We start from the raw sequence: 72,089 nt of genomic DNA, 5'->3' as shown, positions 1-72,089 counted from the left end.
TTTATTATATCTAATGTGTGGAGGCTGTGTCTGACACTTGCACTCCTTACTCTCGCTTACTAGTATTATTGGCACTCTGGAAATTGAATCTCACTGTAGTGTGACAAAAAAAAAAACAGCTCGAAACGTCTAAAATGTAAATGAGAAGCGATGGCTCGGTGTAAAACGCAGGCACACTGTAGTCTACTTTAAGAGAAAGTGTTATTTTTTCAATTATCCCCAGCAAAAGGTTGATTTACATGACTTCACTAAAAAGAATGCGAAAGTGAAACTAAAAATCAGTTTGTTTAGATAGATAGATAGATAGATAGATAGATAGATAGATAGATAGATAGATAGATAGATAGATAGATAGATAGATAGATAGATAGATAGATAGATAGATAGATAGATAGATAGATAGATAGATAGATAGATAGATAGATAGATAGATAGATAGATAGATAGATAGATAGATAGATAGATAGATAGATAGATAGATATAGGTTATCATAATTTCTGCCATCTCTCTTTTGCTTTGATTTACAAAATATTAAAGAACTGTCAAATTATGCACAGTAAGTAATATGTATTTTTGCACAATTTTAGAGATATAATGACATTTTTAATCATACTTTTTATCAAAATTTTCATTATGGTGTGGGTGAATTTACCTGGGCCCTGAATGGGGAGCATCTGGGCAAATGCTAACGTAATCTCCACACAGATCAACCTCTACTTTAAGTAGAAGTAGCTGGATTCTCTAAAATATTCTGATAAGAACATAAAAAAAGAAAACGTTCAATAGATAAAGATGAGTATTGGTTCGAAGCTCTGATGCATTAAGTGACTCGTTTTCTTCACTTCATTGCAAGGCTGAAACCATGCATGACTCATGGCGAACAGCATGACGGCATAACTACATTGTTTTCTCACGGGTCATTCTCTTTAATTGATTATTCACTGTGAACTAGCTGAGGTCCAGGGTATAAAAATCCATTTATTGACCAAGACAAGACTTGTGCTTTAGCAATAATGAGTTTTGTGTGAGCAATAGCAACTGAAGGGTGTCGTTAGGTCAAGTTTAAAGTCAAGTTTATTTGTATAGACCAAATTAACAAAGTAATCCCGAAGGGCTTGAGAGTCAGTACGTATATTTAAATATGTGTGTGTGTATATATACAACAGTATATGAGAGTATACGCCTTTACGACACCCTCTATCCTTGCACCCTAAACCCGAATGCACAAAATACACAAAAACAACAGAATTATATTGTGACATCATAGATTACACATAGCAAATCAAGATTACTGTTAGTCCATACAATCTAGTTTCTAATCTGCTAAACAGACTACATCAGACCTTAACAGTCCGTTGTCTCATTAGCCTTAACCTTAGCAAGATCTTTGGAAATTATGCTGAGTTGTGGCTGTGGACCCACATTAAGTATTCCGTACCAGTGCTGGGAGAGGGTGGTTCTGGGATACAGAACGACCAGAATTAAGCTTTCTTTAAGTGTAGTTTCAATGTGATGTAAATGTTAAACAGATGTTAGTTTGGTTTTGGGTAGATGTTAGTCAGAGAGTAGGCACAGAAGCTGTAGAGCACTGCTACTGTAATGGAGTCTGCCGACAGCGGGGTACAAAGGGGCATGGGTCCAGAATACAGTAATCTCCTGAAGTCTAGCCCGGTGTGTTCTGGATTTAACTCAACAAAACATCGGTGAAGGACTGTGGCCCATTGATAACCCAAATGACAAGCCTGCACTCACATACTCAACCCTATAACATTTATATTGGGTGAGTTAGTGAATGGAGCTGCCTCAGAAGACGGGTAAACAGATTTATAGCGGCAAATGTTGGAGTCATTTATGGGCTGGAGCATTACGCTTTATTTTGAATTGGCCTTTTATGCGAATGCTTGGAAAGAGCTTGTCACACCTTACGTACCCATATTTTTCTTTAGATTCGTTATGTTGATGTTGGTTTTCGAAAATAGACGGATGAGTTAAAATTCAAAGTGATGAAAAGAGTGATGATTTAGGAGAAAGGATTTACCCCAACTTCAATGCTTGAAGTCTTGAAATCATAAATAATGATATATATAGTATATAAGGCTATCCCCTAAAGGGCCATGAAATTCCTCAGTGAGATGCAGTTTCATTTTGATGTTGATCACCACTTGCAGCTGAGGCTCGACTAACTCTGTCTTTGCACCATGCCATGTTTCCCTCCTGTAAGTCACAAAAAGGGTGAAAAGAAAAATGAGTCATGCTGGAAACCTTACAAAACCACACTGGTCTAGCCTGGTTTTCCCTGAATTCTCACCAGCCATATTCAAATTAACCTTCAATTGTCACTTGGACCGCCCTGACATACAGAATTATAGATTTAACACAAATTTATCAAATTAAAATATTTAACCATGGAAGTTTCCATTTCACACCTGGAACTGTACCAAATGGACATGGATATCTGTCTCCGGACACATCTGTCCTCATTTTCATGTCTCTGCATATCCCAATATGACATTCAAGACCAAACATAACCATTTCTCACAGAGCAGTTTGCATTGTAGTTAAAATCCTCTATCTCCCCTAATACAGCTAGGCTCGTTTGACACGTTTTTATCTAATTTGTTTAATTTTGAAGTTGTCAGTAGCTAGTACGATATGGTTACAGGAGTGGACCACATCAACATAAAAATTATTAACATGAATATGTTAACATTATGTACGACTACTACTACTACTACTACTACTACTACTACTACTACTACTAACTACCTTCGGCTGTTCCCATACGGGCTCGCCACAGCGGCTCATCCGTTTCCATCTCTTTCTGTCTGCTGCATCTTCCTCTGTCACACCAGCCATCTGCATGTCCTCCCTCACCACATCCATAAACCTCCTCTTTGACCTTCCTCTTTTCCTCTTCCCTGGCAGCTCCATATTCAGCATCCTTCTCCCAATATACCCAGCATCTCTCCTCCACACATGTCCAAACCATCTCAATCTTGCCTCTCTTACTTTGTCTCCTAATCGTCCAACCTGAGCTGTCCCTCTAATATAATCATTCCAAATCCTGTCCTTCTTCATCACTCCCAATGGAAATCTTAGCATCTTCATCTCTGCCACCTCCAGCTCTGCCTCCTGTCTTTTCGTCAGTGCCACTGTCTCCAAACCATATAACATAGCTGGTCTCACAACCATCTTGTAAACCTTCCCTTTAACTCTTGCTGGTACCCTTCTGTCGTAAATCCCTCCTGACACGCTTCTCCACCCACTCCACCCTGCCTGCACTCTCTTCTTCACCTCTCTTCTGCACTCCCCATTACTTTGAACAGTCGATCCCAAGTATTTAATATCATCCACCTTTGTCACCTCTACTTGCATCCTCACGATTCTGCTGTCCTCCTTCTTGTTCAGGCATGTGTATTCAATCTTGCTCCTGACTTTCATTCCTCTTCTCTCCAGTGCATACCTCCACCTCTCCAAGCTCTCCTCAACCTGTTCCCTACTCTCACTACAGATCACAATGTCATCCGCGAACATTATAGTCCACGGAGACTCCTGCCTGATCTCGTCCATCAACCCGTCCATCATCATTGCAATATGTTAATATATATACATATATATCCAATGAAAACATTTGTTAATAGGGCATGCACATTTCATATCTCTTATTCACCATTTAAAATGCATACCTGAACTTAAAGGGGTCCTGAAAATGTGGTGTGTAACACTACTCACAGGGTTATTTAGTGTAGTATATATGTCTACTATACGATTTTATCCATTTGACGCCACATTCGTTAGTTAATTAAAGTTTGATGTAATGATGAAGAAAAAATAAAAATTTGATAAAAGAGTAAAGAGATGGACATTGTTGTCAATAGCTGCTACCAAATTGGGTTTTTTTCTGTCATTCACCAAAAATAAATAAGGTTTATTTAACATAGATTCATGTCAAACCAACATTTACGACCAAACACTGTGTAAGCAAAAGACTAATGCTTGCACCAAAGGTGAGGACAAAGCAGTGTTCAGGTAATGGGTTGGTAAAATGGCCCTCTGTGTTATAGGATGACAAATGATAAGCAATAGGGTGTGGGAATCAACGGTTCCGGTTGGGAAGATGGCGGCGCGAACTCAGGTTTGGGGCGGCCTCCACAGTAGGGACTATGCCGTGTCTTTGTCCACGTCTGCATCTAAGTTTCCGTCATTGTATGAACTTTGCGAGGATTTATGTCTGCGATCGTCTATTTTGTTTAATGGCTGGGAGAGCTGGCGTTGGATTGGCTGAGAGAGCTTGGCCTGCTGTGTCCGGTGGGCCCAGGGACCACGGCCCTGCCCGGAGCTGCGCCTGAAAGGAAACAGCTAGGCGGTCTGGTGGCGGCCTCGCCTAGCGTCGACTGTGCAGTGTTTTTTGTCTGCGTCTGCATTTGTGTCGTCGTGTGGAGTGCGGGGAGGTGTGTCGGAGGTGTCTGGCTGGGAGATCTGGCGTTGGATCGGCTGTGGGAGCCTGGTCTGCTGCGTCCGGTGGGCCCAAGGACCACGTTCCTGCCCGGAGCTGCGCACGAAGAGGACATACCGTGGGCAGTCTGACAGGACGCGGAGGCGGGGCAGGCTAAGCTAACTGCTAGCCCACGCAGACCGGCAGTTGCGACAGTCCTCCTGGCTGGCGTTCGTTCTCTGGACAGGGGATTTTTTGGGCTGTGTTGCACCGAATGGGTTGTGTTGTTAACTGTGTGTTTTTGGCGGTGTCGTTTTTGGGAAATTTTGAATACGTGTTTTTTATCCTTTGTGCTGCACTGCTGTGGGCCGAGAGAAACGCAACGCAACGTCGTTTCTTTTCTGTACACAAGTACCACACAGATGAAACGACAATAAATGGTTTGTGAATCCTGAATCCTGAACAAAGCAAAGGTGTGAGGGACTGCGTGGCTCTGAGATTCTGTCCCCCATTGGTTTGATCGCACCGCAGTGCAGATTTCACTGTCATCTGCAGCATCAGAGGCCAATTGATCTTTCCAGGGTTGACAGACTGAAGGGAGACAGCGACTGGCAAATGAGAGCGCAACCTGTGACGTTTTGATCCGATGCGCATGTGTTTTTGAGACAATATAAAATAATTTCACACAAAAAAAGAGGAAGACAGCTTTGAAAAGGCTGCATAACAGAACGGATCAGATCATGAACTTGTTTGTGTGGACAAAGTTGAGATCGAGAAGTGGAGCTGGTTTCCGTGCTGTTACTTCTGTCGTCCCGTGTATTAGTCTCTTGTAAAATGTGGACAATAACAGCTGTAATGTAATTTTCACATTGTGAACATCTGTCCAGACAAAAAGTAGAAAATGCATTCACTCAGACTTAACTTACAATTCTCGGCCTTCTACCAAGTCAAAATTCCTAAATGTTGGTACCGCCGTGTGTGCCATTTTTGGTAATCATGGATGTAGTGAAACGTTACGTAAGAAGTTACACATGACACTGTTTTCCATCAAAATCCTTTTTGTCCTCAACATTTGGATGTTGTGTTGTGTTGTTTTGGTAGGGATTTTTGGGTTGGGGGTGTGGGTGGGTGGTGGGGGGAGGTGTTTATCCTCCTCACTCCAGTAAAAAGACATTGCTGTTCATCGATTTATCCCTCAGATTGCTATCTGAATATCAATCCGCTACCTGTAGTGAACCCAGGTTTACTCGCAGGCTAGACGGTATAGCGATGCACAGGTCAGAGTCTTTTTTGATACCCACACCCACCCGACCCATTGTGGGAGCCAATCAGCACCGCCATGCGTTGATCACCCACCCCAAACCGACCCGACCCGAAAACCTCCAAATTTAGCCTAGGCTATAGCAAAGTGGGCAGTGTTGCACTGTGTCGTTTCTGGGCTGCTTGCCCAGCACAGTACACTGATTGCAAAGTATAGCCTGTCATATCTGAGCCTGATAGCGTCTGGGTCAGGGGTCAGGGGTCAGGGCTAATGAATAAACACGCGGATTGTTCCAAACGGTGTTCTTCATTGTTGAATGGCAGCAAAACAAGCAGCGTCTTTACGCAGGCACAGAAATCCAGGTAAGAAAATCACAGAAAGCTGAATCAGTTCATCTGGACACAACGCTATTGAGAGGCTTCATCTCCCACCCTTATAAACAACACGGTGGCATAACGACCCAAACCAACCATCTGTTTCATATGCAGATTGCCGTGACCATTAAGTAGGGTTACAATGGGCACGTGTGCTATTCACAGAGGATTTGGGAAAGGTTGCAATCACAGCACCCCACCCCCTTGTTCTGGTCGTTCCCTCTTCACATAGATAGTCTATTCGACTCCCTGTTCAAACCAGCCTTCCTCCCTATCAAGGATGTGCGCATCCTCATCCTTGACAGAGTGGTCGCTGGCCTGTAGACTGGTGTAGACTGCGGAGTCCAGGTCTGACGTGTTAGCTCTTCTGTGTTGCGCCATCCTCGTGGTCAGCATCTCTTTGGTTTCCCCAATGTACAAGTCACGGCAATGTTGCTCTGTTTGTCGGTGGACCGACTTGTGGCGCAGCGTGTTTTGGGGTTTGAAAGCAACTGAGACGCGGTGTTTGAAAAAATACGCGTCTCAACTGTTTTGACACTCCCGCCAGATACGGAATCACCTCTGGTTTACACCTTGACACCTGGTGTCCTTCCTGCTGTTGCATATGAAACCGATCGTTGGTTTCGGTCGTGATGCCACCATGTTGTTTATAAGGGTGGGGACACCTGCAGTCAGCTGAGACTGGAGAGGTCACTCAGATGAGTGATGACGTAACTCTCAATAAAGGTTGTGTGCAGATGAACTGATTCACCTTTCTGTAACAAAACAAGCAACTTGTCATTAAAGACATGAACTCTAGTCTCTCTGTTTCTCTCGCTCACACACACACACACACACACACACACACACACACACACGCCCCCCCCCCCCCCCCCATCTCCCTGACCAAAAAAAATAAAGTTTTGGCGGTGTAAACAAAAGCTACGGATACCCCTTGGGGTGGGGGTGGGGGGGCTCGTAAGCGAAGCCTCAACATGCATGCATTAATCAAAACCGCGAAACTGATGATGAAGCTCCTTGTGTGCGTGCGTGTGTGTGTGTGTGTGTGTGAGCGAGAGAGAGAGAGAGAGAGGGAGAGAGAGAGAGAGAGAGAGAGAGAGAGAGAGAGAGAGAGAGAGAGAGAGAGAGAGAGAGAGAGAGAGAGAGAGAGAGAGAGAGAGAGAGAGAGAGAGAGAGAGAGAAGGTGGACTAGTAATGCACAGCCTAGTCCACTGCACGCCAAGTTTCTGTTATAACGTCCTCGGAGCGCTGCTTTGGCCCTTCCTGAGCCGCGCGCCCGAGCCCGTAATGTTTTCTAGTAAGCCACAGGAAGTTGGATCAGTTTCCTCCGGACGCAACCTTTACTGAGAGCGAAGCGTCCCATCAGATATCCGAGTGACCTCTTCAGTCTCCGCTGAAACGTTACGTCCATAAAAACGTTATATATAAACGTTGTGTCCAGGTGAGCTGACTGAACTTCCAGTGGTTTTCCTACCTGGATTATTGAGTATGCATAAAGACATATTCCGCTAAATATACCCACGACCCGTGCATCACTACTAGACAGTGTATGCTGCCCCCAAGTGGACAGAGTTGGGTATGGTATACAGTAGTCTGTTGAGTGGCTCCTTGAGGTACTGTAGATGTAGAATTTGTTTTCAATTTTTTTTAACTATATATATATATATAAGACTATATATATATATATAGTCTTGATTTGCCGGTTATATATATACATATACACACACACACACACACACACACACACACACACACACACACACACACACACACATACATACATACATACATACATACATACATACATACATACATACATACATACATACATACATACATACATACATGTATGTATGTATGTATGTATGTATGTGTGTGTGTGTGTGTGTGTGTGTGTGTGTGTGTGTGTGTGTGTGTGTGTGTGTGTGTGTGTGTGTGTATGTATGTATGTATGTATAATTTTATTTTTGACATTTCTGTACTACTCAAAAATAGTGCTGTCATCAATACCAGCTAACCAAGACAAGGCTGTCTAAGTAAAGACTCGGGGTTAATCCCTAAAATAGATGGTTTTTTTACCGCGACTTTCAAGGGCAATGGCTTTTTTTATTTATTTATTCACATCTTATCTATGTCAAAATAAAAACCCTTAAAAATACAAGTGCTGAGTCTATATAACCTCATCATTATTGGAAGAACAACTTTGTACGATCTAAATAATAATTTAGTCCCAGAGGCCTCTATGATCACATCATACTGTGTGCAATGTACAGCAGCCCTTATCGCCAGATGCTCAGCTCAGATGAGGAAACCGGGGGTCCCGGTGGATCATCAGACCACAGTCCAGTGGGGAAACCAGTTCAGCCTCTGAATTCTCTGATAGACCCTCTGTTCGAAAACAAGAAGCTCCGGTACGTCCCATTGAAAAAACTTTTGCAAACAATGCTTTCTAAAGAGCTGAAATTATCATTTTGCACTTACTCAAACATGTTTTGTCCGGGTAGCGAGCGGTCTATTCCGTAGCCTAACAACACGGGGATCGCCAGTTCGAATCCCCGTGTTATCTCTGGCTTGGTTGGGCGTCACTACAGACACAAACGCCCGTGTCTGCGGGTGGGAAGCCGGATGTGGGTATGTGTCCTTGTCGCTGCAGTATCGCCTCCTCTGGTTGGGGGGGGGGTAGCGTGATACTCCCATGTGCTACGTCCTCCTGGGGAGACTCCTCATTGTCAGGTGAAAAGTAGCGGCTGGCGACTCCACGTGTATCGGAGGAGGCATGTGGTAGTCTGCAGCCCTCCCTGAATCGGCAGAGGGGGTGGAGCAGCTCGGAAGAGTCGGGTAATTGGCGGGATACGATTGGGGAGAAAAAAATGAGGGGGGGGGGAGTTGGTTTCCAAAACCGTTATGGGACCCCAACTTTATTGCATGTATTTGTTAAATGATGGTTCATGTCTGGTTTATGTGTGCTGGTGGTGGAATCTAACAAGCATGTGAAATTGATGGGGTGCGTTGAGGTTTGGAAGTGGCTGATCTACCACAACTAAATAGACAACCGTCATAGTTTCAACATGGCAATTTTCAGCAAAAAAAAAACAAAATAGACTGACTAGTTGAAAAATGGAGCAAGTTGGGAACAGAAAACACAGTGGAAGACCCCAAAAAGTTGTCCGCCTCTGATGAACAGCGCTCAAAGGTCACGTCGATGGGGGACTGAAGGAAATCCTGCAGAGTGCTTGCTCAGCATCTGGCAGCCATCCGGCTTCAAAGTACACACTTTGACCATTGCAGCTTGAAAACGCCTCACGCAGAGGCACAAAGCTGCAGAGATTGCAGTGTGCAAAAAAAAAAACAGTGAGTACGGAACAACAACCTGTGGCAGAACATTTTATGGAGTAATGAGAACATTTTTTTGGATAAAAAAAACACAGCACTATGTCAAAAGAAGAGTTGGCAAGAAATGCATTGAAGCCTGTGTGCAGTCTTTGTGGAGTTTGATGCCAGCTTTGTCGTGGTCTGGAGAGCTCTTCAACCCATGGTGCAGAGGACCAGGTCAAAATCAGTGGAACGATGCATACTGGCGGGAAATATTGTAACGTGCATGGATAAGTAGACAAGTTGGCCGTTGGCTAACAGGTGGGACCCTTTAGTAGAGCGGTCAGCAATGTCTCCCGCGGTGCGGGCGATACGGGTTCGCGTCCCGGCCGCGGCAGTTCCTGTGGTTGCCCCCCCCCCCCCCACCGAATTTGATGCAATATAAACAACTTGGCCACACCAGGGCCCCGACCCCAACATTTCTATAGCTGTATAGGATCACTTACTGAAAATAACAAAAAGCAGGTAACCTTAAAAAAGTCACAGCATATCCGACAAGGAGCTTATAAGAAATCAACACAATAGAACTTGAAGGGGGAAAAAAAGCTGCACACCAGGAGATTAGTTTTTGCTTTTACTTTTCTCTCTTCTTTCCAAACAAACAAAAACTTCTTGTCCAAATATATGGTTTAGAATATAACTTTCACAGGTGGCCCACTTGATATTTATTTTATATAACCAATGCAACAAAACAAAGAAACTGAGATCTGGCAGTCCTTCAAATAAGATCGCACCACATTCTCAAACGAGATCGATGCGTCAAAGTATTCGTTTGGCCAAGGTTTGGAGCAAATATTGCCAGCTTTAAAACGTCCTCACAGAGGGCATCCGGGTGGCATAGCGGTCTAGTCCGTTACCTACCAGCACGGGGATGGCTGGGTCGAATCCCCGTGTTACATCCGGCTTGGTCGGGCGTCCCGACAGACACAATTGGCCGTGTCTGCGGGTGGGAAGCCGGATGTGGGTATGTGTCCTGGTCGCTGCACTAGCGCCTCCTCTGGTCGGTCGGAGCACTTGTTGGAGGGGGGGGTAGCGTGATCGTCCCACTCGATACGTCCCCTTGGCGAAACTCCTCACTGTCAGGTGAGAAGAAGTGGCTGGCGACTCCACATGTATCGGAGGAGACGTGTGGAGTCTGCAGCCCTCCCCGGCTCGGCAGAGGGGGTGGATCAGCGACGAGTGGGGGAAGAGTGGTGTAATTGAGTGGGGAAAATGACCCACATGAGTGAAAAAGAACCCAGCCACTTATCTTTCCTCAAACATTTTTTTTTTTTAGCTATGTGGTCGATATGTCTGAGTGGAAACGAGTAGGGGGCGTTCTATTGATTATGATGCTACTCGCCAGTCGCCACATTGGTGCATCCACTACAGCTGCATTTGGCCAGCAGCTGCCTGAAGTCTTGGCTCCTTTCACTGCAAAGGCTGACTCTGCTGAAAGTTTCACTAGTGACTTAAACGTGGCCCTCTCTAGTCTCCTCCATTCAGTTGCACCTCTCACTACCAGAGCTAGGAGCTAAAGAGGTCTACACCCTGGTTTAGCGATGAGACACGTGCTCTACCCCCCCTCCTTTTTCTCCCCAATTGTACTTGGCCAGTTACCCCACTCTTCTGAGCCGACCCGGTCGCTGCTCCACCCCCTCTGCCGATCCGGGTAGGGCTGCAGACTACCACATGCCTCCTCCGATACATGTGGAGTCGCCAGCCGCTTCTATTCACCTGACAGTGAGGAGTTTCGCCAGGGGGATGTAGCGCGTGGGAGGATAACGCTACCCCCCCCCCAGTTCCTCCTTCCCCCTGAACAGGCGCCCCTACCGACCAGAGGAGGCGCTAGTGCGGCGACCAGGACACATACCCACATGCGGTTTCCAATCCGCAGACACGTCCAATTGTGTCTTTAGGGACGCCCTACCAAGCCGGAGGTAACATGGGGATTCGAACCAGCGATCCCCATGTTGGTAGGCAACGGAATAGACCGCCACGCTACTCAAATGCCCGAGAAATGTGCTCTTAAGCGGGCCTGCAGGAGACTGGAGCATAAATGGTGAACATCAAAACTGGAAGTTTTTTACCCATCGTGGCATGAGTGTTTATTGAAATGCAAGCGTGCTTTATCTGCTGCAAAAGCAGCGTCTCTCTCCTGATTAATCAGTATTAATCAGTATTAATAAACACAACCCCAGATTTCTCTTGGACACTGTATCTCAACCTACTGCCGTCTATTAGCCGCTCGCCATTCACGGCCCATGAGTCTCTAGACGTTTTCTGCAATAAGGTTGATGAGATCATAAGCAAAATTAGTTCTTCAATGCAGATCCTGTCTTACCAAATTCATTTCTGCACCCTGCTTGGCATCCTCCTCATCACATTCTTTATCTATCACATACATCCATATCATTTTGTTCTCCTGTTTCAACGTTACATCCTTCTCTCACTCCAATGCGTGGCTAATGTCTTTTCTCGTCTCTTCTCCCGTGTATGTGAATGGTGTGATGTGAGTCCCCCCTGTGTGCATGTGTAGTCCGTCCTCCTGTCAGGTCTCCATGGTGATGGCGGTCGCGTGGCTCAGGTCCTGGGCTGTTCCGGTGGCGTGTGGGCACTGCTTGGCATCCTCATCACATTCTTCATATATCTTATAAGTCCATTATAATTCCGTTATCCACTTTCAATGTTGTACTGTGTAAATTGTGTAAATACAACATCCATTGCACGTCTGTCCATCTTGGGAGAGAGACCCCTCCTCTGTTGCTCTCCCTGAGCTTTCTCCCTATTTTTTCTCCCTGTTACATGTTTTTTTAGGGAGTTGTTCCTTACCCGATGTGAAGGCCCAAGGACAGGCTGTTGTGTTGCTGTAATGCCCACTGAGGCAAATGTGTAATTTGTGATATTGGGCTATACAAATAAAACTGACTTGATTGACTTGGCAACCCATCGGACGATGTGCTTTTATTCAAATCCATCTGCAGACTTAACTCATAGTGAACAGAAACTAAAGGAATGACTGCTAGATCTGGCAAATAAGACAGTAAAGATAATAGAGGTTCCAGCAAGAATGGCAAATAAAACAAAAACAATTTAAATTGAAATGAATAGATTATCGTATTGATATGGGGGACAGCAGAGGCTAGCGCAAGGAGGACAGGGGCTAATACGTCAGGAAAAGTCAAGGGACTTTAAGGCTGCATGTTAAGCATCACCCCATTTGCAATATTCTCTATTTATGTGTCTTGCACATTTCAGTCCACAGAGTCTGAGCATACCAGAAAAGGGAACACAGAAAAGGGTTTTTTTACTTAATTATTTTTTATCCATACTAAGCAAAGTTGGCCCTGACCAATGGGAAAGCTTACAGTCCATCATAGCGTGTTGCTCACATGACTGCTTACAGACTATTTTGGAGGGCACGGTAACACTGGTGCCAAATATTTACCTGTGATCTCGCCAGTAAAGCAAAGTATACAGTTAACTAGTTAATAAAGACCTGCTGGTATCCTGCTGGATTCCACCGCCTACCAACACGGGGATCGACCGGCTTGGTCGGGCCTCCCTACAGATGCAATAGGCTCTGGTCGGTCAGAGCACCTGTTCGGGGGGGGGGGGTGTGATCCTCCCACTAACGACGTCCCCCTGGCGAAACTCCTCACTGTCAGGTGAAAAGAAGCGGCTGGCCACTCCACATGTATCGGAAGAGGCATGTGGTAGTCTGCAGCCCTCCCCGGATCGGCAGAGGGGGTGGAGCAGCCAAAGTACTATTGGGGAGAAAAAAGGCGGAAAAATCCAAAATAAATAAATAAATAAAGACCTGCTCTCAGATCCTCCATTACAGCTCCAGCCTTTCTTCTCCGGGTGAATGTATAATCCATTGAAAATAGATGTTTCTCCATGCAGCCCCGTCCGTCTCGTAGAATAGGCCTTAATAACAGCCCGAGGCTCCTTTAGGTTTTCTTCATAAAACACGCCTCATCAAACATAACCCCCCCCCCCATTATTGGCAGAAGACTGGTGCCTGTGGTACCCCAGGTGTTGAAATGCTCTCCCTCCTCGTCTACAGCCAGCGATAAAACTTTGAACGGCTGCCACGTTCAATCGACCGAGCGAGCACCATTAAACTATCAACACTAATTTCACACGTGCGTTAAGCCGGCACCTTTTAAAATGAGAGGGCGATGAGGCTGGTGGCGACTTGAACCAGGCGCCTGATGTTTCTGATGTCTGGCCCATCACTGCTGCAACTGTCTTCACTTTTATTGTCACTCATGGCTGTCGGTCCCTTTGTTAATGTGCCTCAGTTTGATCTAACAGGCATTAAAATAACTTCTTCGGCCATTCTGGCTGCTCTGGAAAAAAAAAACATGTTGCAGTAATGAAGTGCAACGTTTAAGAAAACGGAAACACTTCTGTGGCGCATGTAGCGTGAATTATGAACAGGCAGGGCCGACTGCTAAACGGGAAGAGGGATCGTCTCTTTGATACAGGAGCTCATCTCAGAGTCTCGGCAAATCAACTAGTTGTTTATTCCACATTATGAGAAGAGATGGGCCCCGCTCCCCGAGATAAAACATACACAGATGAGCCAAAACATTATGACCGCCTGCCTGATATGCTGTTGGTCTTCCGCGCGCTGCCAAAACGGCGCTAACCCCGCCGCGAGGCATAGCCTCTACATGACCTACGAAGGTGTCCTGTGGTATCTGGCACCAAAATAGCAGCAGATCCTTCAACACCTGTAAGGTGCGAGGTGGAGCCGCCGTGGATCGGATTTGTCGGTCCAGCGCATCCCACAGATGCTCCGTCAGATGGAGATCTGGAGAATTTGTGGAGGCCAGGGCAACACCGTGAGCACTTCATCATGTTCCTCAAATCATTCCTGAACAATGTGTGGCAGGGCGCATTATCCTGCTGAAAGAGGCCACTGCCACCAGGGAACACCACTGACACGAAGGGGTCTACCTGGTCTGTAACGATGTTTAGGTAGGTGGCACATGTCAAATTGACGACCACATGAATGGCCAGAAGAACACTGCCCAGTGCATCACACTCCCTCCAACCAGCTTGTCGTCTTCCCACAGTGCATCCCGGTGCCATCGCTTCCCCCGGCGTACCCATACAAGGCCATCCATGTGATCTAAAAGAAAAGTGGACTCATCAGACCAGGCGGCCCTCTTCCATTGCTCCAAAGTACAGCTCTGATGCTCTCGTGCCCATTGTATACGTTTTCAGTGATGGACAGGGGTCATCGTATGCACTCTGACCAGTCTGCGGCTACACAGCCCCATACGCAGCAGGGTGCAATGCGCTGTATTTTGTGACACATTCCTCCCATAACCATCTTCTTTTTTCTCTGTTTTTTTTTTGGTGACTTGTGCCACAGTAGACCTTCTGTCAGCTCGGACCAGACGGGATAGCCATCGTTGCCCTCGCACATCGATGAGCCTTGGGCACCCAACACCCTGTCGCCAGGTTGTGGTTTGTTCCTCCTCGGACCACTGTCAGTAGGCAGGCCTGCCCCAGAAATGAGGGCAGGCCTAGATTGCCAAAAAAAATCTGCTTATTCATATCGACACATGCATATGCTCTCTCTCTATCTCTCTCTCTCTCAATTCAATTCAATTCAATTCAATATGTGCTTTATTGGCATGACATACGTTTGTGTACATATTGCCAAAGCATGTAAAACAACAACACAACAACAACAATGATATCCAACAACAACAATAGCAATAGGTGCGGTCACCCACTGTCTCTCAGGTTGTGGCAGGAACCTGACAGACAGTGGGTGACGGCAGAGAGAGAGAGCAATGCATGCCCATGCTTGCTCTCTCGCTCTCTCTCTCTCGCCTACTAAACACATATATGTAAACTCAGAGAGATTTTCTCAGTAACAGGGCTACATAGGTATAGGCACTCACATACACACACACACAAACACCACACACACACAAACTACAATAGAACTCTGACACATTTAAACGCCCCAAGGTCAACAAAGATCTGCTACACTTACACCACACATTTCATCAGTAGAAAATGCAGCACCTTATGGCTTAATCTTTGCCTCTTACAAAGCCATCTTCCCTATTTTACTGGACGCAAAGTTCTTTATGATGGCTTTAAAATCCACCTTTTTAGCCAGTTCACACTCAATGGCAACTATTGCCAATATCATTGGCAATACTTGCCATTATATTTAGGATATACATGTACCACTCATTATATTTAGGATGAACATGATACTTGCTGGCCTTCAGAAAGCCCCCCCCCTCCATGAGTGGCCCTGTCAGTAGGTAGTCACCACTGATGACCGGGGGCACCCCACAAGCCATTTCAGAGATGCTTTGACCCAGTCATCTGGCCATAACAATTTGGCCCTTGTCAAAGTCGCTCAGGTCTTTACTCCTGCCCATTTCTCCTGCATCCAACAAATTGACTGAGAGAACTGATTGTTCACTTACCATCTAATCTACCCCGACCTTGACATGTGCCCTTGTTTGGATATGATCAGTGTTATTCGGCTCACCTGGGAGTGGTCATAATGTTTTGGCTCATCGGTATATAATTTAGGTAGAAGTTGCAGGCGTATGTTTTAGGGTAGGGTAATTGCCTATGCTTCACTTTAAGCTATCATTACAAGTGTGTGTGTGTGTGTGTGTGTGTGTCCCTATCCAAAGAAAGCCATCATTCTTACATTCTGAAAGCAGAAATGCTGATATAATCCTCCTCTAAAAACACTGATGAAATGTTCTGGAAGTGCCAAGAGATTTATAACTTGTATTTTAGCCAGGGGTCTAATCATTCAGCAGGAGTTCTCCTCCTCATTAATAAATTTAAGGGTGCCGTTTGGTGAATCATAATTTCTTCACCTGAAGGCAGATGGATTATAATTGTTGTGAAATTGGATAATGCATGTGTTTATCTTGTGCAATATTTATGCACAAACTTAACACTCAGCTCACAACATCTCCTTGACAATCTCAACGTAAATATGAGACTGCTTTCCTTATTTCTATTGGTGACTTCAAATAGACCCCAGTTCCCCAAGTTGAAAGGTTTCCCATAAAACCCAACCCTAACATAAGCATCAATCCAATCTCTTCTTACTGCTATGACCTCAAAATGATCTACGCACGCACGGGGCCGTAGACTCAGTTGGCTGGAAGACAGGCAGACAATTCACCCCCATTATTTTCATATGACTCAACTCCCTCAGTTAACTCATTTTTGTTTTGTTTTGTTTTTCAAAGAAGGTTGAATCAGTTCATCTGGATACGGAGTTTATTGGCAGATATGTTTCATCACTCAATTTAAGTGACATCTTCAGTCTAAACTGACTGCCGGTATCCCCCCCCCCCCCCCCATAAACAATACAGTACAATACGGGGCCTAACGACCGAAACCAACGACCACTTTCATATGCAAATCTGGGTGCGACCATTAACTAGAGTTTCGATGGCCACATGTACTATTCACAGGGGGTTGGGGAATGTTTGCAATCACAGCGTTGTAAGATGGCAACAGATGTGCTCTTAGCCGACCAGAGGAGGCGCTAGTGCAGTGACCAGGACGCATACCCACATCCGACTCCCCTCCCGCAGACATGGCCAGTTGTGACTGTAGAGACGCCCGACCAGGCCGGAGGCAACGCAGATCTCTGTGTTAGCAGGCAACGGAGCAGACCGCTACACTACCCGGAGGCCCAAATGTTTCTTTCAAGTTTTTTTATACCGATACACACATTCAATTCTCTCTCACTTATATCTGTAGTGAGATTTATTATTACTTTTTCTTCTTCTTCTTCTTCTTCGTCTTCTTCTTCTTCAGAATTAGAATATTTTTTATTATTACTGCATTATTATATTTATGATGTTTTAGGTAAAATATATACTATGTACTAAGACAAACATTTGACTAATTGACGCTAGATGTGAACTGTACCTAACTGTTCCGGCTTACATATAAATTCGGCATAAGGACAGACTCAAAAACAGAACTCGTTTGTAACCCGGAGACTACCTGTATTTGTTTCATGATGAATTCACATCCTCCCAAGCACAAGCTCTCTGCATTCCTCACAAGGTCATCCAACCCTCTTTTCAAAACACCCGAGGAAGAAAAAGCAAGTGCTTCACTGCTCCTATCTCAGCCTCTTATTGATACATCCGGTTGGGTGAAGGTCGGCAGGAGGCGACAATGACACATTTGTTAGTTGGTGCTGGGCAATATGGAAACCGTTTTTTTGCAGATACTACACTATACAATAATATAGGTTTCAGATCCCTCCTCGAAAATGTAACGCTGTTGTCAAAGCAAATCAAAATGGTCTCACTCAGTTTATGAGATGTCATCTGAATGCTGTTTCACATTCTTGGAAATATCCTTACCCGTCTATACATAGATACTCTCTCCTCCCCAGGGGCAGATAATCAAATTCTTGGTACATGATATTAGGGTGTGTTTCTCTTTGTCTTTTTTTTCTTCTTCTTTCTCTCATATGTTTTTGATGTGTTTTTTTCCCCTCTTATTGTTCACAGTAGTTGAGTTTGTATTGTGCAGCACAACTTGCATTGAATTTGAACGATACAGTACAGTGGGAATAGAGTTTGAATTGTATAGTAGCTGAATTAATTTAAGATTAGGCGAGAAGGGGTATTAAAAAATAAGCGTATGCTTCCTCGTCTTGATGTATGCTCAATAATCCAGGTAAGAAAATCAAAGAGGGTTGAATCAGTTCATCTGGATACAATGTTTATTGACAGATACGTTTCACGTATCTGTCAATAAACATTGTATCCAGATGAACTGATACGTATCTATCAATAAACATTGTATCCAGATGAACTGATTCAACCCTCTTTGATGTATACTTCCTCCTACTCCTTTTCAAGCATGTAACAAATAATCTGATGCATACGGAGATTTGTTCACTGAGTTTGATGTGTGTATTTGTCGATCACTTCAGATTATTGGCAATGGATTATCTGGATGATATATCCTGCTTATTTACATGTTCGAAATAAATAAATCATCATCATCAAATTATATAATAAAAACACACACAAGCAACTGCTGTACTTCAACAACAAAAAACTCACCAGCAGGAAAGTTCTGTCTGATTTTCATCAAATGGGGACGTCCTGGTAGTCCAGCCAGTTGTGTGTGTGTGTGTGTGTGCATGTGTGTGTGCCATGTGGGCTCAGGCCAGACTGCAGCATCCCAGGTTTGAGCCCGATACCAGGACCTTTGCTGCGTATCTTCTCCTACTTTCTTTACCCTGTTCCGTTCTCTTCGTGCTGTCCTATCACCATCCTGTCCATTCAAAAAGCTAAAATGCCATAATGGTCCTGTCCAGTAGAAAGGCTAAAATGCCATATGCATTCAGTATCTTTGCTATGCCATCAGAATACATAATGCTCTCCATTAAGTAATCTGATGAGACAGCCATTGTGGATCTCAACAAATTTAGACTAACAAGTTTGCAGAGTGGTGTGGGGCAAATTACCTGACCTAAAAAAAAAAAATTTTTTTAAACCTGGCTAGTTGTAGATTTCTGCCAGGATCAGTCAGTGACAGTCCTGGTTAATGACCAGACCATAAATTGCATTGAGGTATACAAATTCCTCGACATCATTACTGACTATATACTCACTTTCAGGACCAACATGCAGAACCTGTTCTCAAACTGTCAGCAACATCTATTTTCCCTTTGGAAACTCCAGCTCTATTAATCATGCTTACAAGCTTTGCAAAAGTGGTTCATTGAATCTCTCACATTCAGCATGGTTGGAGCACTGGGTAACACGGGTGCAAACCCACTCCATGAGATCGTCAGGACTGCCAAAAAAGAAAAAGGAAAAAAAACAATGCAGTATTTACAATAAAAGGACAATGAACAGCTCTGTACATTAGACACTTCATGACCATTATAATCTTCTCCCTTCAGGGCATATGTACCAGTCACTAGCACTGAGGACTAAGTGAGCTATATCTAGCTTTTTCCTCCATCCAGCTAATGAACTCAAGCTAGACAGGTTCCTTGGGAGATGTGAAGATGCCCGTGTGTGTGTGTGTGTGTGTGTGTGTGTGTGTGTGTGTGTGTGTGTGTGTGTGTGTATAACTTTGTTAAAAGAAACACCCAACAGTACAGAAAGTGCTCAACAAATAAGAAGCAAAATAAGCCAGTGAGTCAAGTGAGTTCTTTATGAGATAGTACAAGGTACAAGCCTGTTTCATGCCATAAGCAATCATGATTGTTTATGGCAATAGATACATATTCATTCATTCATTATCCAAATCGCTTATCCTGCTGTCAGGGTCGCGGAGATGCTGAAGCCTATCCCAGCAGTCACTGGGCAGCAGGCGAGGAGACACCCTGGACAGGCCGCCAGTCCATCACAGGGCCAATATACACACACACACACATTCACACCTAGGGACAATTTAGTATGTCCAGTTCACCTGACATTATGTCTTTGGACTGTGGGAGGAAACCGGAGCACCTGGAGGAAACCTACGCAGACACGGGGAGAACATGCAAACTCCACACAGAGGACGACCCGGACCGTCGATGGTGTTGATAAAAGTGCTCAACAAATGAGGAGCGGAATATATATATATTTATATTTATATATATTTATATTTATATACATTTTTTGCATTGAATATGATGTATAGGCCCATAGATACTAGTCATTGATTCATACTCCAGTGTTTGATGGATGAAAAGTCGAAAACGTTGCACATCAACCTAAAACAAAATCCCATACCAATTTCTCGGAAAGGAAAAAAAAAGTTAATATTTCACAAATATTAACATTTTCTCAAAACCTGGGCAGTAGTTTCCGTATGCGTTAGACTGATAAAAGGAGCCAGATAAGATAAGATATTAGGGACAAACATGATTGATATATTATTATTAATAATAATAATAATAATAACTAGAAAAGTGCTTTTCCACAGAAAAAGCGTGTGAATGCTGAGCTGCTGAAAGAAATCGTGAAAGCATTGCTGAAAATGGATAAATAGGAAAAGTCAGAAAGTCACTAGCCTACCTGAAATACCTGAAAACTGAAATGTAAAATGGCTGAATATTTTAAAAGTTTTAAAGGTATAAAAAACTGAAAATTTTGCCATAATGTGCTAAATACATAAATAGTTTGATTGTTGAATGGTTTCTGTAGTTTAAAGTAAGAAAAAATGGAAGTGGTGCCACTAATAAAGAACTGCAAAGCAATAGTGTGAATACACTAATTAGGCTGGCAGTTGTGTTTCAAATTGATATGTGATGTCACAATAGGACTGAACATTCTAAAGGGCAAAGTGTATGGCAGAATTGCTAAACTTTAGAGCTGAATTTTTCAAAAACTATAAAATATTTTTAAAATCTGAATAGGATTCTGAAAGAGCTGAATGTCCCAAACTGTTTAAGCTTTAAATGGGGTTTCTAGCTCAAAAAAATAAAGGAGGAGATACAGTTCAAGGGTGATGAGAGTTTCAACCTTTCCCCATAGACTTCCATTGTTTTGAAAAAGTAGAAAAAGCTTAATATGTCTAAAAGTATAAAATATTCAAAAAACCGAAATGTGAGCCTTAATGGGCTTAAAGAGATGAACATTTTGATACCTGAATGGTTTCAGTGGCTAAAAGTATGAAGGAGTAAAAGAGGTGGAAAGGTTGCAAAAGTCCCCCATTGACTCCCATTCAAAAAATGGCTGAAAAAAGTTGAATATTTCAAAAAGTTCGAAAGGTATGAAAAATCTGAAAGGGGAGCAATAATGTCCTTAATGAATTGAACATTTTGATAGTTGAATGGTTTCAGTAGCTAAAAGTATGAAGGAGCTACAAAGTGTCAAAAAATGGGCGGAAGAAAAATAAAGAAAGAATTGCAAAGCAATAGTGTGAATGCACACTAATAATAATAATATGAATGTTATAGACTCAGACTCCTGCAGTATATGCCTTTGAACCTGTCAGAAAGGCAATAAATGCTTTTAAGCACTAAAACACCAAGCACACTATTAAAGAAGAGGAACAGAGGACCAGAAAGAAGCCATCCATCTAAGGAGGAGCATGGTTGAATTGTCTGAATCATGAAAGGTATTTCATATCAATTATTTGTTATTCTAAATTTCTGCATAATTATACATTCTGAATGATAGCTACTGCTGCACTGTTTACTAATTTCGGGCCAGCGTAGATAGATAATGTATTGTCCTACAAGAGGAGAGTTATTTTCACTTTTTGTACAAAGCCTCAAATACAGTGAATACATGTACACATACTATACAACCACACAACATATGTGTAGAGAAAATTATTATTGCATAATCCGTAATCACATTTTCATCACTAGACGGGCGTGAGTGTTAAATTGGTGTTGGCAATAAGCTGGATTTTAGGGGCTCATGCCTGCTAATGGTTGATTTTTTTTTTACATCAAATGTAGTTTAAATCATTTTTGCCTTGATTCCCTCACTCTGTCATATCAGAGAAATTGTGTTTAAATAGCATTCAGAAGCCCACTGTTGAATTTCTGGGGGGAGGGTATTGACTTCTGGGCAGTCTGGTATTGAAGTTCACGGTCCCTGTATTAATCATGCTCTTTGCCTTGTGTAAAAGTCATGGTCCCCTATATTGACAAAATAATAAAATACCTCAGAAAGAGGTTCTTGAATATGAACATCATCGGTGTGTTCAGTGTGCTCAGGCCACATGCTGCCCGTCACAGAAGACAACACAAATGTGAGCCTGCTTACAACGCTGTCAAAGAAGTTTCTGCACAAGGCAACTTGTGACACAGTTCTACAGGAATAGGTCTACTACAAGCAGCATCTGCTCATCCCTGAATTTCAAGCAGGTATCCCTAAGAGAGCAGATGCCAATTTTCCGAGCAGAGAAGATGTGCAGCCCCTGGTGATGCCTGTGAATGGGTCACTGAAACTCGCACTTGATGGCACAGAATTCTAATGTTAAATCTTTGCCAATAAGTTTCCAAATTAAACATTTAACAACGATTCTGTGGAAATGTCTTGCTGCTATTCAGAGCATGGACCGGCACGACTTCATGGCGAAGATGGCCTCTCAACATGATGAATGGGGCTGCTGTACCCCTGCCTCTCACAATTGGCAATTGCCCTGACCATCCCCACCGCCAGCGTCAGAGGGACTTCTCCATCATGAACAAACTGAGTTACTTTTTGACTAGGAATGAGAAGTAAACATTCACATTCTCAGAAATGAAATTTTGATTAATGATATTCTGTTTACTTAGAGGTTAAGACTGATTTAAGAAATGGACTCAATGGGGGACTTGTAGCAGCCAATCAATGGCCCTCCAATTAACGAGTTCCCCTGCCAGAAGGCATTAAAAATGTTTTGGGTTGCTTTAATGATTTTTATATTTTTTAAATAACCCCCCCTCCCCCTTAAGTGTTTTTTTTTCCTTGACCAGTTTGCACCAAACTTTTCACATTCATATATTGTACTTCATATATGTTTTAGTTTGTTCTTTTTGGATGAAAGGACATGAACTGGCCTTTTCATCAATATCTTATTTTATTTTCCTTCATAAAAGCAGTCGAGGTCAAGCTGAATTTTAATGTTAACCCTTAGTCTAAAAGTCTCATAAATTATGTATTTAAAAGCTGTTTGTGAACATTTCCTTCCTGTGGATGGTACTCTTAGACTTCCATATATGGTACAAGTCCATGCCTTGTACCGCCATGGTAAGAAAAAAAGAATAGGGTAAATACTACTGCAATGTCAAAAGGCTGGGGGGGAAATGAGAACGAGAGAAAACAAGAAAAAATACAAGAAAGCTCAGAAAGAAACTAAGAGAGTGGTAGTGATAACAAGGGCAAGAGCATACCAGGACGTGTACAAAAGACTACATCCAGAGGAAGGAGAGAAGGATATAGTATATAGAATACACTAACAGAGAGACCGAGTAAGCAAGGATGTTGAACAAGCAAAACTGATCAAGGACACAGATGGAAGAGTACTGTCACAAGATGAGGCTATTTTACAGAGATGGAGGGATTATTTCAGTCACCAAATGAATGAAAAGAATAAAAGAGAAAGAAGGACCAAGGAATGAAGAAGATGTGGGGGAGATTACAAGGGATGAGGTGATAAAAGTACTGCAATGAATGAAAAATGGAAAATCTGTAGGACCGGACAATATACCAGCAGAAGTCTTTAAATACTTAGGCGATGCTGGCATAGAGTTCCTGACTACACGCTTCACCAACATAATACAGACTGGGAAAATGCCAGATGAATGGAGAAAGAGCACATTGGTGCCAATTTACAAGAAAAAAGGTGATGCTCAAAGTTGCAACAACTACAAAGGGATAAAATTGATGGGACATACAATGGAGTTATTGGAGAGAATGACTGAAGTGACACTTAGGAAGGAAGTGACTATAAGGTAATCAATTTTGGATTCATGCCTGGACGAAGTACCACAGATGTGATATTTGTACTCGAGACCTTAGCTGAAAAATACATTGAAGGACAGAAAGAATTGCGCTGCGTATTTATTGATTTGGAGAAAGCGTATGACCGAGTACCGAGAGAGGAGTTGTGGTATTACCTGAGAGGAAAGAGGGTGGCAGAAAATTACATCAGCATAATTCAGGACATGTACAGGGACTGTAAGACCGTAATTCAGTGTGCAGTGGGAACAACAAGCAAGTTTGAGGTAAAGGTAGGACTGCATCAAGGATCGGCATTGAGCCCTTTCCTGTTTGTGATACTGATGAACTGCCTCACAGAACATCTTAAGAAAGAGCCACCATGGCGTATGATGTTTGCTGATGACATTGTGCTAGCAAACGAGGACAAGGAAAGGTTGGAGAAAAATCTTGAAGATTAGCAGAACAAGGACTGAGTACCTGATAATAAATAAGCAAGTAGAAAGTCCAGGATTGACTTTAGGAGGAGAAGATGTCCCAGAAGTTAACGAATTCAAGTACTTAGGGTTGACAATACAGACAGAAGGCAATGATGAAAAGGAATTCAAAAAAAGGACACAATCTGGGTGGAATTCATGGAGAAAGGTAGCTGGAGTACTTTGTGGCAGAAGAATGTCATTGAGGGTAAAGGGCAAGGTATACAAATCCATGGTTAGGCCTGCCATGCTCTATTTTATGGAAGCAGTGGCAACAACAGAGAGTCTAGAACAGGGGTGGGCAATCGAACCCAGAAAGGGCCAGTGCAGGTGAAGGTTTTTGTTCCAACCAAGCAGTGACACACCTAATCCCACTAATCAACCAGTAGAGTCTTTGCTGAGGAACTTGATTAGGCGACACAGGTGTGTAATTGCTTGGTTGGAACAAAAGCCTTCACCCACACTGGCTCTATCTGGATAAGATTGTCCACCCCTAGTCTAGAATCTACACTACAGATAACAGAGATGAACATGCGGCGTTGGTCCTTGAGGGTGACTAGAAAAGACCAGAAGAGAAATTAAGAGGTGAGAGCTAAATTCACGATCAGAGGAATGAACCCAAGAAGAGTGTCGGGCAGGGATTAGTAACTTAATCCATTATGTATGGAACCTCCAACGTGGAGTTATTACCATTCAGGAAGTGGTAGGTAAGCTGTTTCTGCCCCAACAACAGCGTACCCGCTTGGAGCTAGAAACTCTTGGAGGGGTAAACAGGGAGCTAAGCGTTAGTCCTGACAGACTAGACATAAGGAACGGTACCCTGTGTGGTGAGTTCAAACTCACCAATGAATCGCTGCCATTGGTGCCATTATCTAATTTTTTGTGACGTTTCACAGACTTACTCCACCTCAAACCCCCATAGTCCTTTGACGGTTTCTATGTTTTTTACTCTGCTATCCAGCATCCAGCACGAACAAAGAAAGCCCGACTGACAAGGTCGAATCTCCAACAGCAATAAGTTGCCATTTAAGGTTCAGCTTTAGGACAAAATAGTATCGTATTATGTTTGCCATTATGGATAGTTACCTGGTGATGTATTGTATTAGCTCGACAACGACAAAATGTTATTGTAGCCTGTCTATTCTGCTTTGAATTGAGTGGCAGACAGGTACCGGTATGATTGACTGGAGCCAATTAATTTGTGGACATCTGCTAAATTCATTAAATGTTGCACATATAAACACCAAACTGATTGCATAATTCAGTGATAATGTAACTGGGGATACTGAATGTCAGCTGTTGTTCTAAATGTAAATTAACCACCCAAGATGTATAATTTTTCACAAGTCAGGCATAGTATGCCTGAATTTGTCACCATGGTATAAATAATTGGAAAGAACAGGCAATCATTCATTGGTTCTTTTTTTTACTACAGTAGAATATTCATTTCCACACCAAGCACAGGCACCAATTAAGCAGATATAGACTGATTACTGAAATAAACAGCCACTTTTCCTCAGACCAAACTGCAGGACATGTTGGAAACATAAATGGAGAAAAAATGTAGTCTAGCCTTTAATCTAATGCTTACTTAGTCTAGGTAAGAAATAAGATTAAGGTAATTAATTTAGGGAAGAACCTTGGGGGTTGTCGTGGGTCGTCCTCTGTGTAGAATTTGCATGTTTTCCCCGTGTCTGGGTGGGTTTCCTCCGGGCACAGTCGAAAGACATGTAGGTCAGGTGAATCGGCTGTACTAAATTGTCCCTAGGTGTGTGTGTGTTGGCCCTGAAATGGCCTGGTGGCCTGTCCAGGTTGTCTCCACCCAATAACCACTGGGATAGGCCCCAGCATCCCTGCAACCCGGAGAGCAGGATAAGCAGTTTGGATAATGGATGGAACTTAGAGAAGAGGGCAGCTGCACAGAATATAGATAGATAGATAGATAGATAGATAGATAGATAGATAGATAGATAGATAGATAGATAGATAGATAGATAGATAGATAGATAGATAGATAGATAGATAGATAGATAGATAGATAGATAGATAGATAGATAGATAGATAGATAGATAGATAGATAGATAGATAGATAGATAGATAGATAGATAGATAGATAGATAGATAGATAGATAGATAGATAGATAGATATGGATGGGTGGATGATAGATAGATAGATAGAAAGATAGATAGATAGATAGATAGATAGATAGATAGATAGATAGATAGATAGATAGATAGATAGATAGATAGATAGATAGATAGATAGATAGATAGATAGATAGATAGATAGATAGATAGATAGATAGATAGATAGATAGATAGATAGATAGATAGATAGATAGATAGATAGATAGATAGATAGATAGATAGATAGATAGATAGATAGATAGATAGATAGATAGATAGATAGATAGATAGATAGATATACAGTGCCTTGCAAATGTATTCAACCCCCTTGACAATCATCACTCATTTCTGGATTATAAAAAACTACTCACACATCTGTTCCTGAACAATATTTTTTTGTGAACCCATAAGCTCTAACAGCATGTTCCCAAAGCCAAAATAAGTTATTTTTTGCTGACCTTTTTTAAATAAACTAAAAGCTAAAATATAGTGCTTCTTCACTATAACTCTTCACTACCACCCGGTGCTTGTCTTAACTCCTCCCTGAACTCCACACAACTGTCTTCCTTCTTCAACTTCCATGATTTGATCCTTGGCTCTGCCTTCACTATCTTCCTCTTCATGGTCTCCAAAGTCATCCTACAGACCACCATCCGATGCTGCCTAGCTACGTTCTCCCCTGTCACCACCTTGCAGTCTCCAATCCCATTCAGAACGCGCCTCCTACATAAGATATAGTCCACCTGTGTGCACTTTCCTCCACTCTTATACGTCCCCCTGTGTTCCTCCATCTTCTTGAAATATGTATTCACCACAGCCATTTCCATCCTTTTCACAAAATCCCCCACCATCTGTCTTTCCACATTCCTCTCCTTGACATCATATCGACCCATCACCTCCTCATCACCTCTGTTCCCTTCACCAACATGCCCACTGAAGTCCACTCCAATCACCACTCTCTCCCCCTTGGGTACCCTCTCCACCACTTCATCCAACTTACTCCAGAATTCTTCTTTCTCTTCCATCACACACCCAACTTGTGGGGCATATGCGCTGATAACATCAATACACCTTTGATTTCCAGCTTCATACTCATCACTCTGTCTGACACTCTCTTCACCTCCAACACATGCATGACATACTCTTCCTTCAGGATTACCCTTACTCCGTTTCTCCTCCCATCCGTACCATGGTAGAAGAGTTTGAACCCTCCTCCAATGCTCCTGGCCTTACTCCCCTTCTACCTGGTCTCTTGCACACACAGTATACCTACCTTCCTTTCCTTCTCTCCATCACATCAGCCAGATCTCTCCCTTTACAAGTCTTAGTGCCAACATTCAAAGTTCCGACATCTCCGCACTCCTACCCTTCCTCCTCTCCCGCTGCCTCTGGACATGCCTCCCACCTCTCCTTCTCCTTCACCTAACAGTAGCATAGTTTCCAATTGCAAGAATTATTGGTTTCAGATGGACAGGCACAAAAAAGGTTGCAGAGTAGCTAGTAATACCATACAGTATTTGAAAGACTGAATTTAATTATATATATATAAAGAATAGATGCAGGAAAACAAACTTTAATACATAGCAGTACACGCCTGTTTCATGCGTCATGCACTAATCAGCTGCCAAGTTGGCTAAAAAAAACACTGCATGGATGGTACTGGGTGAGGCCGTGACAAACATAAGTTCGCGCCGCCATCTTCCCACACCGGTACTGGATGAGGCCGCTGCAAATGTGAATTCGCACCGCCATCTTCCATCATCATCATCATTATGTCGTTGCATAATGTTACACATCAGATTAAATATAATACACTGACATTCTCTTAATATATTGAAATATTAAACTCTCGCTCCAGAGAAAGTGAGATGATTCTCTTGTGGATGATGCCAAAGTTTAGGGGTCCTTCTACAACGGTTCCATCCATATCAGTATTGGCAGAAGAACAGTTAAGTGTGGCTGACCTAATGCAGAGTGCTGCTAATCTCCTTTGTAGTCACAGGTTTGAACTGTCTGTGGCTTATGAGGTCCTCAAGACTCATGTCCCGAAGTTCAAACTCTAGACAAATGTAACCTCGGTGGATGAAACTGCAAATCCATCACACAAATTGCATTCAACTGTATCCAACGCCCTCAGTTTTATGAGCATGACCACCTCCGGAATAATTTAGAGATCCTTACAGTTGCGATACTAGATTGAAATTAGGGTGTGTGTGGATCAGAGTGAACCAGCACCACAAAGAAAACCTGCATGGAAATTATTTTGAATATAATGATTTAATATACATAGGCTAGCAAAACCACAGTAATTGTGAGGAAGTTTAAAATATTCTTTGATAAACAAACATTGTTTTACCTCTTGCTTAGCCAGACTGGGTTTTTTTCAGGGCCTTCTTGGAGATTATCATGGCCACTGTTTGGTTTCTGGGGGGGGGGGGTATCTGCACACACTTTGCAATCTTTCCAAAGCTATCCTGCATCTTTAGAGGAAGTATCACACGACAAATCGCCTTTGGCTGTCTGGAAGGAATTTGGTGACAGAGAGGAGGAGGGCTCCATGACGATGAAAGGAGTCCATATCTAACTCATATCTGAAAAGAGGAGAGGATGGATACAACATACACAACATAAATTAACCCTATAACATCAGCAATATACACCCATGAACACATCCATACAACTAAAGACTTATTAAGCAGGGCTGGGAGATGACACCTTTATAGTCTCCATACATGCTCAATTAATATTCACAGCAGTTTGCATATGAAACTGGTATTAGATCGGTTTTGGTCGTCATGTAACTGTGCTGTTTATGAGATTGGAGATACCTACAGTCGGCTGAGGCTGACAAAGTCACTTAGATGAGTGATGAGTCGAGATGAACTGACTCAACTATTCTTGGGCGTCCTTTGTAGACACACTACTTTCATTGATTTCTAATGAGAGATTGGGCAGAACGGTGGCCCAGTGGTTAGCACTGTTGCCTCACAGCAAAAAGGTCCTGGGTTCGAACCCCAGGCCATCTCAGGTCCTTTCTGTGTGGAGTTTGCATGTTCTCCCCGTGTCTACGTGGGTTTCCTCCTGATGCTCCGGTTTCCTCCCACCATCAAGGAGACATGCATGTTAGGGTTAATACTCCTGTCTGTGCCCCTGAGCAAGGCAGTGGAAAGAAGAGCTGGAGTTGGTCCCCGGGCGCTGCAGCTGCCCGCTGCTCCTAGCTACACAGCTAGGATGGGTTACATGCAGAGAAGGAATTTCATTGTATGTATGTACAATGACAAATAAAGTGTATTCTCTTCTATTCTATTAACACTTGGAGACTTGGAGCCAGATGACCCATTTTCTATTTTCAAGGGAAAAGTTGTGTGTGCGAATGTCTATGCTATTTCTGTTCGATTCACTCACAGTTATAAAGGCAACCAACCAACTGTGGGAGCACTCTACGTTACTCTTGCCAGCTCCCTCCATATGTCAGGGAACTTTGACCCTGTTATGACTTATATGGGGTAAAGGAAACAAAATGTCTATCCTCCTCATTCCCCTTCTACAACTGTTATCACTGATTCTAAGACTAATATGAATGATGTTGAAATAATGAGAGGGTAATTTTTTTTACTTTCTATGCAATTTATAACAAAAATAATTTTCCGAGGCAAACTATGCCTATCAGTTTATCACTTAATATAGGTAATTTTCTTAATCAAACAACCAACCTGCTCAACTTGAAATCGATAAACAACCTTGGTTGGGGCACAAAGTTGAGCTAAGCAACAGTTCTGGTCAAGTAATTTCAATGGACAAGAAAATAAGTACGTCATTGCTCACATCCACCACTGACTTTTAATCAGCTGTTGATGAAAACTCAAAGTTGCGCTGTCCCAATAAACTACTGAGTCATCAATCACACGTCATTTATTCTACATTAGATGGCAGCTAAATTAAAATGTAAAATTAATCAAATGATCATTATCCTCCAAAGAGGTCAAAAGACAACATGCACAGACCCAGGGTGTCCGGGTGGCGTAGCGGTCTATTCCGTTGCCTACCAACACGGGGATCGCCGGTTCGAATCTCCGTTGGTTGTGTCTGCGGGTGGGAAGCCAGATGTGGATATGTGTCCTGGTCCCTGCACTTAGCGCCTCCTCTGGTTGGTGGAGGCGACTGTTCTGGAGAGGGGGGGGAGTGGGGGGAATAGCGTGCTCCTCCCACGTGCTACGTCCCCCTGGTGAAACTCCTCACTGTCAGGTGAAAAGAAGTGGGTGGCGACTCCACATGTATCGGAGGAGGAATGGGGTAGTCTGCAGCCCTCCCCGGATCGGCAGAGGGGGTGAAGCAGCGACCGGGACAGCTCAGAAGAGTGGGGTAATTGGCCGGATACAACTGGGGAGGAAAAAAAAGGGGGGGGGATCCAAAAAAAAACATGCACAGAACCATATTCCAGTGAACTGAAGTCCATAATTACACTCTCCTGTATATAAGTATATGTGCAGCCACATGTTGCCATATTTATCATTTTATTTTAAAACTACTACTACTACTACTCCCACTACTACTACTACTTTCAGCTGCTCCCGTTAGAGGTCGCCACAGCGGCTCATCCGTTTCCATGTCTTCCTGTCCTCTGCATCTTCCTCTGTCACACCAGCCACCTGCATGTCTTCCCTCACCACATCCATAAACCTCCTCTTTGGCCTTCCTCTTTTCCTCATCCCTGGCAGCTCCATATTCAGCATCCTTCTCCCAATATACTCAGCATCTCTCCTCCACACATGTCCAAACCATCTCAATCTCGCCTCTCTTGCTTTGTCTCCAAACTGTCCAACCTGAGCTGCCCCTCTAATATACTCGTTGCTAATCCTGTCCTTCTTCGTCACTCCCCAGTGAAACTAAATTCCTAAAATTTGAATTTGTTACTCTGCTGTTTAAACCTCACTCATGATCTTATTGATCAGTCTTGTTTGACAGGAAACACAACAGATTTACAAAATTCAAATGTAACACCTAAACAGGTGATCGATTTCCGATGCATAATGTGGAAGATGCCATGAAGTGTTGTGGCGAATAAATGAAAGAAACCCTATTTATGACAGAGGAAAAATGTCAGTTTTGGAACACAGCCGCTTGCTAAAGGTTTTATAATGACCGGCCAGCTCACACATGCAATTGTTGTGAGCCCAAATGTATTCTTCTCTCTACTACATTTATCACGATGCCATTTGTCTTTCTAGGGATTGGAACTGTATGTACAAAAATACAATGGACTGTGGCCAGTTAGCTCAGTTAGTTGGAGCGTGGTAATAATGCCAAGAGTGCGTGTTCGATCCCCGTACTGGCTATGTGCCTTGGCAGCAATTATGTCTCCACTAATTTCAGTCAGAGTTTAAACAGTTATGCAACATATAACTCTGGTTCTACGATCATAGGAGAATCTTGAGGCCTTTGTGAGATATATCCAACTATGCTGGTTATAAAAGATGCAATGGAAGGACATTTTCAGTTAGCATTTTCAGTTAGCAGCACACACCGGTATTCACATAAAAGATCCTGCTAGCAGCATGTACACTGAAAATTTCATATAAGTGTGTTGGTCATAGTTGCCTGTGAAAGATAGTCTTAGGGCCGTGCATTCACTACATAACATCATACATCCTAAGATTCTTTAATCCTTCAACCAATGGCTGGTTTCTTTGCCGGGAGAAGTCACAAGCCTGTGACCGACCTGGCAACCAACCTTCCTAAAGTGTCTTAGAACTTGGACCACGACACTCTCCACTTAGTGGGTCAGCAGTGGTCAATCACATCATATCATCTTCTGGCTTCCGGCAAAGATCCCCCCCCCCCACCTTTTTTTTCTTCCCAATTGTACCTGGCCAATTACTCCACTCTTCTGAGCCCTCCCGGTCATTGCTCCACCCCGTCTGCCGAGCCGAGGAGGGCCGCAGACTACCACGTGCTTCCTCCGATACATGTGGAGTCACCAGCCGCTTCATTTCACCTGACAGTGAGGAGTTTCGCCAGGGGGACATAGCACGTGGGAGGATCACACTATTCCTCCCAGCCCCCCCCCCCTTCCCGGACAGGCGCCCCGACCGACCAGAGGAGGCGCTAGTGCAGCGACCAGGACACATTTTTGTTTTCCCACCCTCAGACACGTCCAGTTGTGTCTGTAGGGACGTCCGACCAGCCCGGAGGTAACACGGGGATCCGAACCAGCGATCCCCGTGTTGGTAGGCAACGGAATAATCTGCCACGTCAACTGGATGCCCCAAGATCTCGTCTTTTACACCAACACCAGACTCTCTCCACAGCCCCCCCCCAGCTATGTGCTGTGGATTTCCAGTCCTTCTCGTACAGACCAATGATTGTCTGCAATCTCCAAACTGACTGGACAGAGACCCGTCAATATCCTTCTTCCTTTGGAAAAAGCCACACTAGCCATGCTCGGACCCTGCATTCTTGCACCAATTCACTGTATTTGGCACTCATTCGGCACCTCACAGCCGTCCTCCCATGGCACTGTCAAAAGCACAGGCACAAGCAGTCCAGGGCTTCAAGAGAGGAAACACTTCATGTAATATTAGAGTGACACCTTGTGGACAACTTGCGCATTGACAAAAAACAGTCCACTTTTGAAGGGGACTCCTTAAAACTCATTCCAAGCTGGTTTGACAATGTAAACAAAGCTTTTTTCTTTTGTATTTCACTACAAAGCTTTTTTCTTTTGTATTTCACTATCTGAATAGTTTTCTACAGAACATTTCTTTTTTTTCTTAACTGTTGTCTGTAGACACCATAAAGTTTCTGATATGACATTTCTCCTGCCTACCCCAATGAAAAAAAAATCTGCTGATTGAGAAATCTGGGCACACCTGTCATTACTGTTGAGCAGTGAAGGAAGGCTATCGGATAGGTGTAATATGGTCAAACTTTTTGGTTTTGGTCAGGGTTCCTGCAGTAGCGTTCAGTCAAGTTTATTTGTAGTGGGCTTCACATACAAATCCGATTCACATAACAGAAAAACTTTTCTTTCTTTTTTTTTTAAACTTTTTTTCTGCTTTGCAAAATTACAGAGAATTCTTCAGGTATGTAAGCGTAAATTTACTTGTGCCCTGTAAAATAACAGAAACAAGTGTTTTATGGAATACCACATAGATATTTCCATTTTTACAGCTATCAATCCAGTTTTCACAACAGTTAAATGTAAAAGTATAGAGTTTGGCTTTACCCTAAGTGGCTGTAAATGTTGGATCCAATCCAAAGCAAAACTGGGCCCTTAAATGTCATCCCAAAAAGAAACAAGCACTTATTTATGATAGATTTATTTATCTTTCAAGAATGTTTCATATCTGAAATTATATATATATATATATATATATATATATATATATATATATATATATATATATATATATATACACACACACACACACAACGACATGTTCTGTTATGTAATAAATCAAGCTGAAAAGTTAATCTTGTCTCTGTATTTAATCACGTCTTATCTACTGCATGGCTGTCAGATGTTCTGACCCTAGAAGTTCTGCGCATTCCTTCACCCTCTACAATAAACAAGATATACCAATACTGCCACCTACCGGCCCGGTTGGCACATATCATTACATCCTCTTTCCTTTGAAGTTAATCCAAAAAATGATAAGAATACAAGGTAAGTATACAGTCTAGAGACTGTTAAGCTTTAACCAAACTTAGTCATCTAAGCATTACACCGCGTTTTTAACACTTTCCTTTTCAGGTAAAATAACAAACGGGTAAGTCACATTAAGCTATTGCCACACCTAGTCATTTAAACATTAAACAATATTTTAACACTTTTCGTTTCAGTTCAGGTATACTGTATAACAACAAACAGGTAAGTCACATTATTTCATTTTCAAGTATCCCAAATCAGTGTAACTTTCTGATAAGTTTTCAAATAACGCCACACTCTGGTGTCTTGTAGGATAGGATTGTGACAGTTTACCTTTTGTCCACCCGTTGGCCATCACTCTGCAACGTCACGTCTTTTTCCGTTTCTAGTGCAATCTTCTTCTACATCGTGTCTGACACTGGGAGGGAGGACGCGACCCAGTCAACATGCATTTCCACATCCTGCGTCTTTGTGAGACTGGTGCAGATGCTCGGGACAGTGCATCAGCCAGAATTATATATATATATATATATATATATATATATATATATATATATATATATATATATATATATATATATATATATATGCGCGCGCGCGGCCAATTGTGTCTGTAGGGACGCCCGACCGGAGGTAACACGGGGATTCGAACTGGCGATCCCAGTGTTGGCAGGCAACGGAATAGACCGCTACGCTACCTGGACGCCCCGTCCAAAAGCTTTTTGCTGTTGCTGCTCATTGCGTTTAAAAGACATCTGCAAAAAGCTGTTATCCGTTTTTGCTGGACAATCATGAGGGGAAAAAAGTTTACATTTATTTTTCTAACACTCTACCTCTATTTTCAGTTTTCCTACCATCGACTGTTAAAGCGGGTGAAAGTCTACATTTTGGCCACAACCCCAAAAAGGTGCCGCAGATGGAGAAACTGAAACCTCTGATCTTACTCGTCCCTCGTTTGTCAAGTCACTCAAACCAAGTCAGTTTTTATTGGTATGACCATACAAGGAGTCAGAGATCCCTATTGCCCTCAGTTACACACTACATATACCACACAACAAGTGAAGTGCAGACTATATAAGCCACATATGAGGTTAAACATCAAAAGCTTAAGTATAATATGTTAGGTTCACTAATTGTTTGGTTGCAGAACCCATGGAGACCACGGGGGGCGCCCACGCCTATTCCTAATAGAGTGAGGCACGCTAGAAGACAGGAATATGAATTACGTCACCAGATTCAGCAGTAACACTGGAAAAATCGACACACTTTTGTACATAAACACAACTTTATTCAGCCTGATATGGGTTACACATGAAAAAAAAACATCTAAGAGAACTACTTCCCTTTGTGAAGCTAATAATGACAGTTTCAAATTAGCTTTAGAGCCCCATTTATCAACCCTGAACATTAGCTGCCCTGGTTGTGAGGAATAAAGCATCATCACATGCTACGACTGACCTGAGGTTTTTCTCTTCTCCTAAGAAAACTTTTTACTCAGCAGTCATGTTGTATGTTTTGTCTAAATGATATGGAATGTTATCTTGAAAATGAAGGTAAAATGAGAAGGTTTTCTGCAACAGCAGAAAACAAGATAAGGTATTCATTCAACGACAAAAAAAAGCCTGATTCCCAGACTGCTACTGTATGAGGCATAAAAAGAACAAGGACCTCAGTCCTTTGTGTATAGCTTAGAACAAAGAGAAATGACAACTGAAATTAAACGGTGTTGCTATTCAAGGTACAGTGCCTTGCAAAAGTATTCAAAGTGTTCAACCCCCTTGACAGTCATCACTTATTACTGGATTATAAGATACTACACATTTGTTCCTGAACAATATTATTTTTGTGAAGCCATAAGCTCTAACAGCATGTTCCCAAAGCCAACATAAGTCCTGTTCCGCTGACTTTTTATTAATAAATTAAAAACCAAAACATAGTGATTGCATAAGTATTCAACCCCTTGTGCTCTGAAAGCTCCAAGTTTACACAAATGACAAATTATTCCTAAAACCAACTCAGGTTAACACAATTGCACATAATTAGTGTGCACCTGTAAGATATTAAAGTAACGGCCTCATTTGTGGGTATAAAAAGCACTCTGTGTAAAGTTCATTAGCCGGGTGTGAACTCCATCAGGAAATGAAGACAAAGGAGCATAATACTGAAGTGAGAGACAAAGTGATTAAAATGCAGAAACAGGGAAAGGGATACAAAACAATATCCAAGTGTTTGGATGTCCCACGGAACACTGTTGGATCAGAAAGTGGAAGCAGTACACACCACCCAGACGCTTTGTAGGATAGGCCGTCCCCCAAATCTAAGTGTCCGAGCAAGATGTGGGCTGGTGAGGAAAGACACTTTGAAGGAGCTCCAAAGGTCAGTGGCTGAAACTGGAGTAAATGTGCATGAATCAACCATATCATGGGCTTGCCATAAATCTAGCATGTATGGGAGGGTGGCAAGAAAGAAGCCGTTGCTCAAAACTATGCATATAAAAGCATGCTTGGAGTTTGCTACCAAGCATGAGAGAGACCCAGTTAGGATGTGAGTAAAGGTTTTGTGGTCAGATGAGACGAAAGTTGAGCTCTTTGGCCTGCTCATGCCTTAAACAACACCCTCCCTGCAGTAAAGCATGGCGGCGGCATCATAATGCTATGGGGTTGCTTTTCATCTGCAGGCACTGGGAACCTTGTTAAATTGAGGGAAGAATAGATGGAGCTCAATACAGGGAAATATAGGAAGAAAACCTGTTGCAGTCTGCCATAAAACTGAAGCTTGGGAGAAGGTTCACTTTCCAGCAGGACAATGATCCTAAGCACAAGGCTAAAGCAACAATGGCATGGCTCAGCAACAAAAACGCAAACGTTTTGGAGTGGCCAAGTCAAAGTCCAGACCTCAACCCCATTGAAAATCTGTGGTACAGACCGGCAGTCCAGATGTGCCATCCCACCAACCTGCAAGACCTGTACAAATTCTGCCGAGAAGAATGGGCAAAAATTACTCCAGAAGAATGTGCAAAGCTTGTACATACTTACCCCAAGAGAATCATGGCTGTTATTGCAGCAAACGGGTACTCTCCAAAGGGTTGAATACTTATGCAAGCACTATAAATTTTAGTTTTTTATTTCTTTTTTAAAAAGTCAGCAAAACACGACTTATTCTGGCTTTGGGAATATGCAGTTAGAGCTTATGGGTTCACAAAATTAATATTGTTCAGGAACAACAGATGTGAGAGTATCTTTTATAATGCAGAAATTAGTGATGACTGTCAAGGAGGTTGAATACTTTTGCACGGCACTGTATCATAATCCTCAAATGTGGATAACAGAAACCAAGACCTTGATGCTTTATAGTACATAAGGTACATTAAATTTACACTGCTTTTAATTCAGCTTTGGAATCTAATATATTAGGACTTACAGTCACAGACACAGAGGGTAGATTAAGGAAGAGTGGGGAGAGTTTTAACATTAAACTAGTGTTAGTTTTTTTTAGCTTTTAAATTTCACAAAGTGCAAATTTTCTTTTATATTACATTTAAACCAATTTTAGAAATTGTTGTGTTTCTATTATATAACAATGAAAAATGGTTAATTCCACTTACCCCAATCCAAGCCATAATCAAACCCCTATCCCTAATCTAAGTTCAACACCCTAACCCTGCTCACCAGTTATCCATCACTGAGTATTTCAAAAGAATCACTAATTACATGCTTTAATGACACCAATTTGTTTGAAACTTTAACAAGGCCTCCTTTTTTGGCTCCTTGTATTTTCTTACAGTACACTGTTAATTTCAGCGTGCGTTTACAGTTAAAATATATATTAATCTATTATTAAATAGTATGCCTCTTACACAGTCTTGCATGCACTGGACAGCATTTGAGCAAGCTGTACAAGAAGGAGAGGCATGTGGACGGACTTGCTCAGACTGTAGACCCCAGGCCAGGTTCAGGCACTCTTTTGCCACCATCACGGTTTGGCCTTTTTATTCCTCGCAACTATGTCAGTCCAAAAGATGGTTCTCCAGTGTGTGTTTTTTTTTCAAATAAGCATTTGTTTGTGTGTATATTTGAATATGTGTGGTACTAAACTCAGTTTCACAAAAGAACTGTAGAGATCACTGAAGTTTTGTTCCAAGCTTTCGTTGTCTGTTCCTAGAAGAAAAGAAGACAAAAATGACATTATTGAAAATACTACACCGGTGATAGATGAGGTAGATGACATGTTATGATGCGGGATATTAGCAATTATTGAACCATCCCTCATCCATCAAATCCACCTTACCTTGCCTCTGATCTGGTCACTGTGTACTCAAACCATAAGATGTTTGGGATCAGACTTGTGTCTCGCACCAGAAAGTACTCTGATATTGGCCTACGGATTGTGAGAAGGTAGGTGATAGGACTCAAGGTTAGGAGAAGTTAACAGTCATAGAATATTTTTCTTGCACAGGTGAATTTATCATTATGCCACAAAGAGTTAAAAGCCAAAAAAAAGTATAAAGCAGGGTCATAAAAGTGAAAACTTGAGAATGTGAGTCTATTACAGCTCTTACCAAGCAGCTATCTTGGGAAATAATGGCGTCAGCACCTCTTGTGTGAAAAAAAACCACACTATGCCAATAGCAGTACCAGCAATTCCACCGTAGAAAACCTGACTCCAAGTGTGATACAGCAGGTAGACCCTGAAGGTGAGATGATTTAAAGTTTAAGACAACAAGTCCTTGATAAATAACCATGTACATGAGGGGTGAAAGTGACAAAAATGATAAATATTGAATTGATTAGATAGCTATCATACTAAATGGTGGATTGAATAAAATAATATCATTAAATGTGTCATCAAATAAAATCTAATTACAATCAAAAAATTGCTGACAAATCCTTTCATTATTTTTTTTTTGCGGGGGGGGGATTTTCCCCCCCTTTTTCTTCCCAGTTGTATCCGGCCAATTACCTCACTCTTCTGAGCCATCTGAGCACCCCCTCTGCCGATCCAGGGAGGGCTGCAGACTACCACATGCCTCCTCCGATACATGTGGAGTCGCCAGCCGCTTCTTTTCACCTGACAGTGAGGAGTTTCGCCATGGGGACATAGCACGTGGGAGGAGCACGCTACCCCCCCCCCCCCCGAACAGACGCCCTGGCCGACCAGAGGAGGCACTAGTGCAGCGACCAGAACACATACCCACATCCGGCTTCCCACCAGCAGGCATGGCCAATTGTGTCTGTAGGGATTCGAACCAGCAATTCAAACTGTGTTGGTAGGCAACGGAGTAGACCGTACACTACCCGGATGCCCTTCTTTTATCATTCTATTGATCGCTTTTACATTTCTTTCAAGCAATTTAAACAATTCAATTTATTGCAATTCCCATCGCCACGGCTCATGTGAATTCATTGCTCCTTTCACTACCACATTTAATTTGATGCTATTTTCAACGCAGCTTTATTTTATTCAATAGCAGTTCCAGTATTTTTTAATCAATGGTCCTTTACCACCCACTGATGTAGTATACATGTATGCACTCGATGATCAACATATCTTGCTGCTGTTTTTCAATCACATGACCACACTGTTTTGGCCTGCATAATGAAGACTGGATGAGGATGAAAACACCTTGGCACCCATTCAATTTACTTCTGAAGAATACACACGGAAAAAAAAATTATGATTCTGGGGTGTCCGGGTGGCCTGGCAGTCTATTGCAACCGCACGGGGACACAGAGGGATCGCTGCTTCGAATACCCGTGTTAGCTCCGGCTTGGTCCGGGATCCCTACAGACACAAATGGCCATGTCTGCGGGTGGGAAGCCGGTTTGGGTATGTGTCCTGGTCACTGCACTAGCGCCTCCTCTGGTTGGTCAGGGCGCCTTTTCAGGGGGGAGAGGGAAATGGGGGGAATAACGTGATCTCCCCACACGCTACGTCCCCCTGGCAAAACACCTCACTGTCAGGTGAAAAGAAGTGGCTGGCGACACCACACGCATCAGAGGATGCACGTGGTAGTCTGCAGCCCTCCCCCGGATCTGCAGAGGGGGTGGAGCAGAGATTGGGATGGCTCGGAGGAGTGGGGTAATTGGCCAAGTACAATTGGGGAGAAAAAGAGCGGGGGGGAAAAAATCGATTCTTGGTGGATGTGAGTCATAGAATTTATCCTTAGCACTTTCGGTCCTGTCTCTAATACAACCAAGCTCATGCTCGCTGTACTGCAAAGGCCAAACAAGTCTTGTGATGAAGTTTAAAAGAAGCTATAACTAATCCTAGCATTGTCACTACTAATATAGCAACCCCATTCTTGCATAATGAAAATGATTAGATAAAAGTGATGCTACATGGTTCAATTTAATTCAGCATCACCATGGCTGTGTTTGCACAGCTATATAGGCATGTCTGGCACTGTGGCTCATGCAGCTGCTGGTAGCCAGCAATCAGACGATGTAGATCGTCGCAGTGACACAATGATCTGTTCTCCATCAAGACCTTTCTGACATGTTGGTCAATTTTTCTACTATGTGGATTAAGACAGAATAACCACACATGATACTGTGTTAGCATGCTGTCTTGACATCTCATATTTTTGACTTCATCTTGCCATGAACACAGCATTATGAGTGAAGCAGTGGACCCCTTAAAGCTACTGGGTCAGCCATATGATCTTACACGCAAAGAGGTGTGGCAACATTTATTCAGAGCTCTGAGACAGCCAACAGATAAACACGAACAGTGCTTTCCATCATTCTAAAATTATATGAATTAGAAATTGTATAAATGGATTATAATAAACCAATGATAGGTGTGACAATCCCACAAAATAAGTTCTGTGACATGATTCTGGGATCTGACTGAATCCGATGGTTTTAGTCTGACATCATTCTACTACTACTACTTCTGCTACTACTACTATTACTACTACTTTCGGCTGCTCCCGTTAGGGGTCGCCACAGTGGAACATCTGTTTCCATCTCTTCCTGTCCCTGTCCTCTGCATTTTCTTGTGTCATGCCAGCCACCGGCATGTCCTCCCTCACCACATCCGTAGGTCTTGGGCTGTTCTGGTGGCATCTGGACACTGCTTAGGATCCTCCTCATCATATTCTTCATATATTTTATAATTATGTTATCTTCTTTCAATGTTGTTATAACATAGTGTATCCAAAACTCATTAATGAGGACTCAGGACTCCAGAAGTAGCTTTTCTTTAGCTTCACTTGTCTTTGGCAGCGTCAACAAACAAAATGAGAGAGAACAGATATACCCATATTCTTCTTTATATAAACTACCTGGACAGGTAAAACACCTGGAGCCTAGAGCTCCCTCTAGGTAAGTAATAGTATAAAGTCTCAAGATAGTGCATCCCCTCCATTCTCAGGTCTGCAGCCAACACCTAACTGAAAAAGAAAATAAGAGAATGCAATACACAAACATTTGCCAAAAGGTTTTTTTTTTTGTTAAAAGGCTTTTCTTATAATTAAAAGTTTCTTTTCCCTTTAAAAGTAAGTAACTAAAATGAATCAAATAATAATTTCTTTTGTAGAGTCTATTAGCCTACTGTATTTTTTTTCAGTAGTACTCATCATCTTGACCCCAAAGGTTTACGGCCTAGAGTAGTCAGGTGGGCGTCTCTCTCATGTAGAGCGCCTCAGGGGTAATGTTTCCTGTAATACGGGTGGGGACTCACTCTCCAGCTTAGGTGGGCCACTCTCAAGAGTCATCCACAGGGGTTGTTGGAGAGTCAGAGACACTGACTTGTTCTGGCTCCACAGGTGATGGGAAATCGACATTCTTGGGTGTACTGAGATCTATTTCAGAAATCTCGCGGAGCTCCCACCTCCTGATATGATCAACGTGTCTCCTCAGAATCTGTCCATTCCCAATGAGAACTGTGTATGACAGTGGACCTGTGCAGCTCTGAACAGTTGCAGGCTTCCATTTGGGACCGTAGCCATAGTTTTTAGTAAAAACTTGATCACCATGTGCAAAACTTGAGCTTAGTATTTATGTCATGATTCACTGTTTGAGTCCACTGTTTCTTTTCTATCTTGGATTTCAAGTTCGGGAGTAATAGGTCAAAGGTGGAGACAAGCCTGTAGGGACAAGCTGGGGACAAGCCTGTGGTAGAGTGAGGGGTGATTCTGTAACTAAACAGGAATCTGGACACTTTTGTTTCCAAGCTCTACCTTACTCCTAGCATCTTCTTCATCCCCTCTTTGAAAGTCTGAACCGCTCTTTCAGCCAATCCATTGGGCGAAGACTGAAAAGGGGCTGAAGTCACATGTCTAATTCCATTTTTATTCATGAAATCAGCAAACTCAGCATTTGTAAAGCAAGTACCATTATCACCCACCAACATCTAGGGTAGACCATGGACACTGAAACTTTCACTGGTTCCATGACTGGTTGCTGTATTTACTGGATATACATCCATCCATTTTGAATGGGAATCAACCAACACGAGGAAGATCTTGCCTAATAATGGACCTGCATAATCCATCGAGTCCATGGCTTCTCTGGCCATTCCCAAGGATGTAATGGTGCTGTAGGAGACTTGCTGTTTGGCTGACAGACATCACACTGGTTTACTTCTCTCTCTACATCCTTATCCATCTGTGGCCACCATTTGGTGGCCACAGATGGATGACCTTGCTAGGCCCTTCATCCTAGACATCCCTGAATAGGCCTGATGCAGCAACTTTAGAATCATTTGTCTTCCTTTTTGGGGAATAACTACACAAGCACCTCACAGAACACATCCATGACAAACACTTAGCTCTAAGAATCAGGTAAAGTAAGGCATGAATTGAGGCTCTGCTGTAGAAGGCCATCCTTTTAGCATATACTCATGCACATGTGACAGTGTCACATCTTTTGCTGTCCAATTTTTCACTTGTTCTGTAGTCACTGGTGCATCATCCATCAAATCCAGCATCAGAACTTGATCATCCTCTCCCTCTGCAGGAAGGAACTCAGGCAAGGGGAGCCTACCGATGGCATCTGCATTGGCACTCTGCTTTCTGGGCGTGTATATAATGCTATACTCATAAGCTCTGAGCCATACAGCCCAACACTACACGTGGTGAAACCCTCTGAGGTACAGGTTTAGTCTCATTGAACAACAAGATCAGGGGCTTGTGATCAGTTACAATAGTAAAGTTTCTGCCATAGATGTATTTGTGGAACCTCTTTATTCCAAATATCACAGCTAAACCTTCCTTGTCCAGCTGTGAATACTTCTCTGCAGGTGACAAGGTTCAAGATACAAAACCAATTGGCTTTTCTGTTTCATGTTCCATTTTGTGGGGCAGTACGGCTTCTATGTCATATGGTGAGGCATCGGAGGATAATATTAGAGCCTTATCTCCAGAGTAGTGCACTAAAACGTCTGCTGACTTCAATAAGTCTTTGGACTTCCTGAAGGCTTTGTCTTGACAGTTACTCCATCTCCAGGCTACATCCTTCCTCAACAGGTAATGTAAGGGGGCTAGCAATATGGAGAGGTTGGGAAGGAAGTGATTGTAATAATTCAACAAGCCCAAATAAGCCTTAAGCTCTGTCACATTAGTTGGGGCTGGAACATCAACAACAGCTTTTACCTTGGCTTCCACAGTGTGCACTCCCTTAGCATCTACTTTATGTCCTAGGTACTGAACCTCATCAGCAAGCAATATGCATTTGCTTTTCTTTAGTCTGAGACCAGCATCTTTCAGCCTGGTCAACACCTCATCCAGGTTCCTGAGGTGTATCTCTCTTGGTTGCCCCAGTAACCAAGATATCATCAAGATAAACAGCAACTTGGGGTATCCCTTGGAGAACCCACTCCATGGTTCTCTGGAAGATTGCAGGGGCTGAGGATACTCCAAAGGGAAGCTTTGGGTATGGGGTATTGTTTCAAGGTGGAGACTCTGTTTACAGCTAACTTAAAGCATAAGGAATGGCTCTTGACCTACTGAAGTGGTACCATCAGCAGGGACATGGATAGTTGCTTTAATTCTATTCTATTAAAAAAAATGTTTAAAAAGAGGTGGCACGGTGGCCCAGTGGTTAGTGCTGTTGCGTCACAGCAAGAAGGTCCTGGGTTCGAACCCCAGGCCATCCCAGGTCCTTTCTGTGTGGCATTTGCATGCTCTCCCTGTGTCTGCATGGGTTTCCTCTGGGCACTCCGGTTTCCTCCCACCATCAAAAAAGACATGCATGTTAGGGTTAATACTCCTGTCTGTGCCCCTGACCAAGGCAATGGGAAGAAATAACTGGAGTTGGTCCCTGGGTGCTGCATGGGGGCTGCCCACTGTTCCTAGCTACACAGCTAGGATGGGTTAAATGCAGGGTAAAATTCATTTGTATGTATGTACAAAATGAATAATAAAGAGTATTCTATTCTAAAACCTTTTGAGGTTCCCAGATCATTTTTAAATACTCCCTCATGCTTTGAGAGCACATGCTGCAGGGTCAGTGACTGTGGGTGGTGTGTAATGTGCTTTATTTCTGTCCAGTCTAGTTTAACATGCTTCAACCACCATCTTTTTTTATTTTTATTCTGATATACTTTAATGATCCCCGTAGGGAAATTACGCTCTGCATTTAACTTATCCTACCTGTGTAGCTAGGAGCAGTGGGCAGCTGCCGTGCAGCACCCGGGGATCAACTCCAGTTCGCCTGCTATGCCTTGGTCAGGGACACACCCCATATTAACCCTAACATGCATGTATTTTTCTTCCCAATAACTTTGGACCTGAGCCTTTAACTACTATGATGGGCAGTGTATTTTCCTGCTGGTGGTATTTCACTTTCACATAGGTCTTCCCCATCACAGGAATTTTTTTCTCTAGTATATGTTGTCAAATCAAGGCAGTTTTTTTTTTAAATTTAGGAACATTTTGACTTTTTCTTTAGTATGGTGAAAAAGTATCCAGCATCAATCTCAAATGCCACTGGTTCCCCATTTACACCCATGCACAGTTCATAGGGTGGCTCTCTCTCATCATCATCCACACTTTGGACATTGTATAATGAAAACACTTGCTCCTCATCAGAGGGATCACTTCCCTCAGCCACTCTATGAGAATGATAGTGTGCACTGCGCTCCTGTGTGAAATGTCTCTCTCAGGGTCTTCTGTCAGTCCTCTTTTCAGCATTTGCCCTTTTCTTATTGCGACGTGCTCTGGCTATGTGTGCAGTCATTCCACATGCATGACATTTTTCCTTTTTGAAACGACAGCCAGTGGGTGCATGTTTCCCTTTGCAGTGGTAACAGTCTTTATTACCATCACCATCACCAGCACTTGTATGGCTCTCTCTCTTCTGTCCAGTGCCCTCTGACCCATTACTCCTCACTGCATTACATGACATAGCTCCTGCTTTTGTCTGTAAGTCCAGTATATTTTTGTTTGCTGACTCCATAGCTTGGGCTAGAGATGGGGCACTATCAAATGTGAGATTAGTCTCAGACAATAATCTCTGGATTCGGTCATCACTTATTCCACATACCAGCCTGTCTCGTACCATTTGAGTCAGTGTCGCGCCATAATTACAATCTTGTGCTAGTTTCTTAATTCAGCAACATAGTTAGCAACAGATTCAGTGAGCTGTCTTATGGGGTAGTCAAACTTAAATCTCTGAATGACTTCACTTGGTTTGGGGTTAAAGTGGCTTTTTAATAAAGTTACCAACTGTGCAAAGGTCTTATATCCAGGCTTTGTTGGACATAGGAGATTTATCATCATACTGTAGGTTTGTGCACCCACTACACTGAGCAATATTGATTTCTCCTTATCTTCATCCTCAATGTCATTTGCAGCACAGAAATGTTCCATAATTTTACAGTATTCCTCCCATGCTTGCACGTTTAAATCAAATGGTGGCAGCGTTCCAATTTTTGCCATCTCACCTACATGTGTCGTCCCCCCTTCACCAAGTCTTTTGTCCTGCTGGAGTCTCCAACAATCAAGCAATCAATCACTCAATCAGTGTACATTGACCAGGCTGCTGATTATCTCCAGATTATCCTCGTCGCCAATATAACATAGTGTATCCAAAAAACATCGAGGACTCAGGACTCCAGAAATAGCTTTTCTTTAGCTTTACTTGTCTTTGGCAACTTCAAAAAAAAAATGAGAGAGAACAGACACATCCATCTTTTTCTTCTTTATATAGACTGCCTAGACAGGTAAAACACCTGGAGCCAAGCACTCCCTCTAGGTAAGTAATACTATAAAGTCTCAGGATAGTAAAGTTGTAGTCTCTAAATTGTGTACACACAACATCCATTGCACAGCTGTCCATCTTGGGAGAGAGATCCCTCCTCTGTTACTCTCCCTGAGGTTTCTTCCTATTTTGTTCCTCCCTGTTAAAGGTTTTTTTTTTAGGGAGTTGTTCCTTATCCAATGCGAGGGTCTAAGGACTATTGCTGTAAAGCCCACTGAGGTAGTTTGCAATTTGTGATATTGGGCTATACAAATAAAATTGACTTGACTTGACATTTAATATCCAGGAATTCACATTATAGACACTACCACTGACTATCGCTGTAACAAATTGGTCACAATTTCAAACACTGACCATACATGGTCGAGCCATATATTAGGTTTTGACCTAGTCTTGTTGAGACAAAGGTGGCAAAGGCTGGAGTACATGTGGCATCTGCGGCATACACAGTTTGTGCGTGCAACTTTAGAGTGTCATCAGCTTCCTCCTTGCATCAAATCTAAGCTACAGCCATTTGCCTTCTCTCCAACAATGTAGCCTTACTCCAAGATTTCTATGCATCACCTAACCCAAACCTCGTCCTCCCCCTTCAAACATGGCCTACAAATTTCAGTGTTCAAGTGCCTTTGAGCACAGTAGACTGCCTCCCTTGGGTTACAGTTCCCCCCTGCTTTTATCTGTGTTGCTATAGCCTTAACTAGCAAATCCCTAGTCATCTCCAGCCTCACCTTAGCACACTTGACACTAGTTAAAGGCGAATTAGTTAAAGACAGCTTCAGGATTCCCTTACCATATAAAGATCCACTACATAAACAATGTGGCACTCCAAACCATTTCCCAACTGACATGCTTATCATTTTCTCCAATTTCTCCACCTCGGCAGTAACAATCTCATATTGCCAGCAGCCAAATTCTACCTGGTCACAATCCACAAAATGCAAGAGCCACAACTTCAATTTGCCAGGCAATAATGACATATCAATGCTTAATCCTTGCACAATGACCTTTCTCAACTAGCAGCCGTGCTTCCTATCGTTTAAGGAAGCGCTATACCATCTACCTAGTAGACTCTTGACAGGTTTTGCAATTACGGTGGAAATTTACTTCTCATTGATCTGAGCTCTCCTACACCACTCTCCCCCTAACAATTGACAAATTCCTGTACAAGGTTTGACCTTTATCCTTGCCCATCTTAGATTTTCTTTCAACATAATAAGCCATGACAGATGTGATGATTCATCTAAATAAGTTCAGTGACATGTTTCCAGACTCTGGCTGAATCAGGTGGTTTTGGTTTGACATCATTAGCTCATATAGTCACTTGCAGGAAGTATATTTAGCACTGTTTTTGCTAGCTACCATAGAGTAAAAAAAAAAAAGGGCTAGAGTGTGCACTTCTGAAATATCCTGTTCCTCACCGTACATCACCATTTGAGTCAGATGATTTTCTACTACATGTGGGGGGACAATTGACTGTTCTTTTTATTCTATAATGAAATGAATAATGCAAAGCCAGACTTCTCTGATGTGCAACCTGCATTTTACGTGCGTAGTAAGGCTATCATGAAGATTGTGAGCTCTTTTTTGTATGTATGAATGAACGTTTTGAAAAGGGGAAAAAGAAAACATGTTCAATGGCGGTGCCAACTTTGAATGTTAAATCAAATAGTAATAATAAAAAACATCATTACTGTGTAGACAGTGTCAGAATGGTTCTTTGTGTTGAGCTATTTCCTTTCAGACCCCAATGAAAATATTTGAGAAATAAAGCACTACTGGGATAAAATGTCTGTCACTGTCTTTTCTTCCTCTCTTTTTCATAAAGCCCATCACCCTTTTCACTAAAGGCAGCTCTACACTTAACATGAATTAGGCCAATTCTCACATCAGGCTGTCCTCACCGTCTGAAACCACATGGGGATGATAATCTGGGGCAGATCATACTTTAGTATGAAAAGGCTCAAGACTTGAGTTTTTTCCGCCCCCGCTGAGTCCCGACCAGTATTTGTGGCAATTTTTTTTTAACCAAGTTTAATTTTGTCACGACTGTGTTGCGTAGTGAGAACAGGTCAAAGTTTGAAACCAGAGACTGGCTCTGGCAACAGCCAATGGAGTTGTAGCTTTGGAACGTAAGCAGAACAGATAAGATGTGCAGCTCCTTTATCAACAATTCTAACAGCACACACATGGAAAAGATATTTAATTACAATGGCCAAGAGAATGGCTCTCAAACAGCCACCTTTACTCTTTATGTAGAATACTCAAAACTTTGCAGCCGCCACCTCAGAACCCAGGTCTTCTTCAATGTGCAACGTCCTGACTTTTGTTTTTGTTGAATTTGAAGCAGAGTGACAGCTATACAAAACTACACTAAAACCTAGTTGCTCGTGCTTCATACTTGTTTATTTACTTGTACTTTGGCTGGCAGGCTAATAATGGCCCTTTTGCTCTCTTCTTTAGCTCTCTTTGTTCTTCAACTTCCTTTTTGAGCTGACGTGTTTCGGCACGAGTCTGCGAAATTCGAGATCATATGTGAAGAAACAGGTTACGGAGTCTTCTAGAGTGAAACCCCTCAATCTGTCCCCCTGTCACCTTGTGTGAATAGGATCGAGACAGCAGACAAGACCTATTCTTAAAAGTACTCTTTAAACCTGAACAGCATGCATCAGCAAAGAGTGGCTCAGTCACCAAGTGTGTCAGAGCTTTAAGGCGCAGTAGCGCATAAAGTTCAGTGTCTCAACCACCAGTGAATATTAAATGAGGAAGTAGTGTTGTCTTCTGCATGGAAAACTGGTGGGTTTTTCTGAATTTGCCTGTATTGGCGCTGTATTTGTGACACCACATTGGCTGTACTTTGTATATAGGAATTGCCTCCTCTAGCATTTTTAACTCTATGCTAGCTACCTACATGACAAACTTGTCAAGTGCAGTCAATCTTCGTGTGCATAGATCACACACATAAGCTGTGTTGGGTGGGAAGGGCATATTTGGTTGACACATATTGAAAATCAAGTGGTAGTGAAAGCAGCAATGAATAAAAGCATGTGGTGGTAATTGGAATTGCAGTGAATTTAATTGTTTCAATTGCTTGTACATAAATAAATGTCAAGGCTATCAAATACAAAAATAAAATGACTTAAATATTTTTAACATAATTGCATTTGATGTAACATTTAATGATACTTTTTATTTGATGCATCATTTAATATGATGGCATTTTATTCAATCCACCATTTAATTTGAAGGATATTTAACCAATTCAATTTTCATTTTTAATCAAATCCTGGTGTAATGTATCATGTTGTTTCTTCCACACTTCATATACGTGGTATTACATGAACATGGATTCATTACCATACATACTGTCCAACATGAATTTATAGACAAAGTGGTCAAAACAAATCCCACTCTCAAAGGAAGCAAACTTTTTTTTTATAAAGAACCTTGCAATCAGACCGTTTCTAGGTACAGGTCACCTAGGGCGCCACCTGCAAGGGGAGGGCACTGATTGGATACCCCCCACTTTAAAAAATATATATATATTTTGGGAACTATTCAATCTATATGCATTTTTAATGATTATAAAAATAAAACGAATAACACACATTCTGATTCTGATTAAGACTTATTTGTTATCAGTGAGATGAAGGGAGATGCACCTGTTGTTAAATATTTGATTGCATATTATTAAATATTTTGTTTTTATTTATCTTATATTTTAATTATTTATTTTATAACTGCACACAATATGTTGCATCTCCTTTTTTGTTTAACTTTTTTGCCCACCTGCTTCTGCATTTTTATTTATTTTGTGTTTATAATAGCAAAATCAAAACATGCAATTTCCCCTAAAAAGGGAGCTTTCTTTCAGGGGGGGGGTGATCACACCTAGGGCACCAGCATTGCCAGAAATGCCACTGCTTGCAATCCCCTGTGATAAGTTTCAGAAGTTACAATTTCAAGACCAGCTTAAACTTTAAAGTGAATGAGTAGCACTCTCCCATTCTTCCATAACTGCAGCTGAGGGTGTGCACACCAGCATGTACCCAAACTGCTCTAGCAGAGCTACTTAGCAAAAAAAAAAAAAAACACACAACTCCCCTTGGTCTGAAATGTGTCAATGTGAGGCAGGACACTGCTAGAAAATGGCATGCATGCTCAGTGGATCTGTCCCAGATTTGCCGAGCACCATTGATATACATCACCAAAGGACAGCCAAATCCCTTGCAACTTTTCGCTCAACCCCTTGCAACTGCTTCAAGGACAGCAGATGTCCTTGAAGGAGAGATTTTTGTAAACCATACAATCCCAACATTTCCAAGTCGAAACAGAAAGAAATAATGTGACAGTAAAATGTTAGAGAAAATTATTGAAACACGCTTTTTTACATTTCACAGCCATAAGGTTTTACAGAGCAGCGAACCCCTAGCACATATGTATGCTGGCAATTAGCCCCTGCTGTCAGATGAGTAGCTATATCTGAGGAGCACGGCCTGTCCTTCAAACACTCATTACCTGGTGTACAAATGAGAAGTACATCTGAAAAATGTTTACTCATTTTGTCAAAGGTGGATTTATACTGTATAAATTATATTCCACTATTTGGTGAGTGTGTATGTATGTGTGTGTGTGTGTGTGTGTGTATTTGTGTGTTCCTTACCTGCTGTATGAGACTGATAAGGCCATGCCCAACAAGATAATGGACAGTATGTGTCTCCACAGTAGGTCCACACATCGAGCATTGTTTGTTTGATGCATTCTAAACAGAGAAGTTTGAACATGTAACTACAGCAATAAAAAGGTCTGCTGTACTTTTTAACGTCTCATTAAAAATCAAAAGAACTGAGGTGTATGTTTACAGTTTTGTGAACGGTAATGAGGTAAATCTGACCACTGGAGCATTCTTGTCCAGTTCAATAAAAACAGACAGTGAGAGACAGCAGGTATGAACAAATATAATACCAGATATGAATTGAATCCTTAAGTATAGACCAGATCTAACAAACAACTAGTGGATGTATGACACCAAACAACATATTGTTCTCATTCAACATCATTGGAAGCTGTCTTCACAATGTTGTCACTTTCAACATTACGTGTGTGATGTTACACTATTCCAGTCAAACAAGCCAGTTTCAATATAGGTTTCGCTGATTGGTCAAACAGTTTTGTAATTTATGGCCATTACCTTTTGGGACTACTCATGGATTCTCTCAGTACGCACCACACCAGTCATAGCAGTTTCACAAATGTCTATCATTGCTATGATTGCCATTAATAGTGTGGGGGGGAAAATGGAATAAGGCTCATTTCTCCATGATTCAAATTGTCTTACATCATTATTCTGCGGATAAGCAATTGTTTCCCTTGCTTGTTTCCTCTTTAGACCTCAGTTAGCAGTGGGTATGCATTTACTAGCCTCCCCACCCCTTCAGCATAGACAGTAAGATTAAAGCTCACCTTAAATAAAGGAAAAGAAAGAAGTAAACAACAAAGAACCAGATAAGCTGGGAATGACTGGAGGGCATCCCATACTCTGTGTTCAGGGTTGAATGAGCCCCTGCAAAAAGACAGTATTTTAGAAAAGCAAAAAGACAGCTTTTAAGAAAAGTTAAAATGCATGTTAAACACAAGGGTTTTACAGTTATACTTTGGAAAAATTTTGCAACCATTTCACACATAACGTGCATAAATACATGTCTGGAATCCAGTGTTTCCCCTAGAATTTTTCTATTAATGGATATGGGTGGTGAGGTGAGGATATGTTGTCAACCAGGGGAGAATGTTGTCAAATTTTTTGTCTGGTTCATTTTACTCCATTTTGTCGTCATACCTAGGCTACCCTTATAGTTTCAGCAGCCTCCCGTAACACCACACTTGCAAGTTGTCAGTTTCACTATAGTAATTACGTTCTTTTAAAAAAAAAGCATCAAGTATGAAAATATCAAGTATTTTCAGTCTCATCCAACAAGTCCCCTTTCAGCTCATTGCACCTTTGAGGTGTGTGGAATGTAAAGCAATCATTAGGGAAAACAAATACTAACTTTGAAACATTACAAGATATAGTCACTGTGTTTTAAGCCATCCACAGCTGACAACCACCAAAATACCAGACAGCAAGTGACATCTACACTGTAAACAGCACTGCGACCCTCCTGCATGGATTTATTATAAAATAAAGTAATATTTTACATTTCATGGCCAAAATCATAATCAGGGTGACATATTATTCTTTTTAAAATCTGTAATCATATGATGCAGTAAAATGAAGTTTTGTTCCTGACGTTTATATTTTCATTTTCACATTTCACTGTTAATGGGGGAATTACTGGGCATGTATTCATGATTAGCGGACAGCCTGGCCACTCATGGCTATGGTAGGGGAAACACTGCATTGATTTTTGGTACTCCTACCCTGTGACCGCAGCAGTGCATTATTCTTTATTCACCTGCACATGGGCGTGGTTCCCTAAGAATGTGCTTCAATAGCCAGTTCACCCCTTCATTCAGGATGAGCCCGCCAAAGAAAGAAATCTACATGAATAAATCAAAATGAATGTCTTCATCAAACATGCTCAAAAATAGATAGTGTAAAGATTTGGCCCGCATGGCACAATTGTTGATAAAGGATGATCATTACAAAGAGTGAACATGCGATATTTCAAGTTATGCTCTTTCTGCAGTCATAGGTCACAGTGCAGGTACCTAACTTACCGTGTGCAGTTCTCGTTTGAACACTATGAGTGTAACAAAACCCACAAGAATTGCTATGGGAAGGAGACTAATGTAGGCCAGCACTTCTCCTGTTAGATCATCTGAAAACATAGCAACACAATACTTTGTTAAGAGTGATCATAAACCCTCAGAGTCAACACAGCCAATGGGCATTTGCTGGAGGGGGGGGTATTCAAGCCAACGCTGTGCAGACAGTTATTCTAGATCATTCGTTTTTGCAAATTTTGTAAATTTGGGTCCAGGTACCAATAATATATTGAAAAGCTTGAAGGTCCCTAAAAGCCACACCTTTGGTCAAAATAAGCACCTCCTAAATAAGCGCACGTTTGCTTGTGACACTCAAATAAGTTTCAGATAAATACTGCTACTCGCTGTATCATTGCTTTACTTACGACAAATAATAAACTTAAACTTAAGTGTCTGACCAAAATGCTATTGCGTTAGCTCCACTTTTGTATTTCATTTGTAGAAGTACCACATTTGCACAATATCTAGTTTAAACACGCTAGGGGGAAACACATTTATGCTAAAGATCGGTTGCATTTCATCAAGTCATTTGCATACAATAAACTAATAAAAGACACCAATTCCTGGGAAAAAATGTCAATATCTAAATGAGGCTAGCGTTGGCTAACAGACTAGCCGTCATTGTGGCTACTATATCAACTGCGCATGCGGCACTGTCTCACAATTTGGCAGTCCGGGTTACATTCCCTGCCGTGCCTCGGATTTTCCAGCATCTCATTATTTAGCAATGTTACCGACGGCCGTGTCCATTCAGTGGAAATAAAACCCGCGTCGCAACGACGACAAAAAATACACGGTCAGCAATAAAGACGAGCGTACACAGAAAATGATATCAACTTCACATACCGTCCGGAAACTCTACGTGTGTTAGCGATATTGACCGCCATCGAGGTGGTGCCGAGCACTGCTCTTCCAACGCCATCTTACCCGGACACAACCGGGCGATCACAATGAGACGCCCCAGACATATGCAGAACCAATGGGGAACTGAATCCTCTGTTCAAATAGGCTGAGACGGCGGAGATGCCGTCCAATCATAGCCCCACACTGGAGGCGAGCTCTTTCACCCATAGAGAAGAATTACTGAATGAACAAAATAAATAAATAAATAAATAACATGTCAGATCTAAACCAAACTAGTCAAATGCGTTAATTAAAACAAGGCAATGTACGGTGCGACGATGCAACTGGGCACCTGGTCGCGGCTATTTATTTGCGGATAGCCATGCGCGCCCACGAACAGGTGGACCTTTGCGTACGGAAGTGTTGGTTTGTATCTTGGGTGCTCATTGCCTTGTATGTTAAGATTTTAAGAAAAAATTCAGTTGTTTCCTACCGATGTTGACGTTAACTCTAATGAGTATGCTTTGGCTTTTACACAAACCGGTTTTTTTTTCTGATTAAAAGCTGCTTTGAGGAGTTTTTCCACTGATTATTTATCAGTCTTAATTCATTTTTGACACCTCTATATAACCGACGTAATCAAATTAGAACATCGTCAAGAAGGTTAAAGTGCTGCAGCAGATTCCTCAGATCTGACAACATTCCCAGTACAGGTTGCATAGCCACAATTTACATAACCTCATTTCCTAAAACACCACTAGCCTGCAGCTCTTCAAAACAAATGCACCACCTACCAGAGGGAGAATTTTGCTCTTATTTGTATGTAAAATGAAGTTGGCCTTCTGCAAAACCCTACCGCTTTTGTCCACTTGGATGCGCAACATTAACAAAATAAACCCTAGCAGCTTTAATTGACAGCTTTAAAATCCAGCTCCTTGTTTCCTCGTAAATTAGTTGACAGAAGAATAAGCACGTAGTTATCAAGTTGCACAAGGATAAACATAAACAAACACAAATGCGTGCGCACGCGTCCCCCCCCCCACACATACACACACACACACACACACACACACACACACACACACACACACACACACACACACACACACACACACACACGAAGACATATACACGTTGACACACGCAAGCCTACGGACACACACATAAATACATATTCATTTAAAACAGGTTCTCTTTCTGTTTTATTTGTTATCTTCTCCAGGTTTGATGTGATTGATCACATGGGTCCATTACCAGACACTGTGGTCCAGGGCATCATACCCAGGGCAGCATACCCCCCCTTCCCAGAGTGGTATCATACAGGTGAAACAAAAATAGATGGGGAAAAAACTGTATATGAACAAAACCAAATGAAAATGAGACGAGAACAGTTGTCATTATACAGGTTACAATTAAATTTGTCTTCTGCGGTTAACCCATCCTATTGTATAGGAGCAGTGGGCAGCTGCAGCGCCCGGAGACAAACTCCAGTTCTTCTTTCCATTGCCTTGGTCAGGGGCACAAACAGGAGTAATAACCCTAACATCCATGTATTTGATGGTGGAAGCCTTCCACCATCAGAGGCGGCGGGGAGGGGGCTTAAGCCCCCCCCCCCAAATGCATAGTGATGTAGGTTAGGGTTATCTGAATTACAAAAAAAATCGGTAACACTTTCTATGGAGCTTGCATCTATAACGCCCCATAAGCATCTATAATGCCCTATAAGCATCTATAACGCCCTATACGATTCTATTGCATCTATAACGCCCATACTTTCCTATAATGTGTATTACAATGACTAACGGCTATGGCTGAAGACTGTGAAATAGCACTGAAGTCTCATTATACATCTCTACAAAATTTCAGCAAAACAAGTTGGCTATGATGCATTATGACATTTGACAGATAAACAGGCTAATGATGACATATAAATATATAATGCATAAATCCGTTTTAAATTGACATAATGTATCATAAAGGTGGTTATGATGTGTTGTGAGGGTGTATACATGGTTATAATGAATCTTACAATGACTTACAGCTACACTTATAGGGCGTTATAGATGCTTATAGGGCGTTATATAGATGCAAGCTTCAAAGAAAATGTTACCAAAAAATTTTCAGATTTGTGTTCTACACACCAAAATACATTATTTCAACACCGCTCTAGACTGATTAACAAAAAAATACAGAGTATGGCCTGCCCTAATGTACACTGCTCAAAAAAATAAAGGGAACACATAAGCAATGCAATGTAGCTCCAAGTCAACCACACTTTTGAGATATCAACCTGTCCAGTTAGGAAGCAACACTGATTTGTGAATCAATTTCACCTGTTGGTAAATTGTCTAATTTCCACCAGGTGGAAATTAGACAATTTGCAAGACAACCCCTATAAAAGGAATGGATTTGCAGGTGGTGGCCACAGACCATTTGCCTGTCCTCATCTTTTCTGGCCGATTTTTGGTTAGTTTTTCATTTTGCTAGTGCCCTCACCACTAGAGGTGGCATGAGGCGGTATCTGCAACCTACAGAAGTTGCTCAGGTAGTGCAGCTCATCCAGGATGGCACATCAATGCGTGCTGTGGCAAGAAGATTTGATGTTTCTCCCAGCACAGTGTCCAGAGCATGGAGGAGGTACCAGGAGACAGGCCAGTACACCAGGAGACGTGGAGGGGGCCGCAGGAGGACAACAACCCCGCAGCAGGACCGCTATCTGGTCCTTTGTGCAAGGAGGAACAGGAGGAGCACTGCCGGAGCCCTACAAAACGACCTTCAACAGGCCACTAATGTGCAGGTTTCTGCTCAAACAGTGAGAAACAGAATGCATGAGGATGGTATGAGGGCCCGACGTCCACAATTGGGGCCTGTGCTCACAGCCCAACACCGTGCAGCCCGATTGACCTTTGCCAGAGAACTTCTTGGTTGGCAGATTCGCCATTGGCGCCCTGTGCTCTTCACAGATGAGAGCAGGTTCACACTGAACACATGTGACAGACGTGAGAGAGTCAAGGAAGGAGTTGGAAACACAAACTTCAATGGCATCCTGCTGTTAACAACATACTCAGAACACATAATAATCATCAGCAACACACTCTTCCACCAGAAGAACAAATTTAAAACAAACTGGAGGCACCCTCGTTCTAACATTTTGCACCACATTGACTACATTATCGTCTAACCCAGCCACTGAGGATGTACAAGCCAGCGCATTCTTAGTGTCAGTCCCAAGCCCATTTAAATGGGGAGGGTTGCGTCAGGAAGGGCATCCGGTGTAAAATCTTTGCCAAATCAAATATGCGGATCATAAATAAGATTTCCACACCGGATCGGTCGAGGCCCGGGTTACCAACGACTGCCACCGGTACTGTTAGCCAGAAGGGTGCCGGTGGAAACTATGCTACTGTTGGGCGAAGTAGAAGGAGAGGGGGAAGGCATGTCCAGAGGCAGCGAGAGAAGAGGAAGGGTAGGAGTGTGGAGGTGAGAGTTGGAACTTTGAATGTTGGCACTATGACTGGTAAAGGGAGAGAGCTGGCTGATATGATGGAAAGAAGGAAGGTAGGTATACTGTGTGTGCAAGAGACCAGGTGGAAGGGGAGTAAGGCCAGGAGCATCGGAGGTAGGTTCAAACTCTTCTACCATGGTGCGAATGAGAGGAGAAATTGGGTAGGGGTAATTTTGAAGGACGAGTATGTCAAGAGCATGCTGGAGGTGAAGAAAGTGTCGGACAGAGTGATGAGTATGAAGCTGGAAATTGAAGGTGTATTGATGAATGTTAACAGCGCATATGCCCTGCAACTTGGGTGCGACATGGAAGAGAAAGAAGAATTCTGGAGTGGGCTGGATGAAGTGGTGGAGAGGGTACCCAAGGGGGAGAGAGTGGTGATTGGAGTAGACTTCAATGGGCATGTCGGTGAAGGGAACAGAGGTGATGAGGAGGTTTGAATGTTGGTATGATGTCAAGGAGAGAAATGTGGAAGGACAGATGATGGTGGATTTAGCGAAAAGGATGGAAATGGCTGTGGTGAATACATATTTCAAGAAGAGGGAGGAACACAGGGTGACGTACAAGAGTGGAGGAAAGTGCACACAGGTGGACTATATCTTATGTAGAAGGCGCGATCTGAAAGGGATTGGAGACTGCAAGGTGGCGACAGGGGAGAATGTAGCTAGGAAGCATCAGATGGTGGTCTGTAGGAGGACGTTGGAGACCAAGAAGAGGAAGCGAGTGAAGGCAGAGCTGAAGTGAGTGCCTTGAAGACACACCTCTCCCACTATGACCCAACCCAGATCGAGTCTCTGGGCAAAAGGGGAATTGCGTGGGCCGTTTATCTGCTGTCTGACCTTATGTGCTTGGATGACATCTCTCCCTAGCAACAGGAGGATATCTGCTCTAGAGTCAATCTCGGGAATGTGCTTTACTATGGGCTTAAGATGTGGATGGTGAAGAGCTACATCTGGTGAAGGTATTTCATACCTGTTGTTGGGTATTTGGTTGCATTCAGTTAATGGTGGTAGAGCTATACATGCTCCTCTATTCACTGGCTCGATGTAGAACCCTTTGGCCTTTCTTCCAGAAATATCAGTGAGCCTGGAGCAGGTCCTTAGTGAGTATGGATAAGGTTGATTCTGGACGTTGAATAAGTCAAACAGCTCTGACCTGGCGAATGAGCAATTGCTCTGATCATCGATCACAGCATACACAATCGCCTTGTCTCTTTGGTCCTGGGGAAATACTCTGATGAGAATATCTTGACACAGGACTTTGGCACTTGGCCTTCACCATAAACCTCTGTGCAGTGGCTGCTCACAGCAGAGATTGGGGTGGATTTCTTCTCTCTCCTTGCTGCCCTCTGCCATGTAGGTGGGAGCCTTTGACTCTTGGGGAGCTGAACCAGGGTGCATTGCTGCAACATGGTGAGAATATTATACACACATCAGACATATGAGCCTGCTGAAAGAAAGTAAAAAAGACAGACTGATTACCCCGACACCTTTAAAGCCTTACCTACTGTAATGAATGAAAGGTCACGTGTTTAACTTGACCTACTCACGGATGTACGTGCAGTGCGTGTGACGTACACAGGAAGTTAGAAGCGCATGTTATGAAGGTTGTATGTCGGATGAACGCTAGTAAAAGCTACACAGTTAAGAACCTACGAAGTCGGCTCGTTCTTGAATTATTCTTATGTCAGTAAGACAAGGCGTCTACGGACATTACATGGTGTCAGAATAGTCTGTGTATCTGAACACGAGCGGTCATGCCGAAGTTTAATCCGCCGAGTGAATTCAAGTTTGACTGCCCCGTTGAATGGCCGGAGTGGAGACAACGGTTTTCGCGCTTCAGGCTCGCGACAAAGCTGGATAAAGACGACGGGGAGATTCAAGTGAGTTCGCTGATTTATGCAATGGGCAGCGAGGCTGAAAAGATATTCAGCTCGTTTGACTTCGCGGCGGAGGGTGATAAAGTGGACTATGATATCGTACTGAAAAGGTTCGACGACTACTTTATTCCCCGCCGTAACATCATACATGAGAGGGCGTGCTTCTATCAACGTAGCCAGCAGCCAGGAGAGACAGCGGAGATGTACATCCGGACATTGTATGAGCTGTCTGAACACTGTGAGTTTGGGGACAAGAGGGATGAACATATCAGAGATCGTCTGGTAGTGGGCATAAAAGATAAGGTGCTCTCCCGTCAGTTCCAGCTCACAGCGGACCTTACTCTGGTGAAAGTCATTGAACAAGTGCGCCAGGCGGAGGCAATAACAAAGCAGCTCAGCCTCCAAGCTAACCAACCAGAGGCCCTGCTGGCTAACGTCAATGTTGTCCGATGGCGGGACGAACGCCAAAACAAAAAGGGCGGACAGCGTCATGGTGGCGGCAGTCCGGCAACCAACAAAGTAGATGAATGCGGGAGGTGCGGCAAGACGCAGCACACCGATGAGCGGAAGTGTCCTGCAACGAACAGTAAGTGCAACAAGTGTCATAAAAAGGGACATTGGGAGCGTGTATGTCACTCTAAAGCGGTGAGAGAAGTCACTGAAGAGGTTAAACAGCTGTACTTTCTGGGAGAAGTTGGCAAAGAGAGCAGTCAGGAAGATTGGACTGTTAGTTTAACAATAAGTGATGTACCAATAACCTTTAAAATTGACACGGGGGCTGACGCTACTGTTATCAACCAAGGGACATTTAAAAAGCTGAAGCCAAACATAAAACTGGGACCTCCTGACACATGCTTCATAAGCCCAGGTGGAAACATCAGCTGCATAGGACAGTTTCAAGCCACAACCAAATACAAGGAGAAACAATACTCCTTTCCAGTGTATGTGATCAAGGGGAGAGGCAGCTGTCTGCTGAGTCGTCCAGAGGCAGTGGAGATGGGTCTAGTGAAGCGGATGAATGAGGTCAGTGGAGTTTTCGGTTCAAGTGGACTGCTGAAAACAGACCCAGTGAAAATAGCTCTGGTGGAGGGTGCCCAGCCATACGCGGTGCATACAGCCAGACGGATACCACTGCCACTTGTACCACTGGTTAAGAAAGAACTGCAGCGCATGGAAAATGAGGGCATTATTGAAAAAGTGACTCAGCCCACAGAATGGTGCGCCGCTATGGTGCCGGTGCTGAAACCGAACAAGAAAGAGGTTCGCTGCTGCGCTGACCTCAGGAGGCTGAATCGAGCGGTGAAACGTGAGAAATACGTGCTGCCCACTATGGAGGAAATAATGCCAAGGCTCGCAGGGTCAAAGTTCTTCACAACGTTGGATGCAGCAAGTGGGTTTTACCAGATCCCCTTGCATGAAGACAGCAGGGGGCTCACCACTTTCATCACCCCATTTGGGAGGTATGCTTTCTGCCGCCTTCCATTTGGTATAACGAGTGCTCCAGAGATTTTCCAGAGAAAGATGGCGGAAACTCTGACCGGGCTAGAGGGCACAGAGGTGTACATGGATGACATCCTTATACATGGAGAGACTGAGGAAATCCATGACCGGCGCCTAGCAGAGGCGCTGGGGGTCATTGAAACAGCAGGTCTCAAACTGAACCAAGCGAAATGCAAGTTCAAACAGAAACAAGTCCGCTTCCTTGGTCATATCATCAACGAGGCAGGCATCAGACCTGACCCGGACAAAGTGGCCGGAATAGAGAACTTTCCTCAGCCCCAGAACATGACGGAACTCAAGAGGTTCCTCGGGATGGTGAACTATTTGGCAAAATACGTCCCAGAGCTGTCCACTGTAGGTCAGCCGCTTTATGGACTGCTTAAAGCAACGACAGAGTGGCTGTGGGGACCTGCACAGAACACAGCATTCCAAGACCTTAAAGCAGCACTCGCCACCGCCCCGGTACTCACCTTTTATGACGTCACTAAGGCTACGGTGGTGTCAGCAGATGCCAGCAGCTACGGGCTGGGAGGCGTTCTGCTCCAGCAGCACGGGGAACACTGGAAGCCCGTGGCCTACTGCTCCCGACGGCTGAGTGACGCAGAGACAAGGTACGCACAGATCGAGAAAGAGTGCTTAGCCAGCGTCTGGGCATGTGAAAGGTTCGAGAAGTACTTGTTTGGGCTTGACAATTTCAGACTTGTCACCGATCATAAACCACTAGTGCCTCTCATGAACAGCAAAGACTTGGATAATGTGCCCATTAGGTGCCAGAGACTGTTAATGAGGCTGATGCGTTTCAATGCAGTGGCTGAATACGCACCAGGCAAAACTTTAGCTGTGGCTGATGCACTCTCCAGAGGCCCAGAGCAGCGCTACGGAGATGGTGCTTCTCATGTTGATGTTGCAGCACACATTGATGCCATCGTGTGCCAGGTGCCTGCCACACCTCAAAGGATGCAGGAGATAAAACAGAGCACGGATGGGGATCTGCAGCTCCAGACAGTGTTGGGCTTCATCAGACACGGCTGGCCTGAGTATGTCGATAAAGTGCCGGAGACAGTCAGAGACTTTTATCAGGTGAGAGGGGAGTTATCTGCGGTAGATGGTTTAGTCATCAGAGGCAGTCGTATCGTCATTCCCACAGAGATGAGGGAGGTGATCTTAGACAGAATACACGACGGGCACCAGGGGATAGTTAAGTGCAGAGAGAGAGCTAGCCAGTCAGTGTGGTGGCCCAAAATGACAGAGCACATTACAACAAAGATACAGCAATGTCAATTCTGCAGAGAGCACAAGAACACACAGAGAAAAGAGCCTTTAATGTCAAGTGAGCTCCCATCCAGACCATGGCAGAAAGTTGGCATAGACCTGTGTGAGTACAAAAAGCAAAACTACTTGATAGTGTCTGACTATTATTCCAGGTTTTTGGAGATCCTAAATCTACCAACAACTACTAGCAGTCAGGTTGTAGCTAGGCTGAAGGCTACATTTGCACGTTTTGGTATCCCTGAAATTGTAGTTAGCGATAATGGGCCACAGTTAGTTTCAGAAGAGATGAGGAGGTTCAGTGAGGATTATGATTTCATCCATGTGACTTCAAGCCCACACTACCCCCAGAGTAATGGACAGGCAGAGAGGGCTGTTCAGATAGCCAAAAGCATATTAAGGCAGGAAGACCCTCTCCTCGCCCTGTTGACATACAGAGCTACACCCTCTTCTTCCACTGGAGCCAGTCCAGCGGAATTGCTCATGGGTAGGAGACTCAGAACCACCTTACCCACATTGCAGCATAACCTGAAACCGGCCTGGCCTAAAGAGGAACTGATCAAAACCGCTGACGCCGCAGCCAAATCGAGGCAGGCTTTCTACTACAACCGCAGGAACGGCGTGCGGACACTGCGCCCACTGAACTCGGGTGACGCAGTACTCACCAAACCTGATGGACAGAAAACATGGACAATGCCAGCAGTTGTTCACAGTCAGAGCTCCACTCCCAGATCCTACATAGTGGAGACAGCTCAAGGTGAACTTTACAGAAGGAACAGGCGCCACCTGTTGGCTACACCCAAAACACTCACCTCTGTCAGCAGGGATCCTGACCATGTCACTCCAGGGGAGAGTGGAAACACGGATGAGTCCCGAGCAGCAGAAATGCCAACTTCCACACCATATGTTACTCGCTCTGGCAGGGTGAGCAAGCCAGCAATCCGGCTGGATTTGTGAGGCGTATGGACTTGTGTACTGTGGGAGATTTTTAATTTTTTGTGAAAAGGGGGGTGATATACAGGTTAAAATTGTTGGCAGTAAATGTTCAGAGAAATGTTTAGAAAATAATCTTAGAGGGGGAGATGTAATGAATGAAAGGTCACGTGTTTAACTTGACCTACTCACGGATGTACGTGCAGTGCGTGTGACGTACACAGGAAGTTAGAAGCGCATGTTATGAAGGTTGTATGTCGGATGAACGCTAGTAAAAGCTACACAGTTAAGAACCTACGAAGTCGGCTCGTTCTTGAATTATTCTTATGTCAGTAAGACAAGGCGTCTACGGACATTACACCTACCACTTCCCATACCCAGTCTCTACCCTCCATCCATGCATGCCGATCACAATACAGGCTCACCAGGGCATCGAGGTTCCCTGAACCCAGCAGCTTGGCCTTATGCTCCACCACATGTTAACAGCTCACCCAACCAAGATCGAGCACACGCTATAATGGACTTTGCCAAGTACCTATAGCATGGCGTGAGCTGGTGAACACAGGACTCAGCACATTTGATGACTGTTCGGAAAGCTTCAGGGCTTGGAGATCTTCATTCGTCCGTGCCACCGAAGGCCTGGGGCTATCAGCTGGTGAGGAACTGGATCATCTCACAAAAAAGCAGCCCTCAGGAAAGCCTGGGACAGACTGTTATGCTGCACCTGAAGTGTTTGAAAGTGCACTATTTAGAAAGCTAGATGCTTTTCCCAGAGTGGCCAGCAGGGACTTTCAGATAACATAAAGATAACGATAACAGGCCCTGTGATGGCCTGCCGGCCTGTCCAGGGTGTCTCCCTGCCTGCCACCCAGTGACTGCTGGGATAGGCTCCAGCATCCCTTAGTTGGATAAGCAGCTTGGATAATGGATGGATGGATAATGATAACATCAAGGCCTACATCAAAAGGTTGGAATCGACCTGGGAACAAGCAGCAAAAAACAGGGAGGCCTGGAGACTGGCTGTCTGTGAGGGTGCTGGACGCTACAACCATGACATCCACTGTGCTGCTGAAAACAAGCGAAGACTCAGAAAGGTGAGAATTACCAGAAAAACCACATCCTCAACCACTTCTTCACCCCTTGCCCACATTGCCCCAAAATATGCAGCTCCAGGATCGGCCTCTGTGCCCACCTGAAAACCCACAATGACCTAGAAAGAGGACAGTCACTCTCGACCCAGAGTGACCGCCGATGATGATGATGGTGGTGTGTGTGTGTGTGTGTGTGCGTGCATGCGCATGTGACCACGGCTAATCTCACATAATAGGCTACAGGACCTCTATCAGCATAAAACTTTTTGTGCAGTTATGATACCAGAAACTTCTCACCTTGGTAATAACATTAAGAGCCAAGCATGGTGAGACTCTTGCATGTATATATATATAGTTCAATATAAATAAAATTTTCAGTATAGATGTTGTAATGATCTGTGCCCTCTGGCTATGTTAACTTATAACATTAATAAAGCAAGGACGACTTCTCTCGTGCTGGGTGTTTATTCACCGACCGGATTCCGACTGCCGTTGTTACGTACATCACGTGACTTTGTTGTGGCGCTACGGAAAGCCGTAAGGGACATTAGCAAATCAAATATTACTAGCAAATATTACATCTCCCTTTTTCTGAAAAGTGCTGCTTTCTCTGCAGAGATACAGACCACGTTGAGCACGTTTATAAACGAATACAATCTTAATAAGAAAGAATATGAAAATGGAACTCTTATATAACTGGACTGCAACAAAGTAGTGTAAAACATTTCCTTCCCTGTCTAAATGTGACACCGTAATAACATTTCATCTTTTTTTTTTTTTTTTTTTTTTTTTTTACATTCATAAGTCAAGGATTTGTCTTGGTTTGACCGTGCGACCTGACCTCGTGGTGTAACCAGGCTGTGTGTCTGGTTGTCGCTGATTGTTCGTGTCTGGAGGTTCAGCATGCTCTTGCTGATGGGCTTGTGTGTTGTTGTTAGCGCTGGTAACAGTCTGCTGTGAAGTGTGTGTGTGCGTAGTGTGAGTGTTCACTCTGCTTTGTCGCAGGTGTTGACGGTTGCGTTGGTAGATCTGACCTTCTTTGGTTTGGATGTGGTAGCTCCTGTCTGTGTTCGCTGGTCTTTCCACAGTTGCAGGTCTCCAGGATCCATCCTCCTGCCGGAAGCGGATTGGTGTGCCTGCGGGCAGGTGGGGCAGAGGTTTGGCTGTTCGGTTGTAGTATGCCTGCTGGCGCTGTTGACATACCTCTCTCCTTTTGTGAACATCCTCCTGACTGGCGATCTGTGGCTGCAGGTGTTTTGCTGTTGATGGGAGAATGGACCGCAGCCTCCGACTCATCAGTAGCTGTGCCGGTGATTTCAGGTTGTCCACCGGTGTGTTGCGATACTCCAGTAAGCTCATGTAGGGGTCTTTGTTCTCAGCTTTGGCTTTGTCCAGGATGCGTTTGGCCGTCTGGACAGTCTTCTCGGAGAGGCCGTTGCTCTGTGGGTAGTGGGGGCTTGTGGTGGTGTGTGAGAAACCCCATGTCTGTGAGAAGTTGCGGAACTCACCAGAGCTGTAGCACGGACCGTTGTCGCTGATGATAGTCTCGGGGATTCCGTGTCGAGCCATTGCTGCTTTCAGCTTCATGATGACGGCAGATGAGGTGCAGCTGTAAAGTCTTTCTAGCTCGAAGAATCTGGAGTAGTAGTCCACAGTGACTATGAAGTCCTGTGAGTTCCATGTGAATAGGTCTGTGCCTATCACTTGCCACGGCCGCTCGGGTATGGCGTGTGACATCATTGGTTCCTTTGCGTTTGCGCTGCGCCGTTCTTGGCATATGCTGCAGTCTGCTACCGCATCCTCGATCTGTTTCCCCATGCCAGGCCAGAACAGTAAGTCTCTTGCTCGGCATTTGCTTTTTTCCACGCCAAGGTGGCTGGCATGGATGCGCTGTATCATGTCCTTGCGAAGCTTTTGGGGGACAATGATTCTCTCACCTTTGAACAGGATACCGTCCATTTCTGAGATTTCTGCTCTGTGGTTCCAGTATTCCTGGATGCTGGGCGGGCACTTTTTCTTTGTGTCTGGCCAGCCAGTGAGTGTGGCTCGTCTGAGTGCGGTGAGCTGTGGATCTTGCGCTGTTTCCTGCTTGATTTCTGTGAGTCTTGTGTCGCTCACAGGGATGTTGCTGAGGACTGTGTGCACTTGGGCCTCCATCCCTTCCTGTAGGTCACTGTCGTGGTGTTCTATTGACTTGCGTGACAGTGTGTCGGCCACCGGTATGTCCTTACCGGGGCGGTGGATGATTTGGATGTCGTATTTTTGGAGCGCCAGGATCATCCGTTGCAGCCGGGGTGGTGCTGCTGCCAGTGGCTTTTTTAGTATTGCCTCCAGAGGCTTGTGGTCTGACTCCACAATCACTTTTCGTCCATACATGTACTCGTGGAACCTCTTGCAGCCGAAGACCACAGCGTAGAGCTCCTTCTCTATCTGTGCGTAGTTTTCTTCAGTGCTGTTGAGTGACTTGGACGCATAGGCAATTGGTTTGCCATCTTGGAGCATGACAGCCCCAAGGCCACTTTTGGATGCATCCACTTGGAGTCGCAGCTCTTTCTGCGGGTCGAAATATGAGAGTACTGGACCTGGGTGCTGTGTAATGAGATTCTTCATCTCTTGGAACGCCTTGTCGTGGACTGCATCCCACACAAACTCACTGTCCTGTTTCAGAAGCTGTCTGAGGGGTGAGTTTATCTGTGAGAGGTGTGGAGCAAATCTGGCGAGGTAGTTGATCATGCCGAGGACTGTCTCCAGCTCTGCTTTGTTCTGTGGGGGTTGCATGTCCTTGACCGCCTTCACCTTGTGTGGGTCTGGTTTGATGCCTTCGTGTGAGAGCGTGTGGCCGAAGTAGCTTACCTCGGACACGCATATGTGACACTTGTCGGGGTTGAGCCTCACCCCTCGCTCCCTTGTGCGCTTCAGCATCGCTCTGAGACGCTGGTCATGTTCCTCTTTAGTCTTGCCGAACACTAGTATATCGTCCACTATGGCCGTCACACCGTCCAATCCTTCATATGTTTCATCCACGCGTCTCTGGAACTCGTCTTGAGCGGACACGATTCCGAATGGCAGTCTGAGGAAACGATACCTGCCAAACACTGTGTTAAATGTCGTCAACATTGAGGATTCAGTGCTCAGTTTGATGGCCCAATAGCCTGACCGCGCGTCTAACACGCTAAAGTACTCAGCTCCAGCAAGCTTTGTGGTGGCGTCCTCCAGCGTGGGGAGGGGGTAGTGAGGTCGTTGTATCACTTTGTTAAGAGCTCTGGGGTCTAAACACACTCTAAGTTTGCCTGTCTTTGGCTTCTCAACAATGACGAGTGCGTTCACCCATTCTGTGGGTTCTGTTACCTTACAGATTATGCCGCCTTTCTCCATGCTGTCAAGCTCGTCCCTCAGTTTGCTGCGTAGGGCGATGGGGATTCTGCGTGGCGGGCAGACGACCGGCGTTGCATCTGGTGTGACGCGGAAGGTGCACTCGCCTGGGAACTCTCCTATTCCTTGGAAAACATCTGCATACTCATCCATTATGCTCTGTGATGTGACATTGTTTTCCTCGCTCACAGCCATCACTATTTTTACCAAGTTTAGGTCACGGCATGTTTTCATTGCCATGACTGGTGGGGCGTTTGTGTCAATGACGTAAAAGTCCAGCATCATTGCATTGTCTCTGTACTTACATTTGAGTTTGCATGTGCCTTTCACGCTCAGCGCGCCTCCTCCATATTCAGTGAGTCTGTGTATTGCTGGTTTCAGTGTCACATTTTTGAACAGCGCCTGGAACAGGTTGGTGGGAATAGTATTGGCCTGTGCCCCAGTGTCTAGTTTAAACTTTACCTTCTGTGGAGGTGTGCCAATTCCAACCTCTACGTAAGCCTGCTCGTTGCTTTTTCCGTTGTTCTCTATTGAGATGCAGTCTATGTACAGCTCTGTCTGTTCTCCCACAGCGGTGCTCTCCACTGTAATGTTGTCGAAGTACAGTTCTTCCTGCTCTCTGTCAGTGGTGTACTCTTCTGGGTTCTCTCCGACGGCATGTACTGTGCCGCGGTAGTACCTTGTCTGTCCCTGGGAGCTAGACTTGCATACTTTAGCAAAATGATTGAGCTTCTTGCATTTAATGCATTGTTTACCCTTAGCTGGGCAAGTGGCTTTAGCGCCGTGTAGCCCTCCACAATAGCTACACGCCCTGGCGGCGGTGCTAACGTCCCTTTGTCTGAAGTTAGCGTTAGCTGCTTTGGGTGCGTTCGGTTTGTAAGTCTTTCTGCCTATTGCGTGCACCGTTTCATGTGTGCTGCCCTGGCCCATAAACGTTAGCTGTTGCTTTGCTAGCTCGTGTGAGCGGGCTACATCTACGGCTTTTTCTAGCGTTAGCTCAGCTCCCTGGCTAAGTAGCTTTTCTCTCACTCTGGGTGAGTTGGTGGCAAACACGATGCGGTCCCTGACCATCTCGTCGGCATTTGGGTAGCCACAGTCTTTGACTAGGAGCTTTAGCTCAGTTACAAATCGTTCGAAGGATTCACTCTCTCCCTGCATCTTTTCATGAAATTTATATCTGGCATAAATCGGGTTTGCTTTGGGGGTGATGTACTCAGTGTACTTATCGTAGTACGTTTCTAGCTTCTTGGCTTGTTCTCCGCTGAGTGTCCAAGTGTTGTGCACATCGCGCCCTTTTTCCCCTATCCAGAGCAGGAGGTAGCTGCATTTCTCCTCTTCATTCTTCCCGCGCAGGGGGCCCGTGAACATTAGCTCCGTTGTTTGTCGAAATCGTCTCCATGCTTCAGGTAAGTTCGCCGATTCCCAGTCCATCCGTGGAGCTGGAACGCCGTACGAATCCATATTGGGTATTTAAACTCCGCTACTCTGACACCATGTAATGTTCTGTGCCCTCTGGCTATGTTAACTTATAACATTAATAAAGCAAGGACGACTTCTCTCGTGCTGGGTGTTTATTCACCGACCGGATTCCGACTGCCGTTGTTACGTACATCACGTGACTTTGTTGTGGCGCTACGGAAAGCCGTAAGGGACATTAGCAAATCAAATATTACTAGCAAATATTACAGATGTGTAATAGCGTTAGATGTTTTTACGTTATTTATCATACATCATTTGACTCTTACTGCTGACACTATAATGTAACAAGCCGGCGTGGAAGAATGAGTCGAGGCTGAGATCTCTTTATAATGGCAGCTCCCGTGTCCCATACACCGCACAACCCCGGGAGTGTTCTTTTATTTACACACCAAGCAGAACTGATAACAACATAAAGATTTCCCCCACCGATGTCGCAAATGGCGACAGTCTGAGTCACGGTCCTACAGTCAGTCAGTAAATAAACGGTCTTCTACTTCGTCCGAGTCGAACCCCCAAACAAACAACACAGCCACCACAACATGAACAAAACGTCATTAAAACACAATTTTAAATTTAACAATAACAGTCCCATCAGCCATTGCGCTGCCAGCGCAGAACCGCCGACATCTTTTAATGGGCCTCGCAAACTTGGTAGCAGCATTGATGTAATCAAAATGTTTGTTGTGATGTGGCACGAAATTCGCTTGTTCGTTTTTCCAGGTAAGCGATCAACCCCGCACCAGGAAACGTTCGGTTAAAACGCAGTTATAATGGCAGGCAAAACATTAGTTTTTCTGTTCGTGTCCGCTAATCTCATACTATTGGGCTTGTCAGCCTAATAGCTTTTGTGCACAGAGCTATGACTATGATCAAGGACCTCTCGTTGTTGTGGTGATTCAAGACCTTTGAAAAACCTGTTTTATACTGCAATTGAGTGCTAACAAGTCCGAGCACCGGGGATCGTCAGTGTACTAAATGCACTCTTGGTTTTAACTTGTGCTGTATTCCCACTGCATGCTCAGGACGAGGGTGTTGATTTGGTGTAGAATCTTGATTTGATGCAAACTACAGGAAGTAAGACTTACTCGCCACGTGTGACTCATTAATCTTAATGATCGTCTTACTGATAGCGTATGTTGCTTTGATCATTTTCAGAAAACCAGCGCCAATGAGAGCCTTATCTGGGCAACTGACCCCCCCCCCCCACACACACACACACACACTTTACAATAAGGGTAAGTCCTCCTTCCTTATTTTGAATTTCCTTACTGATGCAAACAATTTAAGGGAAACCACAGTTGTTTTTAATTTTATCTCCTTCTTTTGGTCCTCAGCAATGCTCACTAAAGGACACCACCATTTCTGTCTACTTGCTCTGCTTCCCAGGGGAGGGAACAAGGCACAGTGGGCAGGATCAATTAACTAAATAATGAATAAAAGTAATGACTCTGTTTCTCCATTACTGTGGAAACACTAAGTTACTCAAACCCATACCCTTAAATGATCATTTATGATTTAACTAGACCTATTCAAGTCCTTTGGCGAGTCCGATCCATCACACTAACTGTCACTCTGCTATATAAATTCCTGTAATAATAAACCATAGACACAGACCCCGTAATCTCCCTGTAACATACAGGAATCTAAATTTATTACCGATTCAGACTTCAATCAGTCCCCTGCAAAGCCATGCACCTCGGATAATAAAAATGGCTTTATTAAACATCAGGTCGCTAACAAATAAGTCATTTGTAGTTAACGATCTAATAAGTACCCATGACCTGGGCTTCACCCTACTGACCAAGACCTGGCTGGATAGAAATTGTGCAGTTGCACTCACTGCACGCCCTAACTTCAAGTTCATCCATATCACCAGATCTAACAAGAGAGGCGGTGGAATAGCTGCTGTCTTCTCTGATTTCTATAGCTGCAAGGAAATCCCCCTCGGGCAATTCACGTCTTTTGAACACCTTGCTTTTTCTATACACTATGTTGCTATGATTTTAATAATTATTGTCTATCAGCCACCAAAATCTAAATATGGCTTTCTTGGGGAATTTTCTGAGCTACTTGTTGTCCAAAGTTTCCACTGACTACAATTGTTTAAATTATCTCAGGTGATTTTACTGTAAATACTGACAAACACACCCCGAGGCTAGAAACTTAATTAGCTTACTGGAGGCATATGACCTGACTCAACATGTTTCTGGACCCATCCACACTAAGGGGCGTATTCTGGACTTAGTCACATCAAAAGGACTTAATATTATGGTACCATGTGTCATGGATGTCTTTACGCATGCTCAATGATTTCGGTAGTACTATCTTTTCCCTGTGTCTCCGTGGGTTTCCTCCGGGTACTCCGGTTTCCTCCCACCATCAAAAAGACATGCATGTTAGGGTTTAATACTCCTGTCTGTGCCCCTGACCAAGGCAATGGAAAGAAGAACTGGAGTTGGTCCCTGGGCGCTGCAGCTGCCCACTGCTCCTATACAATAGGATGGGTTAACCGCAGGAGACAAATTTCACTGTAACCAAAAACAACTGTACAATGACAAAAGTAAAATGGCTTTCTTCTTCTGGCGTTCTAAGGAAATCACGGAAAGGTGAAACAGTTCATCAGTAGAGTAGTGTGAGGTTGCTGGCTCAGGTTCCGAGATGACAGCATGAACATCTTATTTTTTTAAAAATGTTTTTAGTTTTAACAGGTGCAGTGTTATCAATGATATTTTGTATTTTTGAGTTGAAGTCCCTGTGATGGCCTGGCGGCCTGTCCAGGCTGTCTCCCCGCCTGCCGCCCAATGACTGCTGGGATAGGCTCCAGCATCCCATAACCCCGATTGGGATAAGCGGCTTGGATAATGGATGGATGGATGGGATGAGTTGAAGTTGTTCAAAGGAACTGAGGGGGGGGCTAAGAGTACATCTGTCGCCATTTTACAATGCTATGATTATAAACATTCCCAAATCCTCTGTGAATAGTACACATTGCCATTGAAACTCTTGTTAATGGTCACGCTATTTGCATATGAAACTGATTGTTGGTTTCAGTTGTTAGGGGTTACTTAGACGAGTGATGAAACATTTCTCCCACTAAACGTTGTGTCCAGATCAGTTGAATCAGTTCATCTGGACACAACGTTTATTGACAGA

General features: G+C 43.5%; 1 protein-coding gene across 1 annotated transcript; it reads right to left on the bottom strand.

The window, feature by feature from the left end:
• Positions 1-37,250: 37,250 nt before the first annotated feature.
• On the bottom strand, positions 37,251-53,987 carry dolpp1 (dolichyldiphosphatase 1). The gene is made up of 8 exons (XM_056290842.1): positions 53,912-53,987; positions 53,018-53,118; positions 52,753-52,837; positions 51,764-51,863; positions 50,964-51,062; positions 38,659-38,787; positions 38,388-38,477; positions 37,251-38,257 (listed from the first exon to the last, which is right to left on the bottom strand). The coding sequence occupies exons 1-8, from the start codon at positions 53,985-53,987 to the stop codon at positions 38,221-38,223; spliced, it is 717 nt and encodes a 238-aa protein (XP_056146817.1). The 3' UTR covers positions 37,251-38,220.
• Positions 53,988-72,089: the final 18,102 nt, after the last annotated feature.

Source organism: Lampris incognitus, chromosome 12, assembly GCF_029633865.1.
Source record: "Lampris incognitus isolate fLamInc1 chromosome 12, fLamInc1.hap2, whole genome shotgun sequence".
NCBI classification, from domain to species: Eukaryota; Metazoa; Chordata; class Actinopteri; order Lampriformes; family Lampridae; genus Lampris; species Lampris incognitus.
The sequence above is the reverse complement of the archived record's forward strand: the minus strand, read 5'-3'. Positions and strand labels throughout refer to the sequence as shown.

Bases quoted from the DNA above. Each gene is read 5' to 3' on its own strand.
- dolpp1 (XM_056290842.1), bottom strand. From the start codon at position 53,987: ATGGCGTTGGAAGAGCAGTGCTCGGCACCACCTCGATGGCGGTCAATA. The intron at 51,063-51,763 runs GTGAGCTTTAAT...TTCTCTGTTTAG, and splicing joins TTTCTTTTCCTTTATTTAAG to AATGCATCAAACAAACAATG. The intron at 38,478-38,658 runs GTAAGAGCTGTA...CACAATCCGTAG, and splicing joins TTTCCCAAGATAGCTGCTTG to GCCAATATCAGAGTACTTTC.